The following is a 66,133-nucleotide window of genomic DNA, read 5'->3' as shown; positions in this document are numbered from 1 at the left end:
GAGACACCAGAAAGGTCAGATGGCCGACCCCAGGTCCCCTAACTAGGAAGATGTAGAGCAGAGAATGCTTCTACCCAAGCCATCACGAGTCTCATGTGCTTGCCATTTTGCAACCCTGCCTCTCAAATACATGGACAGTTCCCACGAAAGAGAAAAAACCCATATCCAGAGTCCTTTCCCCCATAACTGGGTGCACAGGCTCCAGGGGGAAGCGGAGGGAGAGGCAGATGATGGAAGCTGAAGTGCAGGGCCCCTTGACATGGTCTACCCACGCGATGAGCTCTCTGGGTAGAGAGAGCTTCTGGGCCCCTGGCCTGGACTTGGCTCTCTTCTGCCCACAGGGCCTCTTTGCTGAGCTGTCTACTTGCCTGGCCCACAGCTTCCTGGATCTTCACTGGGCGCCTCTCAGGTAGGCGTGTCTGTACTCCCTCCTCCTGCCCCAGGAGCCCCACCGCAGCCTAGGCCACCGGCTAGATCCCTCCATCTCTCCCCCACATCCAATCAGCCACCAGCTCCGGTTGAGCCAACGGAGGAATAATGTGTTACATTCAGCCCTCGGTGGGCGGTGGGTGGGTGGGCGCAGTGGTGGCCTCTTCCAGCACTTGCTGTTGGTGGGGGGGTTGCTATGTCACTCTGTAGACTGCAAGTCTTCATCCCAGAACGCTCTCTTCTTGCAAGTGAGGACATTGAGGCACAGAGAGGTGAAGTTAGCTGCCCACAGCCGCGCAAGGGCATTTGGTAGAGCCAACCTTGGGCAGCCAGACTGCTGGGCTCACATCACCCCTCTTGCTACTGCCTCCCCGCTGCTGCTCTAGGCCTCGCCCTCCTCAGCCTATCCTGCTGTAGGAATGGGAGTGCCAGGAACGCTGCTCAAAACTAGGAACACTCCCCCCCAAAAAAAATTTAAAAAAAACTAGGAACCCAGAACTGAGCAGACCCCCGGCTGCAGGGCTACAGGGCCAAGCGGATTTTTCTTTATCTGCTTAACACACCCATCTGGTCAGGCCTCCCTGCCCAGCACAGCGTCTGATGTAAAGATTAACGGTGCAAACAAAATGAACGTGAACTGTGGGAGACCAGCTGGTGACCAACGGAGGGCCTATACCCTGGGGACCAGGGGAGGGAGAGGGGCTGCTCTTCCAGCTCCCGGTAGCCCAGCTTCCAAGGCATTTGGTTCCATCTCCCTCCCTCCTCGCTGCTTCCCTACCTCCTCCTCTGTTCCCTGTCTTGTGGCTGGTTGGTGGGACAGTGGGAGGTTAGAGGAAGCTTTAACTAAGGGGCCTCCAGTGGGACTGCAGAAAAGGACCAACTTGGAAACCAAAGGATGGAAGGGCTCTGCCTGGGAACCCCGGCCTGCTGTAGCCTCCCTCAGCATCTCTGGGATTCCACGTTGGCCATGGCTGGCCCACTGAGCCCAGTGCCCTCATGGGGGCTCTACCTCCTGGCTCTGGAAGGTTTAAAGTCTTCCAGTGCTTGCCCAGATACCTTCCCCTGAGGGTGGTTCCAGTTCAGTTCCTCTGCCCCCTCCTCCCTTGCCCATTCCTGGGGTGGGGGGCAGAGGCAGGGAGCTGGAACGCTAACGGGCACAGAGCCAAACCTTCCCAGGACCAGCAGGTCAGAGCCAGCTGCTCATGGGCCACTTCGACAGTGGCGAGGCCACCAAAGGAGAAGAGCAATGGGATCCTGCTTCCTCCAGGTGGGGGAGGTTGGTAAGCTGGGAGGGAAGGCGGGCAGGGGCTGGGGACCAGTGGGGATCTGATGACTGAGGCAAGGGCAGGGACCCCACGCGTTCCTGGAGGCGCATTCTCCTGGCTGGTGCTCAAGCTAGTCATGTGTGACAGACGCAAGGAAACAATCACTGAGCAGGCCCGCGGTGGTGGTGACGGTGGTGGCCGGAGGGTAAGGAGAGGCTGGGAGAGCAGGAGGAGAGGCAGGGGCAGGTCTGGAGCTGTGTGGGAGGGAACAGGCCTGCCTAGCAGGCAAATGTGCTGTTCTATGAATGTGCATAAAGTAGGAGCTGCTTTCTCCGCCCAAGGTTCAGCTTCTCGAGGGCTCCGTGTGTGTGTGTGTGTGTGTGTGTGTGTGTGTGTATTCCAAATACCCAGGAGACTCTGCATCTGACCTTGAGTGATCAGTGTTCAGAAGTGGCAGCTCCAGTCTAGTTGTAGCCACTGTGGCTCGGGCTCAGGTGCCTCTCCTTCTCCCTCACTCTGTCAGAACTTCCAGCCTACACTTGCCTCTGCCCCAGCCCACCCCACTCCTAGCCCTTCCTTGAGGCTGACCACCCACGCCACCTCCTCCCCCTTGCCTCTTCCCAACATTCCCGGCCTTTCCAGAAGCCTAGTCTCTCAAATGCTCCAATCTTCCAACCTGTCCTGGGCCTGTGGCCTTTGTTCAGGACTCAGACTCTGCACGCACTTGACCCTCCCGATTTAGACACCTGGCTGGAGCAGCTGCAGGAGCCCGAGGGAGGGCTCCTAGGAGGGCTCCAGCCCCTGCTTGTGAGATGCCCACTTCTCTCTGCGTCCAGAACACTGGCTGAGGAGGGCCAAAGATGTGGGTGATCGGGCAAGCAGGCCAGGGTGGGGAACCCCTTCCTAGCCTCAGAGCCGACCTCAATCCTGCCCACAAATCCCAGTCAGGAAGTGCTAGGGCCAGAGGAGAAGCTGAAGAGTCCGAAGACTTGCCAGCACCAGAACCGCCGCCCCTTGTCCTCTCTCCTGAGACCACACGGTAAAAGCCCAGAGGAGGGTACAGAGATGGGGTCCAGCGAGGGAAACAGAAAAGAGAGGGGTCTATACTTCCGACGGAGAGAGAGAGCCATGGGTGGCTCCCTCCACCCCTGGTGTCAGTCTACACCACCAGGATAGAGAGGCAGCACCAGCCGCCCAGACCTCCCGCGCCAGGCCCCGGGCCTCAGGAAGTCCTTCCTGCTCTTGGGCTTGGCGCCTCCTCCTCTAGAGACCTCACGTCCAGAGAAATGGAGGGTGGTGTACTGCACCTAAACACGATGTGGGGGGCAGGTATAGGGAACCCCCTTGGCGTTTTTGTTCTCATTCCACAGAGGCTTCTAGAGGCCTGAATTCCGATTTAATCTCCCCTGATGCTTTTGGTTCTCCCTAGGCCCCAGGCTCCTCCTCGGGCCTCAGCTGGAAGCAGGTGCTTGCCAGGGTGCCCCACAGCCTGCAGGGCCGCACACCCAGCACTCACCACAGCTGACATCAAGCCACTTCCTAGTCATTACTAGTGATGCCTCCTCCGAGAGAATGTGAGCTCCTGAAGGGCAGGCCCTGGCCCTGCTTTGTTCACGGCTGCACGCCCTGCACAGTCCGGGCCTTGTGAGCCAAAGGTCCTCAAGAGAGGTTTCTTGAGGTAAAAGAACTGCCCCCTCTCCTGTACGAGCCCTTTTCCACCTCCCTCATGCCTCCCCCAGATCTGTCTTTCTTCCTGGTACCTGTCCAGCCAGGTCTTGACTTGACTCCACTCCTCACCCTGCAGCGGGCCATTGCTAGCCCGCCCCTCCCTTCCTCCAGGAAGCACCCTCAGATCCTTGGGTCCCATGCTCTGGGTTGGGCACAGGTGACAGCCTGTTTCTTATCCCTTTACTTCATCCAGTGTCCTTGCAGCTGGACCAGGGCAGGACTCCCATGTATCGATTAAGCCTCTGTGATGACTTCCTCAGTTAATCAATCCGGTCACCAAACTCGAATCAAAAAGACAGGCTGTCCACCGCCCCGAGCCAGGCTTTGTCCTGCAGGAAACGTCAGCACCCTCCCCTCCTTGCCCTCAGCCCCAGAGCTCTCTCACTCCCCACAGCTCAGAGACTAAGTCCACCTTGGAGGTGAGGTACAGGCTCTTTCTCCCCACCTCCACCCCCACCCCCCAGCCAACAGCAACCCCATGGGGAAAGGGAAAGAGAGTTGGAGTAGGTACCTGTGCTTGAAGGTTCAGGGCAGAAGATGGAGGTCACCAGGACACCCGCCGGGCCCCACGCTGCTCTACTGCACAGGGCTGCGGCTGTGATCACACACACACTCCCCCTGCCCACCCCCTGCCTCTGATACTCACTTAGCACTTGAGTTCAAAGACCTGCTGCCTGTGCTCAGCATCTTCTCACACGGCACCCTGCCCACTATGTGGACTCCTAGGCTGTCAGTGGGCAGGCAGAGGAAGTGGGGTCTCACCGAAAAGGCAGACTCAGAACAGTTTCACTCTCACCCTAAGAGGCAGAGACAACCCCTTCTAGGGGCAAAAAGCAGCCGCAGCCCTGGGGAGGAGTAAGGGGGGTGGGGGACAGGTGAGGCAGGGGGGTGGAGGGGTGCAAAGTGACCTCCTCTGGGGAGTCCTCGACTCAACATGTTTTCCTACCCCCTGGACAACTGAGATGCTCATGATGGGGCCAGATTGTCCCTTCGGTGGCTCCTCCTCTTAGAACAGGCCTTTCTGCTCTGGTCTGTCTGGCCTCGGGCGGAAGACAAAGTAGCAGGATGCAGGGCTGGAGTGAGGGGATGATCCGATTCTGGATCCTCAGCCTTGAACTCCACGGGAGCTGGGCGTGAGCAAAGGGCCCGTGTGATGTCTGGGGAGAATCCTGTGGAACTAGCCACCGAAATTCAAGCCCGGGATATTTTTTGCCCAACCTTGTAAAGCTGGGTCTCAAGGCAGAGATTGGAGGGTGGAGAAAGCTGGAGAAGGCTGGAAAAGGCTACCCCCTAGAGGTAGGACCAAAGAATTCTTTATGGACAGCAGGCCGTGGTTATATTTATTGTACAAATCTGTAGGGAGTTCCTCCCCCTGCACCTGGCCGTTGACTGGGTACTGGGAACATGGAAGCAGTCAAGGCAGACAATAACGTGACTATCACGGCTCGCCCTAGACTCAGGGATTTCCTGGAATGTGGAACTTCTAGTGGTAAAACCAGGACTGTCCTGGGCAAAGCCAGAGGAGTTGATCCCTAACAAGTAAAGCCCCTGCCCTCATGAAGGTTATATTCCCAAGGGTTAGGAGGAGTGGGGGTTAAAGGATAAATGAACACAATTTCACCCAGTGATGGGTGTCATGAGAGACACCAAACTGTGTGGCAGGTTGTGCTTGAGACGAGAAGGACAGCACTGCGCCTCTGAGGAAGTACAGTCTGAGCTGCTGAATGATGACGAGGAATTAATCTTATGGGCACTCAGAGAAGAGATTGATTTCCAGGCAAAAAGGCCCTCAAAGGGACGCCTGGATGGCTCAGCAGTTTACAGCGTCTGCCTTCGGCCCAGGGTGTCATGATCCTGGAGTCCCAGGATCGAGTCCCGTGTCGGGCTCCCTGCAAGGAGCCTGCTTCTCCCTCTGCCTGTGTCTCTGCCTCTCTCTGTGTGTGTCTCTCATGAATAAATAAATAAAATCTTTAAAAGAAAAAAAAAAAGCCCCCAAACCCGGGGGCAGGACCAAGCTTGACACATTCGAGAAACAGAGAAGTCCCGTGTGCCAGAATCGGAATGAACGGTCAGACTAGTTGGAGCTGGCGAGGCCCCAATCAGTTCACCCCACGAGAGATGGGAAGCTCACGGAGGGAGTAAGCAGGGGAGCCCCTTGTTCTGCTTGTTATTTTTCAAAGATTGTGCCAGCCGCTGACTCGGGGGCAGGGGGAGCCGAGGAAGACCAGTTAGGAGACCCTCGCATGGGCAGGTGGTGATGACGGTGGCTGGACTAGGGTGGTGACAGGGAGAAGGAGAAGAAGGACAGGGCAGCCCCAATGGACTTGCTAAGGAGTTGGAAGTGGGGAGGAAGGAAAGGGAGGACTCAGAAATGACGCTGGGGTTTGGGCCTGGAGCCATATGCCACACAGCCCTAAGCAAGGTCATGCCCCAGAGGGCAGGCGAGGTCACTCTGGGTGGGAGTAGGGAGCAGAGAGGAGGAAGCCCTGACAAGTCCAGTAAACTCAGTCCACTGGAATACAGCTTTGTCGGAGGAGATATGTGTCTGGAATGCGCCCGCTCTGGGGGAGCGAGGAAGGAATGTCTTAGGAGGCAAGACGCTGCAGGTGAGAGGGAGAGTCTGTCTTCATGCTGGTGGGGCCCAATTTAAAAGTGATTCCTGGGGCGCCTGGGGGGCTCAGCGGTTGAACATCTGCCTTCAGCTTGGGTCGTGACCCCCAGGTCCCAAGATCGAGTCCCATATGGGGACTGCTTCTCCCTCTGCCTATGTCTCTGCCTCTCTCTGTGTGTCTCTCATGAATAAATAAAGAAAATCTTTTAAAAAAATGAAAATAAAAATAAAGTGACTCCTGAGGGATTGATAGTTCAGGCGGGTCAGCCACATGGGATATGTTTACGTGAGCTGAATTGGGATGAGGGATGGTGTCTTAGGGTAATCAGGTTAGCTGTAACATACAACCTGCAAATCTCAGGGGTTTTTAGCACAACAAAGTTTGCATTTTTCACTCCAGGAGGACAGAGTGGTTTTGTTTCATTCATTCATTCATTCATTCATTCATTCATTCAGGGGTCCCAGGCTCCTTCCATCATGTAGTGCTGCCATCTTCAACATGTGACCTCATGGGACTCCTGGATGGCTCAGCGGTTGAGCTGAGGGTGTGATTCCAGGGTCCCACCTCGGGATCCCCGCAGGAAGCCTGCTTCTCCCTCTGCCTGTGTCTCTTCCTCTCTCTCTGTCTCTCATGAATAAATAAATAAAATCTTTAACAACAACAACAACAAAAACCCCAAAAAACAAAGACATGTGGTCTCCTAAATCATGACAGGATGGAAATAGGGAATTGAGGACGCATGGAAGATTTTTATAGGTCCAGCCTGGAAACGCATTGCTTTTGCGTTGATTCCATTCCATTGTCCAGAGCTCAATCCCATGGCATCAGTTTGACTGCAAGGACACTGGGTCGTGTTCCAAGTGCAAATTTAGTGGGTAATGTGCCAGAAGAAGAGTCCCTAATGGTGAGCATTAGTGAGCAGGGGCAGTGCCAATCTGTCTTGTGGGGGGAGTGGGCAGTGATGTCTGTGTTGGCTTGGGATGGGAGCATGCTCTCTGAAAGCACTTCGGAAAGACAGCTGATGTGGGAGGACGTGTATATGTGGGCACACTCACATGTTGTGCAGAACACAAAGAATCCTCCCATTCTTTCCCATTGTCATGATCTTTCTCCAGACAGGATCTTAGTTATCTCACACCTTACCACTGAAACAGTCTCGTGGGTGCTCTCTCTTCTACAATTTTCCTTAAAAAAAAAAAAAAAAAAAAAAAGATTTTATTTATTTATTCCTGAGAGACACAGAGAGAGAGGCAGAGAGAGAAGCTGGCTCCCTGCAGGGAGCCCCATGCAGGCCTCGATTCCTGGGACCCCGGGATCATGCCCTGAGCCCAAGGGAGGTGCTCAACCGCTGAGAACCTCCAGGCGTCCCTCTTCTACAATTTTCTTGTCCCGTCAAATCTAACCTGGATATCACAGTCTCAATAGTCTTCCTATGACCTGGCTTATGTCATGCTACTCCTGTTCAATGAGGACAACAACAACAGTCTTAAGAACAGTGAAAATACCTTGTGGGGTTACTGTGTTGAGTGCTCTCACTGCAGTATGTCAATCTATCCAAATGGTTACAACAAGCCTACAAGCTATCACCATCCTTCCCATTATCCAGACAGAGCAACAGGGGCCACGAGCCTCCTGGGCCATCGCAGGAGCCACTAGCCACAGGGGGGCCATTTCAATTAAAATGAAAAACAATTAAACACTCAGCTCCTCCGTCACACTAGCCTCATACCAAGCACTCAGGAGCCACATGTGTGTAGTAGCTACCATTTTGGAGAGCACAGACCTGGAGTATTTTCTTGGCAGAAAGTCAGAAAATTTCTGGTGAGTTACGAGAACCCGCTGGGGGTCACACAATAAGTGGTGACCCCATCGGAGTGTAAAGGCTTTCAACAGCTCCATATTGCCTCTACAACCAAGAAGAAAGTTCAGCCTGCCCTTAACGTTTTCCTACGACCCAGGCCAGCTACAGTTAGTCTCATTAATTTCTTGCACGATCTCCTACTGCACAGTCACGCATTTGCTCAGTCCTCCCCCTATGTTCACTCATAATATCTTCACTCTCCTCGTTTCTGTCTGCCCAGTTAAGTAATTCCTATATAACCTTTAAGGTTCAAATAACTGCAATATTTGTCGGTTCCGTTCCTTTTTTTCTATTCTCTCTCTCTCTTTTTTAAGATTTTATTCATTTATTCATGAGAGATACAGAGAGAGAGAGAGAGAGAGAGAGAGAAAGGCAGAGTCACAGGTAGAGGGAGAAGCAGGCTCCATGCAGGGAGCCTGACGTGGGACTCGATCCCGGGACCCCAGGATCACACCCTGGGCCCAAGGCAGGTGCCAAACTGCTGGGCCACCCAGGGATCCCCCTTTTTTTCCATTCTCACTCTCTCAGCCTCAACCACCTTTCAGCCCCCCTGCGTCTCTTGCCACGGCAGCTGTACTGCTGCAGCTAATCATACCAGCTGAGTACCTACTATGTGCCAGGCACTCTTTTAAGCACTGAGTCCTTGTCGCAACACATGAAGTAGCTATCCTTGCTGTACCCATTTTGCAGATGAGATCACTAAGGCCCAGCGAGTGCATGGACTCGTCCGAATGAGCTCTCTGCTTCTAGTCTTTTCTCAGGCAGCGCATCCTCAGGCTATTACCCTGGCCACATTTCTAGAATGCAGAGCCCTTATTCCCCTCCCCTTAGCAGAGCACAAAGGCCCTTTATGTTCAGAACATTTTTAACTTTGGAACCTACCACTCCACCCACAGACCACAAACTATTTACAGTTTCCCCTAATCTGCCATGTTATTTCTTCCCTCTGGGCCGCACACATGCTGTTCCCACCACCTGGAGTGTTAGCCCAGCCAGCAGCACTGAAGCCATCCGTGGCACTGGGCTCTGGACCATGGGGCTCACTCCCTTTTCTGATTGCATCACTGGCTTCTAAAGAAGGCCTGAGTGCTGAGCTCATCACATGAAAATTACTTCTCATTAAATAATACACTTCCAAAATTCAAATTTAATAAGCCATGGGTGGAGTCTGGGGTCTTTCTTATTTTTTTTTTTCTTTTCTCTTTTTTTTAAGAAGCTCCCTGACTATTCTAAAGTAAGGCAAGTGTGGATTACACCGGTTTACAACCCTCCTTGGGCAACCCATCATGCCCTGCTCGGACTTCTAATGACGATCACCTTTGTCATTATTTAATGCTTACCTCTCATTCACCGCCTTCATCTATCCAACAATGTTCATTAAGGGGCTACAAGGTACGAGGCACGTTTCTAAGGGGTTCATGTGAACCAAAGTGGTACAGTCCTTTCAGAGTTTACATTCTGTGATAGTGCTTCCCTAAAATGTCCATATCCTTGTCTCCAAAATTTGTGAATATGTTACTTTACATGGCAAAAGAGGTTTTGCTGATGTGATTAAGTTAAAGATCTTGAGGTGGAAAAATTAGCTTGGATTTTCCAGGGTTTTTTTTTTTTTTTAAAGATTTTTTTTATTTCTTGGGGATCCCTGGGTGGCGCAGCAGTTTAGCGCCTGCCTTTGGCCCAGGGCGTGATCCTGGAGTCCTGGGATCAAGTCCCACATTGGGCTCCCTGCATGGAGTCTGCTTCTCCCTCTGCCTGTGTCTCTGCCTCTCTCTCTCTGTTTGTCTCTCGAATAAATACATAAAATCTTTTTTATAAATAAATAAAATCTTTTTTTAAAGAAGATTTTATGTATTTATTCATGAGACGGAGAATTCTTGAAAGGGAGAGGCAGGGAGAGAGGATCTCAAGCATGGAGCCCCATTCAGGGACTTAATCTCAAGACCCTGAGATCATAACCTGAGCCAAAACTAAGAGTCGGACACTTAAACAACTGAGCCACCCAGGTGTCCCAAATGATCCAGATCCTCAGTTGCGAGGGTCCTTACGAGGGAAGAGGGAGGCAATGGAATCATCAGTAGAGAAGAGGTGACAACAGTAGCAGAGGTCAGAGTAATGTGATTGTTAGCTTTGAAGATGAAGGAAGAGGGCCATGAGTCCAGGAATGTGGGTGGTTATAGAAGCTGGAAAAAGGCAAGGAAATAGACTCTCCCCTCCAGCCCCCCAGAAGCAAGGCAGCCTTGCCATCTCCTTGATTTAAGCCCAGTGAGACCCACTGTTGGACCTTGATCCGCAGAACTGCGGGATAATAAATAGGTGTTGCTTTAAGCCATTAGATTCGTGGTGATTGTTACAGCAGCAAAAGGAAACTGATACAGAGACTGGCTACCTATTTTGTGCAGGTATGTGATGGACCCCCCCCCCCCCCACTAGATTACAGGTGCTTGAGGGCTCTGTGTTCTGTTTGATTTTCCCTCTCAGCTCCGGGTATGAAGCTGGGCTCACAGAGGAAGCTCAATATACTCCTGCTATAGATTCTGAGAGTGGGGCAGGTGGTTGGTAGGGATTTGGGGTGGGGGATGAAGGGTATAGGCCGGGAAGGAAGGGGAAGGTGTCCGCGTGGAAGAGGTGTTTGAGGTTCCGCGGGGGTGGTCTCAGCGCAGGGGTTCTCAAACATCGGTCAGTGGGAAGGATCCTCGGAGATGCGCCTGTAAAGTCTGGGGGAGGGGGGATCCCTGGGTGGCGCAGCGGTTTAGCGCCTGCCTTTGGCCCAGGGCGCGATCCTGGAGACCCGGGATCGAGTCCCACGTCAGGCTCGCGGTGCATGGAGCCTGCCTCTCCCTCTGCCTGTGTCTCTGCCTCTCTCTCTCTCTCTCTCTCTGTGACTATCATAAAAAAAAAAAAAAATTAAAAAAAAAAAAGTCTGGGGGAGGGAATCTGGTGGGTGGGCGCAGGGTGGCAGGAACCCTATTCGCTGTGTACTTGCGTGCTTCCTAATTTTTATATCGAGAAATTTAAGTTTTATTATTATTATTTAAGATTTTATTTATGTATTCATGGGAGACCCAGAGAGAGAGGCAGAGACACAGGCAAAGGGAGAAGCAGGCTCCCTGCAGGGAGCCCGACGCGGGACCGATCCCGGGTCTCCAGGGTCACGCCCTGAGCCGAAGGCAGGTGCTCAACCGCCGAGCCACCCCGGTGCCCCCGAGAAATTTACATTTTAAACGAGAATCGTATTCAAAGAGAAACATTTTCAAGTCACCGGGGCCGCAAGTGGCTCGTGTGTATATCGGTTTCCGGGCCCCGCCCAGCCCCGAAGGTCGTGACCCGGTAAGTCTGGGGATGCGCCCCCGAACCTGCTTTTTTTTTTTTTTTTTTTTGCGAGGGACCCCCCCGCCCCTCCCCATCCCGGACGGCGCGGCGGCCCCGGGAGGTCACCTCGGCCCTCGGGCGGGCGGCGGGCGGCCTCCGGCCGGGGAGGGCGCTGTGCAGGCGGCGCGGGGGGCGGGCGGGGGCGGGCGCGGGGCGGAGCGGAGCGCGGGCCGGCGGCGGCTCCCGGCTCGGGCTCGGGCTCCGGCTCCGGCTCCGGCTCCGGCTCCGGCTCCGGCTCCGGCTCCCGCTCCGGCTCCCGCCCGCCCTGCACCTGCGACCCCGCGGCGCTCGCCCTCCGCCCGGCGCCCGCGGCCCCATGGCCCCGTCCCGCCTGCAGCTCGGCCTCCGCGCCGCCTACTCCGGCCTCAGCTCCGCGGCCGGCTTCTCCATCTTCCTCGTCTGGACCGTGCTGTACAGGCAGCCGGGCACCGCGGCCATGGGGGGGCTCGCAGGTACCCGGGGCGCGTGCGCGGGGCCCGGGGCGCGGGGTGGGGGTGCTGCTGGCCCCAGGCCGCCCGTGGGCAGCGCAGGCCCCGCGCGAGTGCCCGCCCCGCGACCGCGTCCTCCCCGCGCCCGCCGCACCGCGCCTGTGCCCGGGCACCTCGGCGCCGCGAGCGCCCTCCCCCGGGGGCCGGAGGGCCGGGGGGCCGGGGGTCCCCGGGGAGGAGGGCGGGACCCACCCCCTGCCGAGGCCCTGCGGAGCCCGCCTACCCGGGCACCCTCACCCCCACCCCCGCGTCGGTGCCCCTTGCGCCCGGCCCAGGGGGCTCCCGGCCCAGGTGTGCGGGACCAGCGCGCGCTGCCCCGTCTGGGCTTCAAGGGGCACAGGGGGGCCGCCGGGGTGGCTCAGCCGTACAGCGGCTGCCTTTGGCTCAGGGCGTGATCCCGGAGACCTGGGATCGAGTCCCCCGGGATCGAGTCCCCCAGCATCGAGTCCCCCGGGGATGGAGTCCCACATCAGGGAACCTGCTTCCCCTTCTGCCTGTGTCTCTGCCTCTCTCTCTCTTTCTCTCTCTCTCTGTGTCTCTCATGAATAAATAAATAAAATCTTATTTTTAAAAAAAAGGGGGGGAGCGCAAAGGGAGGCAAGTGCTAGAGTGAGAGAGCGCCAGGGTGCTGCCTGAGGCGGGGTCCTCCCCGATGCTGTGTCTTCACTGTGCACCTTCGGGCACCCATGGGCCTCTCTGTGTTGTAGAATCGGGTGAAGACAAAACATTATTCCTACTCGCTAGCATTTTCCCCCCTAATACTTTCTGTGTGTCATCATCATCTTATTTCCATCATCTTATTTCATCTTTGCACGGGTCCTAAGCAGTAGGCATTATTGTCGTGCCCATTTCACGGATAAGGCATTAAACTGAGGGTTAGAGTAAATAAATGGCTTGCCCAGGGTTACACAGCTACCTGAAATAACATGCGTGGGAAAAGAACTTTGGGAAAAAATACATGCAAGGGTATTACTTGTACATATGGAGATCCCATTCCATTACAAAAAATCCTCTGCCCAAAAGAAGCCCTAAATGGACTCGCTGAAAATAACTGGATTTCCTCATAGCCCCCAAGCCTCCTGAGTGCCTTCCCTGGGTAAAGAAGGAATGGGAGGTGGCATTTCTCTTAAAAGAGGGGTGTGCATAGCCACAGTCTGAGCAACACCAGAGACCTTGGGGGGCACCCTGGCTGGGATGCTCTCCTGCCCCCCCCACCTGTGGGTTCCTGTCCTCCCTGGAGACAGCCAGCCCAGGGTTGCTCCGATATCTACAGACCCCTGGTCCCCTGTCCCCGCACCCCCTGCTGCTACTGTGCTCCTCAGGGGTCCCCGCACCCCCTGCTGCTACTGTGCTCCTCAGGGGTCTCTCCTTGCGGCTTTGTGTTGTAGTCCCGTAGGCCCTGCTGCTTTCTGTTGGGAAGGCCGCGTCTTCAGGCCACGTCCTGTGGCTGTACTGCCGCCTGAGAGGAAGGGACTGGTTGCGGCCGAGGAGGGAAGGCCGTCCCTGGGATCTGGGATCAGAGCTGGTGTGTTTGAGTCTGGCCGGGTAGAGCTGAGCCCTTCCTAGCCACGCGACCTTGAGCACGTCCATGCCTCCCGGGCCTCAGTTTCCTCCTCGCTGTAAGGAGCGGGAGGAGATACCATTGAAAGAGATGATCTCGGAGAGCCCCTCCAAGTTGGCAGTAGTGAGTCTAGAACGCTCTGCGGCGTTCATCCCACAGCTGCCTCCTAGGAGGCTGTGGTAAAGGCCCTGTACCTTGGGCTCCAGGGAGTATGAGCTTTCCTTCTGACCCAGACTCTGCTCTCTCTTCCTCCCCGAAGGCTTCGCTTAGCCCCTGAGGCCCACCCAGCCACCTGCAGGGAGAGGTGTGAGGGCAGCAAGCAGCTGAAGCAGGGTCCTGACGCCTCCCTGACAGTCTGGCCTTCCAGACAACCAGGAGGTGGCAATGGAAGAGCAAAGCCACTTGGTGGTGGTGGTGCAGCGGGCGGGCGGAGGGGTGGCCAGGTCAGAGCCACGGGCCCTCTCCACCCTGAGTGGGTTCTGGGAAAGTCTGTAGCCAGGCAGCCTCCTTCCTCTTTTAGGGGTGAAGCATCAGCAGATTTACTGACTTGTGAGCACCCCACTTCTGACTTGGCACTTTCCAGCCCAGAAGCTGCTGAGTCACCAGAAGCCAGCCCCAGCATGCTCCTTCTCCCCTGCAAATGAGGCAGGGGCGGATGGGATGCTGGTTTCTGAGGCAGGGTCAGCCCTGGAGTCCCTGGGGTCCCTGGGGCCAATGGGAAGAGTGTTCCTGGGTGGAGACCTACTGTCTCCCATCCTCATGGGTGTCTGGTTTGGAGGAAAGCCACTTGCAGAGAAAATAGTTTTGCTGTGGGAATCCTGGGGAAACACGGACTCTCGCTCCAGATCTAGTAGACCAAAGAAAGGTGGAAAGAATAGAAAAAAATGTTTAGTTTTATTTATTTATTCATGAGACACAGAGAGAGGCAGAGACATAAGGAGAAGCAACATCCCAGTGGGGAGCCCGATGTGGGACTCGATCCCGGGACCCCAGAATCACCACCTGAACCAAAGGCAGATGCTCAACCACTGAGTCACCAAGGCATCCCGGAAAGAATAGAGAATTTGCCCCAGAGGCCTAAATGGCTTTGTGTTCTCCCTCTGGGAGGGAGAGGGGTCCTGGGGCTCCGGGCCTTGCTTTTCCCCAGGGCTGGTGTAGAGGGCAGGGGTTCAAGAACAGAGTGGGGCCCTGGACCAGGGTTCCACTTGTCTGAGTGTCTCTGTGGGCTCCTCTGGCCCCTCCCCGGCTCCTCACCTCCAACCCAGCCACTGGTGAGACGCTCACCGACCAACTCTGCTCCGTCCTTGCCCTTGGTCTGCCAGCTGCGAGCCCACCGAAGCGGTGGGGTGGGTGGGGTGAGGGCTGGCGTGGCCATGCAGCCAGGTGGGCCTGCGGAGCTGTCCATTCTGCCCTGAATAGCCCAGCGTGTCGTAGGAAGAGAGCGAAGCTGAGACACCGTTGCTTCTTTTTTTTTTTTAATTTTATTTATTTATTTATTTATGATAGTCACAGAGAGAGAGAGAGAGAGAGAGAGAGAGAGAGAGAGGCAGAGACACAGGCAGAGGGAGAAGCAGGCTCCATGCACCGGGAGCCCGATGTGGGATTCGATCCTGGGTCTCCAGGATCGCACCCTGGGCCAAAGGCAGGCGCCAAACCCCTGCACCACCCAGGGATCCCGACACCGTTGCTTCTGGAGTGAGGTGTGGGAGGGGACCAGCTGGGGCTCCTGCTCCTTCACCGACCACCTGTGGGGAGGTCCCTGTTCGAAGGAAGGCGGTGGGAGCCCAGGCCGGTGGGAACTGGCCTGCTTCCAGAAGTGGCTTGTGTTTATCTGGAGGCAAGGCCTGTGCACAGGGGAAGTGAGAGGTGGTTAAGGTTGTGCCTGCTTATTAACGAAGAACTGGTATGTGGAACCCCCAAAATGGCCATCTCCCTTTTCCTGGTACGTGGGTGTACGCCCGGGGCGGGAGGGCCTGGGGGCACAGCTGCAGCACGGCCAGTGGACTAACATGTGGCATTTGCGCAGGCCCCTATTTCAGCATTTCCTAACCCAGAAATTGCTGAGTCACAGAGGAATTACTCTGACCTCCTTAGTGTTCTCCTAAGCTGGCTCCAGAATCTTGGAGCGGTAAAGGATCCCAGAGCTCATGTCCCCCAGCCCTCCATGGCCAACTGGGGAGACGGGGCACGTGGAGCCATCCCAGGCAGATGCCCATCCAACTGTTCCTCGGACGCGCTCAGAACAATATGCCTTCTTCCTAGGGCCCTTTAAGAACCCAAACAGAATGCCCAGATGAGCACTTAGGATGCATGTGGGGGGTTTGGGAAATGCTTCTGAGAAGGGCCGCTGCCACATGCTCCGGGTCGTAGAAGATATAAGCGGAAGCCGTGAGATTATAACTCTGTCCACCTCCAGCTTCCTGTCTAGGCAGGGATGGAGATGCTTGTTCTGGCTCACCCTGACCTCAGGGGTGGAGGGACCCAGGTTCCAGGCCCCTGACCCGCAGAAAGTTGGGGTGGGGACGGGCAAAGCCTGGAGAGTATGGGTCCAACAGGGTGGGATGGGGCCTGGGCCTGGGAGGGCCCGAACCCTCGCTAGCGGGGAACCCCTGAGGTGGTCACGTTTCCAGGCTGGCAGGACCCTTGGGCTCACCCATTTCTAGAAGTGGAAGCACTAAGGTTGTAAGAGGTCACGAGCAGCACAGCTGTGCCAGGCCCCAGACTTCCTGGCTCATAGTCCCGTGGCTCACGGTCCTGTGCCAGGCCGCCCAAATTGTGACAGCTTCTGAGCTGATAGCCAGAGCAGGGTTCTGTGATAATGCCGCCCACCCAACCTCTTTTTCCCTCCTAACTGGGAAAAAAAAAAAAAAAAAAGAAAAGAAAAAAAAAAAGAAAGAAAGAAAAGAAAAAGGAAAGGAAAGAAGTATTTGGGGCATATAAAAAAGGACAGGTGATTTAATGAACTCCCTTATACTTAGCACCTGGCCTAAGAAATAAACTCACAGATTCAGTCAGAGCACTCTCCCACCGCCAATCTCCCATCTACTTTCCTTCCGTCTTTCCCTTGCCCAAGAAAACCACTTTCCCCATCCAGATATCCACCCTTGCTATGCACATATGCTACGCTGCGTTTAGTGTGTGTGGCTGCCTTTAAAAAAAAAATTATTTATTTATTTGACAGAGAAAGCAGGTGGAGTGGCAGGCAGAGGGAGAAGCAGGCTCCCTGCTGAACAGGGAGCCTGGCTCGGCTTGATCCCAGGGCCCCGGGGTCATGACCTGAGCCGAAGGCAGACGTTTAACTGACCGAGCCACCCAGCCACTCTGCAGCTGCCTCTTTGAGACATCTCCTGATTCCTGGGATCCAGCAGCCCGTGTAGCCCCCCCACACGTAGACCACTTGCAGCTGGCCCTGCCTCTTTCCTCATTCCTCCCTTGCTGGGACCCTGTGGCCCTGCTCCGGACCCTTGCCAATGGGACTGGTATTTGTTCTATTCTTGGGGCCGTGCCGGCAGGCACAGCCTGGCACAGAGGGCATCATTGTACTGGCTGAGTGGCAGCTGGCTTTGTAGGGGAAGTGCCCGGCCAGGCCCAGAGGGCAGACCCTGGAGAGGCGGGGGGCGTCTGGTTTGCCCTCTCTTAAAACTGGAAGGAGTGACATGGGGTCAGGTGACGAGCAAGGCCACTTGGGTGCTGGGTGGCCTTGGGGGTCTCAGTTCTGGGCCTCTTCACTCTGCAAGACCAGTCTGTGGGGTTCTGAAAGGGCCCCGCTGGCCAAGAGTTCAGCCCCAGGCCCCTGAGGGCCACGTAGAACCGGAGCATCCCGGGAGGCCGCCGCTTCCCACCTCTGGGCCCTCGGTAGGTGGGCGCAGGTCCTGGGAAGCAGGCTGGCTGCCGTGATGCCCAGACCTTCCCATGTCAGGACCTCTTTACACCCCTGGAAAGTAGTGAAGCCCCAAGGAAATTTTGTTGATGTGGGTTATATCTATTGATCTGTACCACACTAGAAATTAAGACCCAGAACATTGTCAAGCATTCCAAAGTAAATATTGAAAATAACATTGCAGGACACCTGAGTGGCTCAGGGGTTGAGCACCTGCCTTCGGGTCAGGGTGTGATCCTGGATTCTCAGGATTGAGTCCCACATGGGGCTCCCTGCATGGAGCCTGCTTCTCCCTCTGCCTGGGTCTCTGCCTCTCTCTCTCTCTGTGTCGCTCATGAATAAATAAAAAAAAATAACATTGCGTTAGCATAAAATAACATCCCCGTGTAAGAAATAGTCATGTTTAAGACAAAAAAAAAAAGAGGGAGAAGAATGGCATGCTTCCCAATTTTTGCAAGTCACTTTAGTATCTGGCTTACCAGAAGACAGCTAGATTCTCTTATCTGCATTTGCCTCCAAGTGCTGTGATGCCAGAGGCCGCGTAGCCTCCAGAACACTCCACTCCGCAGTCAGGAAGCAGCGAGAGTGGAAGGCCACCTTATCTCAGCATTAGTCAGCTAGCAGCCCTGGCCTCGGGGACCCAAGGGTCCCAGGGGCCCCTGAGGCCCCTGGGCTGAAGGCAGCGGGAGGGGGAGAGGGGAAGGGCGGCCCCCCCAGCTGACCAGCCTGTCCCCCGGCAGGTGTGCTGGCGCTGTGGGTGCTGGTGACGCACGTGATGTACATGCAGGATTACTGGAGGACCTGGCTCAAGGGACTGCGTGGCTTCTTCTTTGTGGGCGTCCTCTTCTCGGCCGTGTCCGTGGCCACCTTCTGCACCTTCCTCGTGCTGGCTGTCACCCGACACCAGAGTGAGCGCTGTTGGGGCACTTGGGGGTTCACCTGGGATTCCCGTCCTGGTTCCAAAGCTTGTGTCCAAGGAACTTGGGAGGCCCGTGCCTGGGGGTTCTCACCGAGGGGGTAATGAGTACCCAGCCCCCTGGGTTGGAAAGGGCTCGGGGAACCCGGTGTCCTCTGCAGGTCAGCAGGCAGGGGTGTCCTGGATAGAGCCCCTGGGGGGAGTCCTCGAGCCCGGCTCTGGGGTGGGAGCGCCCCCTGGTGGCTGCGGCCAGCAAGTGGGCAAAGGCCCTCCGGGCCCCAGGAGTCTAGGGCTGGAAGCAGGGTGCAGGGGCGCTGGGTAACCCAGGGCCGAGCGCCCATCCAGGCCTGTCACTGGCCAGCCCTGACCTTCCCTCGTCCCCATGGCCTCCTGCCTGCAAACCCCAAAGGCCCTAAAACTGGCTAGCGCGGGCCACCTCTCCTGGAGGTTGTGGGGAGGGGTGGCCCTGGGCTTGCGGCCTGGTGGCAGGGGTCCAGGGCAAAGCCGGCTCAAGTCACCGTGGGGTTCCTCTCCCCTGCAGGCCTCACAGACCCCAACAGCTACTACCTCTCCTGCGTCTGGAGCTTCATTTCCTTCAAGTGGGCCTTCCTGCTGAGCCTTTACGCCCACCGCTACCGGGCTGACTTCGCCGACATCAGCATCCTCAGCGATTTCTGACCCAAGGGGTGAGGCTTCTGTCCCCTGGGGGTCCTCAGGACCTGGACTCGGCCTCTGAGGTACTGGGCAGGCCTGCCACCCCCCCGGAGGCCCTAGATCTGCGGCAGAAGAAACACAGCAGGAGGACTGCCGTCTCCTAGGAAGCTGTCCTGCCCCCTTTGTGGGACACGCGGTGTGGGACACGCGGGTGCGGTGGAAACGGGTCCTTCCTGCCACGCGGCTCCCCATCGGCCTGGCTGGAGGGCAGCTTTAGACCTTTTCAGATGGATCTATTTTCTTAGCACTCAGTGAGAAAGCAAGCGGGGCCAGGGCAGTGAGTCAAGCGGTAGGGCAGGGAGCCTTGACCTCTGCCTGGGGGCGCTGTCTCTCAGGCCAGGCTGAGAACCTGGGAGGTCAGTTCAAGTAGAGACCTCTCAGCCCCGACCCCAACCCCCCATCCCATTGTCCTTTGAGGGCCGGATAGCTTAACTCCTCAGTCCCAGGGATGGCAACACTTGGCTCTCTTTTCCCCGAGGCCTGGGGACCGGAGTGGAGAGTGTAGTGTCCCCTCCCAGAGCGGGTCTCCCGTGAGTGTGCTAGAGCCGGTCATCTCCTTCAGCATCCCCAAGCCCTCTCTTTTACACACACACACCACACACCCCAAACAAAGCGGGACTCCCTGAATGAAGCCAGACTGAACGTCTGGGGAAGGTGCCCTGCCCCCCACCATGGTGCAGGCTGGCAGGAAACCCGCAAATCCGTGCCCGTGTACCTCCAGCCCTACATTTCTGTCACTTCTCACATGCATCACCCCTGGCCCCGAGACGTCCCCCCGCTCCCCTGCTCACTGCCCTCCGCCTAGAGCTTTCATCTTTTTAAATCTCCCTTCCGCAGGACAAAAATCTGCTTTTCTGCCATCTGGCACAAGGGCTCACCTAACTCGGGAGGGAGGGAGCTATTGTTACCTTTTTACGTTAGGTTGCCATTTTGCACGGTCTACCCTCTTCCCACCTGATGTGTCCTGCCCTTCAGCTCTTTGCCTTATCTGTGTCACTGTCACTTTAGCAGAAATACAGCGGCCATTTGTACCAGACAGCCTCTGGTGGTTCCTTGGGGGGTGGGAATCTTGTGGGGTGGGGGTTGGGGGTGCTGGGGGAGCGGGAAGCAGGAAGGGTGGTGGTGGTGGGTCTCTAGCTGCCTCGGGAAACCCATCTCCGTAGCTCACTGGTGCCCTGGAGGGCAGAGGAGGGACCACTGCCCCAGGGGCTGGAGGCCCTCTCCCTCTGGCCCCTCTTGGCATCAGGGAGCCCAGTAGCCTGGCTCTCAGCTCACCCCAGCCAGGGGTCGGGGGCATGCCCAGAGGCAGAGGCACAGCCTCAGCACCACCAGTGGCATTTCGTGTCAGTCACCCAAGAGGCCAGGACAGACGGGAAGGGAGCTGAACCTGTTCCCCTTCATAGTCTCCTAGGCCGTGGGCTTGGGGCGAGGTCTGAGGTGATGAAGCTGCTCTTCCTGCCGGTCGGAGAAGCCTGGCTGGCTCAGAACTGTAAAGACAGGCCCCGGCAGCCTGGCACCTTCCTCTCCGGTGATTGGAGGAGCTTGTCCCGGCCTGTTGCCTCATGCATCGTCTCTTCTAGGCTCATTATATGTTAGGAAGTCATGATGCATTTGAGCAGGAAGGGGCCATAACAGAGTCTATTTCTGGAGCCTTTAGCTGATAAACAGAGGTCCCAGGAGGTGACGTGACTTACCTGAGCTCCCAGCTGGGACCTGAACCCAGGTAGGTCGGATTCACCACCCTCGGGGGATGCCTTCCAGGTTGCGCGTCTCCATCCCACCCTCTCGGCAGGCCTGCTCTCTCTGGACTCAGCCCAAAGCGGCTGCCGCTCTATTACCCCCAGGTGGGGCAAGTGGGGACGGCCAGGGTGTGTTCAGAAGGGATTCTTTCTGCAAGGGAGCTGCCACGGAGGGGGGGAGCTGGAAGGGGGGCTGGAGGGGGGCTGGGCCCTTTCCCACAGTAAACGAGACGCGTGCGCACGAGGTACAGCTGTTCACCCACCGAACACCCCTCCTCCCCAGAGGCCCTTTCACAGGCATCTTTAAAGCAAATAAAACATTTATTGTTCAGATTTTTTTTCCTTTTTTTTTTCTTATTTTTTTTTCTTTTTTACAAAAACATGCATACATACACAGGGTATGGTGGTCCTGGGGAAGACACACACACACACACACACACACACACACACACTCTCACACTCTCTCTCACACGCACACAAACACTTTCCTTCTTGGCCCCAGGCCAGGACCCCAGAAGCCTTGAAGACTTTGCCAGGGCAGCCTCCCCTCCCCTGTGTCTTGCATCCACTCTCCCACCCCTTTCCCCTCAGCCAGGCTAGTCCTATGTGGGGCAGGAGTGAGAGCTGGGTGAGGGAGACCCCAGAAAGAGAGAGGGCTCACGGAGGGGGGCGGTGACCGAGGGGCCCCTGGCGGTCACACTGTGCCGCTGAGGGGAGATGAAGAGTTTGGCACCATCGGCTCAGGAAGCACGGAACTCCCAGAGCACCTGTCGGCTCCGCCAGGGCACTGAGATGGCTGATGGAGGGGGGCCTGTGGCAGGGGCTGGGACCCGATGGGAGGCCTGCCGACCACTGCTCTCTCGGAAGGAGCTTTGTCTCCCTGCCCAGTGGCGGGGGTGGGGGGGGGGAGTGGGCGGGGGGGGGAAGCTTCCAGAGTCATCTGAGGAAGCAGGCAAGAGGGATGCCCCTGCACTCAGGGGTAAGGGACTCCCTGACTTCCCCCTCCCTCCCCCCGCCCCCATACTCCAGCTCAGCCCTCAGAGCCTAGGGAGGGCCACCCTGGCTGAGGCCAAGTTCACATTTCTGCGTGGAGCCTGGGGCCGTGTGCAAAGCCCAGGGTCTACGGAGCCATGAAGAATAGTGGTTATCGGTGGGCCCGACCGAGCTAGTCCTCCTCTGTGCAGTCCTGAGGGATGGGGCCCAGCCAGGGGCCTGGACCCCAAAGGGGTCGACTCTGTTCTTGAGAGAGCCCTACTGAGGTGGGGCTGGCTGCCCAGCTGGCCTCCTCCCCGGGTCCTCTTTGGTCCCTATCCTAGATGCAGGGCCCTGCTCAGGCTCCTTGGGGTGACTGGCAAGGGGCTGTGCTCTGGCCCCAACTACCTGCCCGAAGGCCCTCTGTAGACCCGGGGACTGGGTACTGTTGCCAGAGGCTAGAGGAGAACCAGGTCCGAAGGGCAGGGGTGGGCAGGCAAATCCGTTGTGAAGCCTTAGAGATTCATAGGCTCTTCCTCCTCCACCAGCTGTTCCGGGGGCCTGGAGGAGGGAGACACAAGGGTGGGGATGCTGGAGGGCCGGGGGCTGCATGCCGGGAAGCCGGGGAAGGCTGGGGTGGCCGTGCTGGGATCTGGGGTCATCAGGTAGGGAGGGTCCGAGGGGTGGAGAGGCTGTGTGGGCCGGGGGCCGGGCATTACCGCTCTTCAGCCAGGATGCCCACGGACAGGGATGCCAGTGCGGTCACTGCCTCCACTTCTTCTGTGTCGGCCCCTGGCACCCTGGGCACCCAGGAGTCTGGACAGGAAGCCAGGCGCTGCATGCAGCCCCAGTATTTACCTGGGCCAAGAAGCCGAGAGTCAGAAAGGGTTAGAGAAACAAGCCCCTCCACCCTGCCACACCGCGCATCCTAGACTGATGATACGAGGCTGGACCTCTCAAGGCCAAGGGCCCCCCGTCAGTGGGCGTATGGGCGTATCCTCAGTTTGGGGTCAGCGCTCTCCCTTGCCTCTACCCTCAACATAACACTTTCCCTCACTTGGCCCCCCGCAGCCCTGACAGGGTGAGCAGACCAGACCCGGTGGGGCTACGAAGAGGCCCCAGCAGGTGCCCGAGCCACTCTCCTACGCCTGCGGGCGAGAGCCCACCTCTGACCCATTCCCACAGCATGGGGTCCCTAAGAGCACCAGTAGAGCTCACTCTTCCCTAGATGGAGTCTATCTCAGACCACCTCACAGATCCCGAGCCCCAGCCTCCTGGAACACAGGGTGTCACTCATGCACAGCCCCCACGTGATGCTCAGCCCAACACATAGGACAGGACAGTGTGGGACGTGGGAGGGACATGGCACAGAGCTGACTGCCACCACGGCTGCTCTGTGGAGCCACCAGCAAGTCACCTACCTGCCCTGGGCTTCCACCACCCCCGCTAGCCATGGACATGACCATCCTGCCTACTGTTGTAGGCACATAACGTCCACAGGACATGCCCAGCCCAGAGCCTGGTCCCGGGGTGAAGACTCCACGCAAAGTGGAGCATCTTTATTGTTATGCACACTTCCCCTACTGGCCCTGGATGTGGGGAAATCGACTTCATTCGTTTTTGCATCCCTAGCAGTGAACGTGGGTCTTTACATTAAGTGCTCCATGGAGGTTAAAGGTGAAAATTCAAAATGCTTTCCATATGTAGGGTTATTTATTTATTTTTAAGTGGACTCCACACTGGGCACAGAGCCCAATGCAAGGCTTCAACTCATGACCCTGAGGCCAGACCTGGGCCAAAATCAAGAGTTGAATGCTGAACCGATGAAGCCACCCAGGCACCCCCAAATGTAGGGTTATTCTAAGCCCCCAAAGCAGGCAAAGCTCTCAAGATCCCCATGGACAGGACTGAGGGTCAAACTAGGATCCAGCGCTTTTGGCAAAAGGTCTATTGCTCCAGCCTGGCCCTGGCCTAGGGCTGAGGTTGGGGATGGGAGGCCGGTCCTGCCTTGAGGAGGCAGGGGGTCCCCCCTGATGGACTGATGGTCCTCACTGGATCCACCCGGAGGGCTCCAGGAGTACCCAACATGGAGAGGGAGGAAGTCCCGCCATTACTGTGGGGGTGATTCAGAGGAAGCCCACTGCTGCACAGCAGTGGAGCCCCCCGCCTGGTGGGCACTGGAGGCCATGGGGCCCGGGTTACTGAGGGCAGTAGCCCCTGGAGGTTCTCCCAAGTCTGGGGTCAGTGGGTGCCCTCTCTCTGTACTCACTGTGCACCCGGATCACGGCTTCCAAAGAGCGGATGGCGTTGAGGTTGGGTTTCTGTTTCCAGCCCTCTTCTGAGAGGGGATCCACCTACAATAGAAAACAGCCTATCAGCCCGTAGGGACGCACAGGCCCAGCTCTCTCCCACCGCCAAGGGCCCTGGCTTTCCAGGCACAAATACTCATGTGCTCCTGGCTCTGCCTAAGGCTGGAAACCCGGATCCTAGATCTGACCTGGGAAAGGGGCACCCCGTTGGTCCCCCTCGTTCTAGGCCTGCCACCCCTGCCCTACAGATGCACAGATGCGGGGGCTGGGGGGCAGCTTACCTTGTTGCCCAGAAGAGCAGCCACACAGGCCTCAGAAGCGTCACAGATGGCTGTGAGGTCGTGGCCACCTTCCAAGGCCAGCACCACCGCACCGCCCGCCAAGCTCATCAGCTGCTGCGTCATGTACCCAAAACCTAGACGGTTCGGTGGGGAGGAACAGGAGAGGCAGGGTGGAGGGCGTCCTCCTTTATAAATAATGATCAGATGCATACACCTCTACCGCTTCAAGGGCTTTCACGTGGACTCCTGGGTAAAACCTATCCTATGCCCCAGTCAAGGCCTGCAGAGCTTAAGGGACTTGCACCAGGCCCACAGCTACTAAGTGGCAGGGCCGGACGAGAAGCCAGGGCTTGGACTCCCGCCAGTCTTCCACTAAGCCTCACCATCTTGCCCTGGGGCCCAGCAGGCTGAGCGAGTCCCTCTGTTCTAAGAACACTGCTCCTCCCCATCCTCCCCCAGGGGAAGCTGCCAACCCAGCCGGGAATGGCACAACTGGGGTGTTTGTGGGGGGGAGAGAAGGGCCCTACGGCTGAGCTTTTTGGCCACCAGACTTAGTCCCCAGATGGTAGCTGAGGCCTCCCATGGTGACTGCCCTGGTCATGCAAAGGGTTCTGGGTAAGGCTCAGCTAGGAGGGCCCAGGGAATGCCAGGGCCAGCTGCCACACGCCAGTCCTTGTGACCCTGGGCCGGCCATTGCCACCTTCCGCTGGACTTGGCAGTGCCTCCCCTCCCGGCCTACCCCTCCTTCCCTCCATCTCCCCCCAGGCTGGGCTCTCCTTACACTTAGCGGAAACATGGTAGCCACCCAGTGGGGCTGGGTGACCCTCGGCAGCATCGAACCCAGCTGACACCAGGACCAGGTCCGGAGAGAACTCTCGGGCGATGGGCATCACGACCATCCTGTGAGGGTGCCAGATGCGGGGGCTCATCACTCTGTGCAGGGCTGCCAGGGGCAGAGGCCCCTCCCCACCAGATTTACTGTGGGTACCCTGCTCTTAGGACCCCAAGACACCCGATCGCCCAGCAGGATAAATGGATCCCTCTAACCTCCTTGACCTGGCTGGCCACCCATATCCCTAGCACAGCCTAAGGACTCGGCCACCCAGAGCTCTTCAATGGCAAAAGGCAGGAAGGAATCAAGGATGGGGCACCAAAGGGAAGGAAAGTGTGTGTGTGTAGGGGGGCACTGGTAGGGGTGCCTGGGGGGCACTGGGCAGCGCCACAGTGGGAGCAGATCACGAAGCCTCAGGGACCGGAAACCACTGGTACTCAGCTGCTACCCACTTTGGACTGAGTTGACCGCACCTCACCCCTCGCCACCTGCGAGCTGACTCTCCTGAGGTCCTGGGCCATCCAGATCCATTCTTTCATCCTCTGCCCCTGCCATCCCCCTCAGCTGCCTCCCACCATCCCTCACCCAACTCTGGGGTTCATTTTGATGTGTTTCAAAGCCCTGGGCTTGGGGTACACAGATGCTAGGAAGCCCAGTCCAGGGCTCCTACAGAATTAGCTCTCACGGAGAGTATTTCCAGAGAAGTATTTGAGACCCACTTCCAGGGTTCTCTTCTCCCAAATGGGGTGCCCCAGAGTGAAACATATAAGAGCTCCTAAACTGAGCCCAAAGCCCCTCTTCTAGAATGCCATTTCTTTCTTTTTTTTCTTTTTTTTATTTATTAATGAAAGACGGAGAGAAAGTGCAGAGACACAGGCAGAGGGAGAAGCAGGCTCCATGCAGGGAGCCTGACGTGGGACTCGATCCCGGGGCTCCAGGATCAGGCCCTCCCGAAGGCAGCGCTAAACCGCTGAGCCACCTGGGCCGCCCTAGAATGCCATTTCTTAAGCAACTCTTCCAATATCAACAGCACCTGCTTTCTTTCTCCACAGTTTCAGCTCCCTATCTGCTGTACAAAGCCCACCTCCTCCAGGCAGCTTTCTTGCCTGAATGTGGCAGCTAGGCTCCCCCCACCCTGACTACCCTCCAGCACTCAGTTCAGCACTGGCTCTTGGTAACATGTGACTTTATAAGGCACCCTTGACTTTTTCATTCTGTGTTTCCTGTCTTCTCATGGGGACTGGAGGCTCTTAGTGGCCAGTATAGCAGGGCTTTTCCTTTCGTCTCAGCCTGGAAGGCCCGCCCCAGGACTGGCTTACGATGTCCAGTAACTGGATGAGGACAGTTTGCCAAGGCAGCAATCACCTCCGGCCTGGTGCCATTGGGCAAAGGGGCACGGAAGGGTAGCCTCGCTGGGAGACCTCCTCTGGGCACCCAGAGCCTTACCTGAAGGCGGCCAGGTACTCAGGATCCCCCATCGGGGGGTCCAGACCTCCTGCCCAGGCCACGTTGACATTGAAGCCCTCACCACTACCCGCTCCCACCTGGAAAAGAGGAAGCAAGGGAGAGAAGATGAGGGCAGAGTCCCAGGAGAGGAATCCCGGGATGCCGGTGTGGCGAGACCAGCCCATCTGGCCTCTTCACTTCCAGATGGAGAAACGAAGGGTCAGAGAGGCTAACCAACCTGCCCAGGGTCCCACAGCTAGTTGTGGCAGAGGCAGGGCCATGAGGGAGAGTCAACGGGGCTGGAAGGGAGCGTGTCGTTACCTCATCCACGGCCCCGCTGCCGGGGAAGAAGTTGCCATCATCATGGCGATGCAGGGAGATGTAGAGCACACTGGGGTCTTGGTAGAAGGTCTGCTGGGTGCCGTTGCCGTGGTGAACGTCCTGTGCGGGGAGAGGGACGAAGGGTCAGGGAAGTCCTGAAAGCACACGGACGGAGACAGGTGCAGGCCGGAAGGGTTCTGAGGGGCCCTCTTCTGAGGGTCGGGTCCCGAGACCAGGAGTAAGGACCGCTGTTAAGGGCTCCCAAGTCTGGGCCTCAGCCTCTCCAAGTGTGCACATGTGTGTGCACAACCCTGGACATGGGCGGAGATCCCCTGAGGCCCTTGAAGGGGGAAGGAGGCCTGCCAAGGGCCGGCCAGCCAGCGGGAGCAAGAAATGTATGGCACAAGACAGAAGAGTCCAGGACGACGCGTGCCAGGGACCTCCGCCACTGTGTCTTGTCCAAGGTCATAGAGTGGTGCCCGTGACCAGAAAGCCAGCTTGCTTACGGAGGGGCGGGTCCATGAGGCCCAGGCCTGCCCCTAGGAAGAGCTGTGGCCCGACACTTGGTAATAAGTCACAGGATGGTGCGTGGGCACAAGTGTGGAGAGTTCCTCCGCTGTCTTCAACCTCTGCAGAGGAACGCCCCATTTACAGATGTTGGTGCAGAGTGCTACGGCTTGGTTAGATCCATGGACTCCAGAGCTAAGTGGGTTCAAATCCCAGTCTCGGGAGTTATGAGATGTGTGGCTATGTGCGAGATACTTAACCTCTCTGAGCTCACATTCCTCATCGGAAACCAGGCTACAGTTAGAATCAAACACATCGCAGGTCAAACGGCCGTGTCTGGACGTGACTGGGGACACGCTGAGGTTACCGGCTACTACTGGGATTGGACGGGACATGTGGCAATTATGATATCCGCAGGAAGAAGCCAGTGGAGGCCGAAGAGCATTCGAAAGGCTCTCCTGCTGTGGGAGTCTGTGATGGTTGAGGGCCTCCCGGCAGCCCCCCCCATGTGGGGCTTATCTTCGCCCTCATTTTACAGAGGGAAGTGGAGGCTCAGGAGGCTAACGTGGAACTAGAAACAGGAAGCCAGACCCTCCGATGCCAGGCTCAGGGCTCTTTCCACTGGGCTCTCGGATTCGAAGGGGCTAGGAACCGGGACCTACCCAGTCCATGATAAGGATCTTGCTGGCCTTGCCCTGTTGTTGAAGCTGCCGGCAGGCGATGGCCACGGAGTTGAAGAAGCAGAAGCCCCTGGGAGGAGGAGAGAGAGGCTCTGAGAGCCCATCCCCGCTACCCCACCTCATGTCTCCACCTCTCCAGCCTCCTAGCCCCAGAGGGCTCAGGGGACGGAGGGGGAATGCCCCCCATCTCACACCCATCCAAGCCTCCCCCCGGCCTTACATGGCCGTGGAATGGTCTGCATGGTGTCCTGGGGGCCGAACCACAGCAAAACCATTCTGGAAACAGAAAGAATGCTTGTCAGCCAAACGGCCCGCACCTGGACCCACATCTCCATGAAGCTGCCCACAATCCCAGGCTCATCCCTTGAGTAGAGGCCATAGGACACTAGCTGTCTGCAGCTCTGAACCTGGCCAGGCTGGATCTGAGGCGCCCCGGGGCTTGGCCCCCCAGGCCGCACATCCTCTGCTTTTAGGCTGGCCATGAACACAAACCCCCCACCCGGGAGTGTCCTGCCTCTTATCACTTCATACCAACAGCTACTATTTGTTGGGTAAAAGCTACACGGCCGGCACGGGGCCCCGGCACTCTATAAACGCAGGACTTCATCCTGACATCTCTCTGAGCTAAATGTCATCTAGTCCTCACAACACCTCCAGAAGACAGACGTGACTGTCTCCGGTTCACAGCTGAGGAGAAATCTGAAGCTTGGGCAAGTGAAATAACTATGGGAAGCTGCTCACTTGTAAAGGGGTGAAGCCCGACCTTAAAGCTCAGCACTGAGCTCTGGATTGCATGCCCCCCTCCCCATCCCCGAGGAGGAGCCAGGACGCTGAACAGGTGAGCACCCTGGGCTGTGAGCTCTTCAACTTCAACAGTGCGGGGTGCGGGCCTCAGCACAAGCCCCTGTAAGGCGCTCAGCCCAGAGCAAACACGCACAGGCACCAACCCTAGCTATAAAACTTTGGGATTGCCATAAATAAAATCTTAAAAAAATAAATAAATAAAAGGACACCTGGGTGGTTGAGCATCTGCCCTTGGCTCAGGTCGTGATCCTAGGGTCCCGGGATCGAGTCCCGCAACGGGCCCCCTGCAGGGAGCCTGCTTCTCCCTCTGCCTGTGTCTCTGCCTCTCTCTCTGTGTCTCTCATGAATAAATAAATAAAATCTTTTAAAAACAAAACGAGAAAGACCTCAGGATTGCCAAGGACCAATCTGCCAATGGACAAAAGTCCAGAGATGCTGTGCAGCCTCCCAGTGGTCACACAGCAGGTCTGTGTGTTAAGTGATCCTGAATAATCAGGACCCTGGCTCTCTTACAGACCAGTAGCTTGACTCCCTACCCAACAGCACCAGGACAAGCATAAAGGTTCGAGTCTCAGCTTGGTCCCCAGAGCTCTCAATTTCCCTTCCAAAACCCTGTGGGGATATCCAGGCAGGAGGAGCGAGAGGCCTAGGGCTCTGGGTCTGGCCTTCCCCTCTGCCCCGCGTCCTGCTACGTCCTCTGTGGCTTACCCACTTTCCACTCCAACCTCCTACCTTTAGCTCACGGGAAGCTACTTTGAAGGCGAGGTCGGTGACGCTGCCGGCGGCCCAGCGGGCTGCGTTGGAGGAGTGCAGCTCATTCCAAATGGTATCGGTATCCACCTGTGGGGGCCAGAGTCAGGGCCTGCATCATCCGAGGCCCGCCCCACAGGAGCCAGGGCCCACTTGGGCGGTGCCCACCCCACGGCCAGGACCCCAGGGGCAGGGAGCTGGGCAGACAGTGCTGCCTCCCCAGTGCCCCACCACCCAAAGGCAAGGCCTCCTGTGTCCCCCAATCCCAGCATGACTTCTCCTTCCCAGCTTCAGTCCATATCACCAGCCCGTATGTGGCCAGCACTCTGCCGGCAGCATCGCGCCTGCCTCCCCGGTCAGAGGAGGGGGCATGGCGTTACCTGGGCGGGACTTGGGGTTTGGACCGGGAGGGGGTTTTAAGCCCCAGCTGACTCTGCTCAGGCCCTGCGGGACGGTCGGAGCTCGAGGGGCCGTCTGCACCACTGTCTTCCACTCAGGGCCCCTAGCCCAGGCTGGGAGGCCCCCCAAACCCAGTCCCTGGGCCTCAAGGCTAGGGAGGGGCCGGGGGGCATGATGGGGAGATGGGGAGGGCGAGGCGGACCAAGAGAGGCGAGGAAGGCAGAGAGAGTCGCAAGAGGCTGGAGAAAGAGAGAGAGAGAGAGAGACAGAGGGAGAGGAGGGAGGAGAAAACAGAAGCAACAACAGTTGGAAAAATCAGAAAGTGGCAAGAAATGGGAAGTTGTGAACAGGGCACTGACTGGCTCCCAAACAGCCCCCCAGCTACGGCTCCCACTTCCCTCCAAAACTAGGCCTCCGTCCCCTGCCCCCACACTCCTGGCAGGGGCACCACCAGAGGAGGCAGGGAGCCCCCTAAGCAGACTGAACGGGGACGAGGGGACGCCGGGCTGGGGGAGAGAACGGCCTGGGTCACCGAGGACACTGGAGGCACCCCCACAGCCCCGGAGGCCAGGCCGGCGTGTGAGGAAGGACGGATCCCGACCACCACCAGGGTCTTACGAAGGGAGACGATCCCCTGCTCCTTGAGCCTCACTCAGCATTTACCAAACACCTTCTAGGTGCAAGCCAAAGGGCCCCCCACTCAGGAGACACTGATGGGTGGAGGACACACCTGTCCATAGGGAGCTTCTAGCCGGCAGAGGAGCATTAGGGGAGGGCCCCTGGCCCAGTGGGTCTGGCAGGACCACAAGAACAAGCAGGTAGGGGCCGGGCCTGGGAGAACAGAAGGGGGAAGCTCCGAGAACCCATGGCAATGGCCGCTCAAGACCCCCCGGGCACACTTACCCCTACCCCACCACACGGCAGCATCACAAACATCCGCTGTGCCAGGAGCCCTGTGGGGAGAGGCCCAGTGTGTGTGAGCTGAAGCCCCTCGGCCCCGGCCTGCCTGGGAGCAGAGAGCCCTGAAGAGGGCTGGAGGCGGGTGCACAGGGTGGGGGACAGCAGGGGGACCAGGGCGGGGTGGGGACACCCAGGATGCTGGAGGGACAGGCTGCGCGGAGCCAGGACAAGAGAACACAGGGCACGGGTGGACTGGGTGGGTCAGGGGACAAGTGCAGGTCCCAGGCGCCCCTGGGCTCCTACCTGCCAGCTTCCCGTTGTCCAGTTTGAGGCGACTAAGCGGGTTGGTGCCGTAGAGGAGCACGTGCCGCTCCGAGTGCACCGACTGCAGCTCCTCCAGGGAGGCCTTCCGGCCCCGGAGACACTGAGGGAGGGTGCGCAGAGCTCCTGAGCCCCTGCTCGCCGCCTCCCCGCCGTGACCACCACCCGCCGGGCCCGCCGCTCACACTGGCTCCGGGGCCTCCCACCCCCTTCCTTCCATTACACGCCTGCCTCGTCCAGTTGCGCAGCCCCCACCCTGCATCCTCACCTCGCACTGGCTCCGGAGGCCCCGCTCCTGCAGCCGGGACCAGATGCTCTGGATGCGGCCCGCGTGCTCCGGGTGCCTGCTGTTGTCCCCGCAGGAACACTGGTGCTTCAGCATCACCGAGTCGTAGACCAACCCTGCCGAGAGCCCAGCTCAGGGCCCAGGCCCGGGGAAGCCCCGGCACCTCCCCTCCATTGCATGGCTGCACACACTCACACCCACGTACAGGCTGACCTGAACCCCCCCCCCCACACACACACACAGTGCTGCATACCCCATCCTGCCCCTCGGCCCTTCATACCACACACCCCAGCCTCTTACCCGGGCAGCCTCAGCATCTCCCCACCCCACATGCCCCAGCCAACACTGCTGCCATACAGCCCCTGCCTTCCTGCCACACTGGCCCTCCTCGCATGACTCGGGATGGCTACCAAGACCTCAAGAGCTCACAGCCTAACGGGGTCTCACCCTGGATGTCATGACCCAGACAGGCTGCCAACAGGCAGTGAGAAGAGAGAGAATTCCTCAGAAACCCCCAAACCAAGAGCTGGGAAGCCCACAGTGACCTGGGGCCATGTGACAAGACAGATGCAGTTTTGGGGAAGTGACTGTTTCAGCCCGACCAGCGGGACGCCTAGAGGGCCCTGCGCAGGCGGGTGGGTCTCTGTCAGCACGCCTCGGGACATTGGGATCTTCAAAATGCTCACATCACTTGACCCAGGGATGCCACTCCTTAAGAGCAGCCCTCGGAAACAATGCCAGGGAACGAGTGAAGATTTAGGAACAAGTGAATTCACACCAGGAAGAAAAAAAATCAGTAACCACCTAGCTGTTCAACCCCGTAACAAATCTTCAAAAGAATAAATAAATAAAATACTGTGATGAAACGCTACGAAAATCTTGCTTTTAAAGGTTAATTGTGGCTCAGCAGTTGAGTGTCTGCCTTTGGCTCCGGTTGTGATCCCGGAGTCCCAGGATCGAGTCCCACATCGGGCTCCCTGCATGGAGCCTGCTTCTCCCTCTGCCTATGTCTCTGCCTCTCTTTCTGTGTCTCTCATGAATAAATTAAATCTTTAAAAAAATAAAAAAATAAATAAAGGTTAATTGTATCATGATGCACCTGTAACATCTCACAGAACAAAGTGGGGCACAACACACAAGCGTGCGTACAGTATCTGTGTACAGCGGGGACGAAGGTGGCGCTGAACTACAGCAGCTTCAGGAGAGGCTGCCCGGGGTGGTGGGATGCTGGCTGGTGATTTTTATTTTATTCTTAGGTACGTCTGTATTTTTCAATGTTTTGAAAATGCTCTGGAGCTCTTTTTTTTTTTTGCAAACAGAACAGCCGTAATAAGTATTTTTAAAGGTCTGAACTAGTTGTCAAGGGATGCGGGTTCTTAACCTGGCTCCACCGGCAGCTTGCTCTTTGACCGTGAGCCTGTCACCTTGGTTTCCCGAACCCAGGTCTCCTCGTCTGCAAAACGAGGACGACCACCCACTCGGCCTGCGCTGTGGATGCCACGCGGATCTAACAGGGCCAAGAGAGCGCTCCATAGCCTCTGAGAACGTCCTGAGGGGCGTCATGACACGACACGGACTTGTGCCCGGGCCCCCGTGTGCTCCCAGCCTTGTCCAGCCTCACTCTGATCTAGGCCTTACCTGTGGTGAACGGCAGGGTCCTGGCAGGTGTTTCTGAGCTGGGCAGGACACGGGCCTGACTGGCGGGCTCTGGAGTCGGCAGGGAGGCAGGCGCAGCCGGGGACGACTGAGCCCTGGACAAGGGCCGGTGACTGCCCTGGGCCAGGGGAAGCAGCACAGAGTCCCCAGTTCCCCCCCGGGGGAGCCGTCCAGCCAGTCGCTGCTGCTCCCACAGGAACACCTGAGGAACGCAAGGGGCCTCAGTCTCCAGAACTCCGGATTCTGCTCCATGTGCTTCTGCCCAAGACCTTGGAAACCTCCAGGCAGGCCCCTTCCGGGAGAGATTCCAGGATGCTTCTAGCCCTGCCTCCTGGCTGGGCTTTGGCTTTTGATCTCGGAACCCTCGGCACCGCCCCAGAATGACCACCCTGTGCCACTAGAGTTCTTTGGACCCTTGGGACTCCAAAGCCAGAACCCAGGTAAAGGGCCTCGGGCCAACTGCCCAGGGACACAGGGACCTGCGTGAGCCACTGCACACGTGTGGACTGTTGCCACGTGCCATGGGCTGAGTTGTGTCCCCGCCACTTCCTATTCAACAAAGTCCTGAGCCCTGCCCCAGTACCTCAGAATGTGACCTTATTTGGAGACAGGTGGTTACAGAGGTAATCAAGTTAAAATGAGGTCATTAGGGTGCGCCTCCATCCGATACGACTTTTGTCCTTATAAAAAGGGAAAAGTTGGACACAGGCAGGCATAGGGGGAAGATGATGTGAGGACACAGGGAGAAAATAGCCATCTACAGCCGAAGAGAGAGGCCCGGAAGAGCTCTCGGAAAGAACTAACCCCGGTGTCCACCTTCTAGCCTCCAGAAGCTGGAGAAAATTTCCTGCATTTTCGGCACCTGGTCTGTAGTACTTGTTACAGCAGCCCTCGCAAACTCATACCCCACGGCCTGACTCACACTGTGAGAGCACCTTGGCTGAAGCATTGGTGCCTGGCTCTGCCCCATTTCCTGTCCCGGCCCCCTTCTTGGACACGGTACAACCAGTCACAGGGGAGAGGTACTAGGGCAGGGATGTGCACCGCTCTGTGAAAGGCCAGCCTCACCACTGGACAAGGGACGTGGCTCCCCGCGCTGAGACTGGCAGGCTGCCAGAGGGTGTAAGCATATGTATGCACCCGTGTGCATGGGTACGTGTGTGTCTGCACCTTGGTGTGGCTCTGGAAGGACAACCATGGGTCCCAGAGTTGTCTCCTGCACCGATAACCTAGCTCCGCCCCTTCCATCTATGCCAGGTCCCAGAGTCTCCCGACTACACCCTCCCAGGGACGCGGGCACCGCCCTACCTGCTGGTGCTGCTGGAGAGCAGCCGGGCCTCTGGTGTCGTGCTGCCCATGGCTTGACTCCCTGTGTTCCAGGCCGTCATCCCCCACTGACACCACTCCCCCACCATCTGTCTCCAGGTCCTCAGCGGAGGGTATCTGCCGCAGTCGGGGCTTCTCACTTGGCTTGGCTGGCCTCTGGGGAGGGGAGATGCCCACTGAGAAGCCAGGCTGGAAGGCAGGGTGTGGCGGGCCCTGGTGGCCTGGGCTGGGTGGCCACTCATCTTGCTGGGACTTGAGCGGCCACGCAGCTCTTGGCCCTCAGGAGCCATATACTCTCTCTGGCCCTCCAAGTCCCAGCCCTTCCTAAGCCTCCCCTTCTTTCATTCCCTAGGGCCCCACTGAAGCAACCCCTCATCACCTCCCCTAGCCAGTTCCCCTCACCTTGATCAGCTGGACGTGCGGTTTGAGCCGGTCCAGGCGGGGCTGCAGGGGGCCCAGCGGTGGGGGGGCGGTGGCGCTTGGGGGCAGGGGCTCTGAGCGGGTCCGGCTTAGTGGCCGGTGGAGGCCCGACCCAGAGAGCCGCTCGGTGGTCAGTAGGGACTGGGCAAAGTGGAAGGGCAGGGGCCCAAGCCCGGGCACTGGAAAGAACGGGGTGGGGGTGGGGCATAAGGAGGGAACCAAAGGGAGGAATGGAAGGCAGCAGAGGCAGGGGGGAGTGGCGGTCGGGGTGGGGAGAAGAGGGGCAGGGGCTCAGCAGGGAGACGCGCAGGATGGGGCGCTGCACAAGGGGCCGGAGGCCCCTTCCCCAGCTGGGCCCTGAGCAGGATGCAGGGACCAGCCCCTCCCCTGGAGAAGCCCTGGAACTCACCCGTCAGCAGAGGGGTGTGAGAAACGGAGGGATCCAAGAGGAGAATGGGCTGCAGTCGAGAGGGCAAGGCGCCCCCAGCCTCGGGCTCCAAGCCATGGGGCAGGAAGAGGGGAGCATGGGGGCCCCCCAGGACCGGCCCCCGAGGGCCCAGAGTCGGATGGGTCCTGCGGTCAGCATCAGCCTGCGGAGAGGCAGGAAGGAGTCACGGTGGGCATGGGGGGGGGACGATCCCCCCCGCAGAGAGCAGTGGAGATGCTGGGGGGAGGGGGGAGGAGGAGGGAGCGACAGAAGCTGGGGGCTCGCAGTGGGGGAGGGCGCCTCAGCCACTCACCCTGGCAGGGGCGGGCAGCCCCAGCGTGATTGCGGGCAGCAAGGACACTGTCGGCAAGGCGAACGGGGCCAGAGAGGTCTCCTGCAGCCGCAGCCGCTGGCCCAAGAGCGCCTGCCATGGGGAGCAGGGCAGGGGTCACTGGTCCCAGACCTCTACCCCTGGGCCTGCCTTCCCCAGAAGCCCCAGGAGGCTCAGGTCCAGGCTGCCCACACCCTGCGGCCCCAGCTCGGTGAGGGCTGCTCGCTGTGAGGAAGGCTGAGCCTCAGAACTGCCCCCGCAGAGCCCAGCCTGGCGTGGCCTTACCTCGGAGCCCAGGACGGGGTTGGGGCCATGCTCGCTGTCATTAGGGGAACTGCAGCCTGACGCTGGCGTGCTGCTGCTGCTCGGGGAGGAGTCTGGGGGCGGGGATGCGCAGTCAGGGCCCAGGGCCCGGAGAACAGGGCCAGTCCCCCTTCCCAGGACAGCAGGAAGCAGGCAGGCCGCCGCTAGCCTCCAGCGCCTTTGGGCACATTGTTAAGGTGCCCCTTCTTCTGGGCAGACGTCAGGGTAGCCAGCGGAGCAGGGGCTGGCTTGCAGCCCCAACTCGGTGCCCCCGCAAGCGTGTAGGACACATCCTCTGGAACCACGCACTGCAGCCCTGTGCGGGCGGGACCTGACCCAGAGGGACACCAGGGCCACCTCCGCCCACCCTGCGGCCCCTTACCACCCAGGGTCTCTGCGGGCCGCCGCCGGAGACTGGGCGGGGCGCTCTCCTTTCTGAGCAGCGGATTCTTCCTCCGTTCCAGGGACTTCTTGGGCTTGTAGCGCAGCTTCAGGTTGGGCTCAGAGACTGCGGGAGCACCAGCGTTACTTGGCCCCACACCACCCTCCTCCCTCCTGCTCACCTCCGAGTTAAGGCAAGAGAAGGCAGGGTCAGGGAGACAAGCACTGTGGGCCGACCTTCTGCTGCCCTCTCCGACCGTCCACACTCCCCACCCATGTCCTGCCCCTCTAACCCCCACCCCCGGAACGCCTCCACCTGCCTGTCCCACTCACCTGTCTTTCGGAGAGGGAAGTGCTCCGGGGGGTCATTGGGGAGGCTGGGCACAGGAGGCAGAAAGCTGCTGAGCATAGAGCGAGCAGCTCCTTCCGTCTCCAAGGGCTCGAGAGTTCTGTGGAGTTAAGGCCAAGCCGGCTTCAGTGGGGCAGGGACGCCCAGAGGCCTGGCAGCCAAGGGCTCTGCAAGGGCCCTTTCTGAGCATGGGCCCCCAGGACCTGCTAGGGGAGGCAGCAGCTGACAGGGCCAGGGGTTGTGCGTGCGGCCGCAAGAATAGGGGCCATCTCCAGGTGGCAGCACCGGGCCACCCCCCATCCCGGCAGCCTGCAGTGCAGGCCTCTGATCCAGGCATGGGAGCCACGGTCCCAGGGTTGGGGTGAGGGCCAGTCACCCTGGGGCCTCTGTCTCCTGTGGGAGGAAACTACTCTAGGGATCAGGATATTTTTGTGCTCAGGGGAAGTCATAAAGAGAGAAGGGATAGGACCTGGGTGGCCCAGGGGTCCAGTCTGCCTTTGGCTCAGGCTGTGATCCCAGGGTCCCGGGATCGAGTCCCGCATCAGGCTCCCTGCAGGGAGCCTGCTTCTCCCTCTGCCTGTGTCTCTGCCTCTCTTTCTCTGTGTGTTTCTCATGAATAAATAAAATCTTTTAAAAGGAAGAGAGAGGGCAGCCCAGGTGGCTCCGCGGTTTAGCGCCGCCTTCAGCCCCAGGGCCCGATCCTGGAGACCTGGGATCGAGTCCCACGTCAGGCTCCCTGCATGGAGCCTGCTTCTCCCTCTGCCTGTGTCTCTGCCTCTCTCTCTCTCTGTCTCTCATGAATAAATAAATAAAATCTTTTAAAAAAATAAAAAATAAAAGAAAGAGAGACAAGGGACTCATATAGGAAGCAGCAAGCAAGCGTAGTATGGCTGTGGCAGGGTGGGCAGCTAGGATGGGCTTCAGGTGGGGTGCGGAGAGAGTCACAGGAGAAAAGGAGGCAGGTGTCAGGTGGGAGGAGAGGGCCTGGGGCAGCATTACAGTTAGAGGTGAGGGGTAAGGGTCTGGTGACGGGCAGCTGGGAGGCAGAGGGAGCAAGTATGAGGGCTCACTGGTTGACACTTCGGGAGGAGGGGGCATGGCAGGGACACAAGACAGCAGAGTGTTACCTGTAGGGAATGCTGGGGCTACTGGGATGGACTGTTCTCTCTAGGGCTGCCTGCTGTTTCTTAAGAATCACCTCTGCCAGCTTCTGCTTGACCACGCTGCTGGCTACGGCACCTATGGGGGGAGGCGGGCGGGAGGGCGGAGGAGAAAATCCTGAGTGGGCTGGGGGTGGGCGGACGGCGGCCTCCCTGGCACACTGTCTGCCCATTGCCCATCCACCCCTGAAATTCCAGGCAAGAGCCAAGCCTGAGGCCCCACCCCCTTCCTCGAAGCCTCCAGACCCCCCCCCCCCATTCACAAGCAGAGCCCAGCGAGCACAGGGAGGCCCAGGCCTGCGTGGCTCCCACCCCCGCCCCCGCGCGCCCACGCGGCCAGGCCGGGGACACCAGGCCCGGGAGGCCTCCATCCTTACTTCGCTTGCTCTTGTCTTTATTGAGAAGCTGCCGCAGCTCTTGGTCCTGCCGCCCCACCTGCAGCTGGGGCCCCGGCGTGTCCATGGGGAGCTGTGGGCAGGGCCGGCCGCCCAGGGAAGGGGCAAGGAGTTGGAGACTGAGCTGAGGGTCTCGGGAGGCTGGAGGGAGGGCGGGGGGCTGGGGGCTGAGCTCGAGGCCGCCTCGTGTGCGGGGAGCTCTGACTTTACCCTCATGGGCTCCGCTGAGCGCTGCTGCAGGCCTGCGAAGAACAGGTGGTGGTGCAGGCGCTGGGGATGCTGCAGGGCCAACAGCGCGGGCTCGGGCGGGGGCTCCACCGGGGGCCGCTGGCCCACCCGCAGGTCCATGGGCTGGGGCTGAGGGCCTGGCGTGTCTGCACGGGGCCTGGGGAGGCCTACGGGTGCACAGAGAGGGCACGGTGAGGCCCGCTGGGCCACCTGTACGCACGAGGTAGGGGAGTCTGGTTCCCTTTTACAGGTGGAAGGAGGTCATGTAACCACGTGGTCATGTACCATGTTCGGAGGTAGTGCCCGAACGGCGCCTTCTGACTCCGAGCACTGCTTTTCCACTAAACGTGTTGCCTCTCCAGGGCGGGAGCTGGGAGGATACGGTGATGGGCTGCAAGCCCTATGGGGGAACATTCTAGGCCCCGCCATCTCCTTCCCTTCTCCGCTGGAGTGAATATGGCCAGGCCGTCCCCTAATGAACCACGCTCAAAGACAGCCATCCCCCCGGCAAGCAGTCCCCTTTGTTCAGCCTCCAACCCCAGAGGGCCTCAGGGGCTCTCCCAGTGGCCACCCTCCCATACTCAATCCTAGGCCACAGGATGAAGAGAGTTCCTTGGGACACCCGGGTGGCTGAGCAGTTGGGGGTCTGCCTTGGGCTCAGGGCGTGATCCCGGGATCCTGCATCCAGCCCCGCATCAGGCTCCCCACACGGAGCCTGCTCCTCCCTCTGCTTCTGTCTCTGCCTGTGTCTGTGTCTCTCATGAATAAATAAATAAAAACTTTTTAAAAAGAGAGACAGTTCCTTAAACCTACAGCCAGCCCTGGCCCACCACCCTGAGCCTGCACAGCCCTGCACAGCTCACTGCCCCTGTGCCCTGGGGGCCTGCTCCGGGTTCCCTCAAGCTCAGCCGCCTCTTCTCGAGTGTCCTGCACCCACACCCAGGAGTACCTTCCCAAGGCCGTGGGGGCAGGAGCTATTTATAACTAGCCACCAGACCGGGTTCTATGCCCACACAGCCAGCTGGGCAGGCTGGATGGAGCAGCTGGAGATGCTCGGAGGTAGAGTGTCTGCAGGGCCATTATCGTGGAGAAGGGGAAGCAGTGGGGGTGAGAGCAGGTGCCCTAGGACAGAGCACCCAACTGGGGAAACCTTTCCGGAGAGGCCTCCTTCAGCTCATCCAACAACGCTAGGCACCCCCCGTCAGGGCAGCCACAGGCTGCCTCTGCACCCAAGGCTCAGGGCGGCCAGAAGGCACCGTGATGGAGCACCAGCCGGGGAGCCAGAGAACAGTCTCCGGGCCCAATTCAACCGTTACTCCCCGTTACCTTAAATGCAAGCACAGGTGCAGGCACGTCTGCAAAGCCCTTTCACCCTGAAACCCCCATAGGCCCTGGGAGGTGGTTATCGCTACTCCATTACCCCAAATGTGGAAACTGAGGCTCAGCGGAAGGGACCTCTCCAAAGCCGCCAGGCGAGAGGCACAGTGAGCATGGGTTCTGGTCCTGCCAAGGCCAGTGCTCTGCCTCCATTTTCCCATGGACGTTCAGGAAGTCACCACCCCTCATGGGGGGTTCTCACTGGACAAAGGAAGAGGGGTCTGCAGTGGGCTGCTGCTAAGGGGCATCCGTTCTAACATTCTCTGATCGTGAGATAGAGACAAGAGAGGAGCCGCGCAGGGAGGTACCCACACGACTCTCCAGATATCAAGAGGCCAGAGGGGACGGCTGTGCCCCCAGATGAGCCCTGCAGCAGGCGACACACGGCTTCCACGTCCCCACCCCTCGTTCGTGCATCCACCCGGGGAACCCGGATTCTCATTCCACTTGAATCCAGACCTCTGATAACACACTCCCTTAACACACTCCTGCCAGGAAGGATCTTAGATCTCCCACCTAAGGGTCTTAGGTGTCCTGGCTTCCTGGGGTAACTCTCCTGACGATGTAAGAGGGACTTCAGAGACCCCAAAGCAGGCCACAGCACACGGTGCTAGCTGCTTTAGCCTGACACAGAGTGAGAGGCCTCATCCCTCCCTCTGAGCACGGGGCGCCACGGCCTCCAGAGCACAAGGCTGCCAAGAATTTGGGAGGAGCCCCGCTGGCACCCCAGAGAACACAGCTTGGGATCATTTAGCATTTGGGGGTCTCCCCTCCCTGGTGCTAAGCCAGCTTCTCTTTGTCTCCTACATCTGAAGACAGCCCTTCGTCTCTGCCACCAGCTCCTATCCCGTCACAAGCCCACATACCTTTTACTTACCTGTGAGCTTTTACTCCATGACCCACTCCCCACCCCCACCCCCACCCCCCGCCAGCGGGACCGTCCTGGGCACTCGGATTCTACTTTTCTATATCCTACCCTTCCTACCAATCTTCCCTCTTCCCTGCACTCGGCCCACGGCCCCGCGTCCCTCCTGCCTCTGGATTCCAATCCCGCTGGCAGGTCGGTGCCCTGTAAGCCCAGCATGGGCAGGTACCGCAGTTCAGCTCCAAGGGCAGGAACTTGGTTTGTACATTTCTCACTATCCCAGCACCTAGAACAGTACCTGGCACGTGACAAGAACTGAGTAAATACTGGTTGAATCAATGAATCAGTCGCTGTATCCGTCCCCCTCTAAAATGCCCAGGAAGGTGTCCTGGCACAGAGAGGAGGTTCATCAGTGTTTCTTTTTCCAATTTCTTTTCTTTTCTTTTTTCTTTCTTTTTTTTTTTTTTGGTTATTACACGTGTAGGAGGACTACATGACGACAACAGGTGTGAATTTAATATTTCTGTTGTGCCCTCCCTTGGCACTGGTTACATTCTGGGTTCTACTCCGGTTTCCCTTTTTATTGGTGTGTCCTATCTCCCCAACCTTCCTATAAGCTTTTGGACAACCAGGAGTGACGCAAAGAGGGTGCAGGCCTTCGCTTCTCCCTGCCATACCTAACCGTTAGGCGCCAGGCAGCCAGCAGGCCCTCCGTGGACACCGGCAGGGGTTAAAGAGGGGCAGCCGTGAGCCACTCCAGCCCCAGCCCCGCCGGCACGTCCTGAACCAGGCTGCAGCCGAAGTCCCAGCGCAGCCCATCAGCAGAGGAGGCGAGGGGCACGGAGAGAACGAGGGGGAGGGGTCCTTCCCCTCCCACCTGGGCAGCAGGGGGCATTTCCACCTGCGAGGGCTGCCGTGCCCACTTTGCAGGGCCCGGCTGAGGACTGCAGCCAACAGACAAGAAGCAGGCGCCTCGCCCAGAGCCTGATGCGAGGCGGGGGTCTGAGTGTAAACTTCAGCTTCCTACTTGCCTTCCTGTTTCACTGCAGCCAGCAAGGACAAGAAGAGCATCCTGCCTTTCCTTTTCCTGTTGTGCTCCCCAGCAGTGGGACCAGCCAAGACCCAGAGGTGCCCCCTCTTACCCCACTCCTCACCACACCCCCTGCATGGAACCCCGACCTCCCAACCCTCGGACCCATCAGCTGGCTACCCTGCTTCTCTCGCCCCTCAGCTCCTTGCCCTTCCCATGTCCTCTGCAGCCTCATGTGGCACTCCCCACCATGGGCTCCCTCAGGCCCGCCTCTTACCTGTGCCAGGGGACCTGGGGCAGTGGGCACCCGGGCTCACCTGGGTCCCATCTGTAGAGAGAAGAGAGAGGGCATGAAGGGGCTGCAGGGAAGGGGTGGGGAAGGGGTGAGAGGGCCGGGCCAGATGGGCTTCCTGCCCCAGCAAGAGGCCCCACTCCAGCCTCAGCACCCCAAACCCAGCACCCACATCAGAAACTAATCAAAAAGCGAGGACTGCGCCCCATTCTTTTCCTCAAATTCCCATGCCCTATGAAAGCACCTGCCAGCCCTCTCTTCTTTATCCAGCTCACGCAGTGACTCAGGCATCTCGCCTTGCTGCAGCCCAGTCCACCCAACAGTGCCTTCAGCCCTCATAGATGTGCTCAGATACCATCCTTCTAGGGCCCGGGCTCTCATACCCCAAAGGGCAAGAGGAGGGGTGGCCAGAGGTGGGAGAGTGCGGCTGGTGAGGCTACCAGGAGGGGGATGGGGAGAAGCAGGCAGGCCCAGGGAAGGGTAGCCGGGGGCTGCTCAGAGGCTTCCCAGGTGGGAGCAGATAGGAGCAGGTGGGAATGGGGAGCCTTCCACAGTTGGGGAGGGACTGGATCATGGCCTGAAGGTCAAGCCAGAAACAGTGGGAGCTGTGAAGTAGCAGGTCTGGAAGACAGCCAAGGAATCCCTTTCCTCCTGCTGCCCTGTCCCGTGTCCTGCAGCCTCTTGCTCCCATAGATAAGAACCTCTCGGGGCACCTGGGTGGCTCAGTGGTTGAGCGTCTGCCTTTGGCTCAGGTCATGATCCCAGGGTCCTGGGATCAAGTCCCACATCAGGTTCCCCATAGGAAACCTCCTTCTACCTCTGCCTGTGTCTCTGTCTCTCTCATGAATAAATAAATAAAAACTTAAAAAAAGAAGAAAGAAAGAAAGAAAGAAAGAAAGAAAGAAAGAAAGAAAGAAAGAAAGAGAGAGAGAGAGAGAGAGAGAGAGAGAGAAAGAAAGAAAGAAAGAAAGAAAGAAAGAAAGAAAGAAAGAAAGAAAGAAAGAAAGAAAGAACCTCTCAGCCTTTTTTTGAGGGGTGGGGGGATCATCTGAAATAGAAGTCTTTCCTTTTGGAAATGGTCACCTCTCCCAAGCTCATAGGCCGAGACCAGAACCCGCCCCCCTCTTCCCATTCAGAACCCATGAAACCCCATGGTAGGTCGCAAGCCGGCCAGCGGGGGAGGCACGAGGTTGCCCAGCGGCTCACTGGAGTAGGAAGGACAGAGACGAGATCTGAGGTCCCCTGTCCAAGACGGACACCTTTCCCTTCTGCTGTCCCAGCTCAGGGCCGAGGGGACAGGAGTCCAGGAGGCTGGAAGGTCACCTGGAAGTGGCACTTGGTGGACACACAGAAGACCTCCTCCAGCCAGCGCTGGGGCAGAAGGGATACTGTCTGAATAGCAACTGGCAGGTGCTGCTCTTCTGGGTCTGTGTTTAGGGGCAGCCACAGTTCCTCTTCCAGAAGCTGAAGAAAGGAGAACTCCCTGCAGGCAGGCACCGCTGGGGGAGGGGGCAGCTCTAGGCACAGAGAGCCTCCCCCTGGCTGCCCTCAAACACCAGTGCCCAAGCTCCAGATGCTGACGTTTGGTGGGGAAGGACGGCTCCACCTATCCAAACTCTGCGCGCACCAGCCCCCTGGCTTCCTCCGGAAGCTCACCCCGACCTCCCTACTGCGCCCTCCCACAGCACCCACTGTGTCCACCGCCTCAACGCCCCACTAACGATGCTCTCCGTGGGGTCACTCGCCAGCCGTGCCCGTCTGCTCCTAACACCTTGCTGCACACATGCCAGGCTCTACTAGGAATGAGCGACTCAGGTGTCACGGACCTCCCCCCCCCCCACCCAGCTGGGTCCCCTGCCTAGGACGTGGCATGAAGATTTCTCAAGGTTTGTGAGCCCCAAGGAACACTGGTTGGGGGAGGCAGCATCGTCTCCCCGGGGATGTGGGAACCCCCACTCTCGTGGGACCGCCTCTTTCTTCGGCAGGACCTGGTCCCCCAGGAGAGGTGTCTGAACTATGCTCCCATGGGCTGTGTCGGGCCCAGAGTTGGCGCCTCCAGCCACCCCCCCCATTGGGAGTTCTGTCCTATATGCCCTCGGTCCCTGCCTGAGGCTGGTCAGCAGCAACCACGCTGGGGAGCAGAGCCAAGCCCTGCTCCCCTGGTAACCGTGGATTCAGGACACCATGCACTCTCTGGATAGGAGAAAAACTAATGGCCCTGAACTCTGGAGTGTTTATTACTGAGCCCAAAGGGCTGTTTTATGATGATGATCTATGATAGAAACTGTGTTCAGAAAAGCTGGGAGCACGCACGCATGTGTGTGCGCGTGTTGCCAACAGGGGCTGCTTCCAAAAGCAATTCCTGGAAAAAGTTCTGCTTCTCCCCCAACTCCCTGGCTCTGTGCTGACGGCCTTTGAGTTCCGAAGAGCCCAAAGCAACAAAAATAAAACCTCCTGTGTCCCAGAGAAAGGAAACGTATCTCAGGGACCCCAGCTAATGGGTGAACTAAGCCCACAGGGTGAACACCCTGCAGGTGCAGGCTTAGCAATGATTTATCTGGGAGACACTTCTCATTGTCCCCTCTCAGGGTGCTGTTAACCACTACTCTGGGGCCAGAGAGACAAAATCAGGAGTGAATGGACTCATGGGACTAAACACTACCTAGGCCTAGACCCTTCTCTGCATGGCTCCCAGCCAACGTGGAGAGCTCTCCTTTCTGGATTCCTTGGCTGCCCCCTATTTCTACCTTTGGAAGCCACTGTAGTTGGACTGAAGAGGCTGTTTACTTGGCACCGAGGCACCTGGGCCTACCGAGTTATATTCCCAAACTGGCACACCTGACCTCGCACAGAACCAAAGAGCCCCAGAAATACTGCCCCAGTGGGTCCACCCCCGCTCTCAGAAACCCCCAGGGCAGCCGGAAGGGCCCCCTGAACACCTATGCAAGCTGGTCTCCCACTCTTACTTTGTGGGCCTGGGCCTCCCCTACCCCACAGATGTCACTTCACCCCAAGGCACACGCAAGGGGGCTGGAAAGGTGAGCCCAGCCCGCTCACCTGCTCTCCCAGGTGTTTCAGGCCGTCTGTCACGAGGAGGGCTTCCCTGGGAGCACTGCCACCCAGAAGCCCCCTGCCGAGGCCTCTGATGCCTTTTTTGAGGTTGTCCCCACCTTTCTGATCTCCTGATTCACTGAGGCAGAGTAGCAGGAAGGCCTGGGCCCTGGCGGGCAAGGGGAAAGCGGGCAGCGGCAGGAGGCCAGGGCCCGGGTTCAGGGCTGGCTCCCTCCACACCCCCACATCGTGGCTCTGGTTCTGTTTCCCTGACACAAGCAGGACAAAGCTTGACTCTGCATGGGGGCTGGCAGAGAAGATGAAAGCTGGGGGTGAAACGGCTTCAGGAAGATCCAAGAATAAATAAACACGGGAAAGAACATCACGGTTGCCAGGCCCTTCTGACACAGAGTGAGCGCCGAGCATGAAGGAGAGGCTCTTCTCGAAGGAAGGCATTCCTGTCACAGAATCTGAGAACATAAGGAGCTGATGAGGGGGCTTTAGAGCTTATTCGGGCCAACACTCTCACTTCAAGGAGGAGGCAAGAGCTAGGGCACAGTGGCCCAGCAGGTGAGCGGTATAGCCAGGCCAGAGCAGGGCTGGGAAACCCAAGAAGGCCACCCCGAGGGCAGGCACCCAGTACTTGCATGTGAGGTCCCTGCTCCAGGGCCCGAGGAGACGGACATAGGAATGAAATCGGTTCTCACTTTCAAGGAGTTTCACATACAGTCCACAATTTTTTAAAAATTAAAAAATTGGGGGCTCCCTGGGTGGCTCAGCAGTTTAGTGCCTGCCTTTGGCCCAGGGCGTGATGCTGGAGACCCGGGATCGAGTCCTGCATCAGGCTCCTGCATGGAGCCTGCTTCTCCATCTGCCTCTCTCTCTGTGTGTCTATCATGAATAAATAAATAAAATCTTTTTAAAAAAATTAAAAAATAGACTACTTGCAGATACTGCAAAAGGTTCAGAGTCTCAAAAAGTGTTAAAACAAAAACTTTCTCAATCATCCAACTCCCAGGAACCTCCCTAGAATCAGCCCTTTTTTCATAATGGTTTCTTATCTCTCCCTCACCTTCCAGAAATTCTCTTGCTCATTATTAATTCGATTGCTCATTATCTTGGCATTAAGCTGCTTGTTGCTCAGATTTACCTAGAACCCAGGGGGCTGGCTGCAAGCTAGCTAGAAACTCCTGCCACACAAAGTAATGGAATCATGGCTCCACGGCACAGAGGCTTTGAGGTCAGATGGATGTGGGTTCAAACTCTGAATCCCCCAGTGACCGGCAGGGAGAGCCAGGGACTCAAGTGTAACCCGGTCAAGCCTCGGCTGCCCGGCTGGCAAGAAGACTAAGCACTTGGAAGGGGTCATCTGAGATTAGCAACACTGTGTGAAGCGCCCAGCACACGGTAGGTAGGTGGTAGGGGGTCCCTCAGAAGTCATGATTAATACCACTTGTCCCAGAACTTGGCGGTGACCTCCCTTCTGGCAAAAGCATTTCAGCATCTGGTCCCCCCCACCCCACCCTCTCCTCTTCAGTCCATCTTCTGCCCGAGGCATTCCTTGCCCCATCTCTTAGGCCTGGCCTCTCCTCTCCTGAGGGCACTCCCCTCCCTCTCTCTTCCATCTGAACTTTTGTAAACACTCCTGTGGGTCAGGTGTTCTGAGTGCCTTACATTTGCTAAATCATCTAACCCTTGGGACAGGAGGTAGTTAGGAGATTTTTTCTTTAAATCCCTAATATAGAGATCAGTAGACTGAGGCCCAGTAGTACTAAGTAACCTGTCTGAAGTCACAAAAGGTGGAAGTGGCTCAGCTGGGGCTTGGGCAAGGCCCCGGGCTCCAGAATCCATATTCTCGACCACTGCCCCCCACTGTCCCTCCCGGGCACTTCACAGGCCAACAGGTGGGGAGCAAGCACAAGGCCCGGGGCACAGGGAAAGATGGAAAAGCCACCCGGCCCCACAGAGACCAGTACGGGCAGCTGACCCCGGGCCTGGCCTGCTGGAGGTTCGAGAGCAAAAGCTGCCTGTTTTCATCTCAGGGTCCTCATGCGGCCAACCCTGAAGAGTCACTTATGTGGAGCAACTGCTGACTTGGAAGATTCCAAGCAATGATTTCGGACTGCATGTGGGAACAAGGGGCCGGTGACAGGTCGGGGTCCTGGAAGAGCACCCGCTTCACTTTCCCGGGCTCTCCACTGCCTGCTGCACCCTCTCTCTAGAAGCTCCTGAGACTCTCATTGGCATCCCGGAGCTGGCCTGGCTGCTGTAGGCCGAGGGCCCAGCTACCCCTGGGGCACAGGCTTGGCTCACAGGTGGGTGGGCCACCCGCCCAGACGGAGGCCTGGGTCAGTTCCTCTGGGGGTAGCCCGGGCCTTGGAGCCCTGGAGCCCTGGGGGGGGGGGGGGGGGCTGGATGGGAGGCCACCAGCCAGCACTGGGGCGGGGGGACCCTGGGCCCTGGAGCCCTGGGGAGGTAGCTGCGGGGGGAGGCCACAGGTCACTTCTTGGGGAAGAGCCTGGGCCCTGGAGCCCTGGAACCCTGAGGGGGGTGCCTGGATGGGAGGCCCTGGTCAGTCCCCTGGGGTGGGGGAGCCTGGGGCCCTGGAGCCCTGGAGCCCTGGGGGGGGTGGGCCTGGAAGGAAGACCCTAGTCAGTTCCTCCAAGGGGAGCCCGGGCCCTGGAGCCCTGGAGCCCGGGGTGGGGGGGGGGCTGGATGGGAGGCCACCAGCCAGCCCTGGGGGTGGGGAGCCCAGGCCCTGGAGCCCTGGGGGGGCCTGGAGGGGAGGCCACCAGCCGGTCCTGGGGGGGAGCCTGGGCCCTGGAGCCCTGGGGGGGCCTGGAGGGGAGGCCACCAGCCGGTCCTGGGGTGGGGAGCCCGGGCCCTGGAGCCCTGGGGGGGCCTGGAGGGGAGGCCACCAGCCGGTCCTGGGGGGGAGCCTGGGCCCTGGAGCCCTGGGGGGGCCTGGAGGGGAGGCCACCAGCCGGTCCTGGCGGGGAGCCTGGGCCCTGGAGCCCTGGGGGGGCCTGGAGGGGAGGCCACCAGCCGGTCCTGGGGTGGGGAGCCCGGGCCCTGGAGCCCTGGGGGGGCCTGGAGGGGAGGCCACCGCCGCCCCCCCCCGCCCCCCCCGCCCGGCCGCGCGTGCCCCTTTCCCCTGGCCTGGGGCCCTGGGCCCTGGGCCGCCTATTTTTAGCTCCTGACACCTGGGTATTTTGCAGCCGCAGGATGTCCGGTTTGGAGTCTCTTTCTGGGAATCCCACACGCGGCTGTTGTAAACAGCCCCACGCAGCGGCCGGCGGGAGGCGGCTCCCCTCCTGCGGGGCGAGATGAATCAAACAGGAAGCAGCCGTAACCATGGCAGCGGCGCCCGGGCTCCCGGGGGTGGGAAAAGAGCCCTTCCTGGCTCCGGGCCCCTGGCCAGTCCCCCGCCGGCCGGTCCCCGGGCGCCCCCCCCTCCCCCCCCCGGGCCCAGGCGAGCACCGGGAAGCCCTGAGCTCGCGCCCCCGCCCCCGCCCCCGCGGCGCGGCCGGACCCCGACCCGGAGCCGGAGCCCTCGGAGCCCTCGGAGCCCTCGGAGCCCGGTTCCCACTTACCCTCACTGCCCTGCGCCCGGGGCTCCAACCCCGGAGATAGGAAGTTCGCCCTGATACCTAACCACCATCTCTCCGATCACAAGCAAGACGACCTGAGCAGCCAAGGTGGGGGCCCCATCTGCAAGGTGGGGAGAGGGGGGAGGCTCCTGGGCCTCGGCCCTGCCCTCCCCCAGGCCCCGCTGCCCGCTTAGACCAGCTGCTCCCTCTGAGCCGCCAGCCCCAGACAGTCTTTCTCAAGGGCCAGCGCTTGCCCCAACAGGAAGCACGGTCCCCGCCCCGGGGCTGCTCTCAGGGCCGCTCCTTCTCCCCTCCAAGCTCTCCTGTTCCTTCCCTCAGCTTGGGGGGGCCCCTCCTCGGCCGGGCCACATCTTGTCCCCTGCGCCCACCGGCTCCGCCTCTGCCACCTGCCCGGGAGCCAGGAGTCAGGCCTTCCTTGGCTGCTCCCTCCAGTGCCACCCAGGAGGCCCCTCAGTCCGCGCCAGAGGCTGCCCCGGGGGGGGCCCCGAAATCATGAGATTAATAATGATCCTTATTATTATCTTATTCTAATTGCTAATGAATGAGATTAGCAACGATCCATAGCCACGTCCTGAATGCCCACTGCGCGCCGGTTACCGCTGGGTGACACCTGACCTGCACTGTGTCCCGGTTGGTCCTCACTAAAACCCCCGTCTGGAAGTGGAAGGTACCGTTAGTAGCCTCCTCTCACAAAGGGGAAACTGAGGTGCAGCATTTTTAAGGAAATTGCGGAGGCTGCACAGCTCTGTGGGTGGGCTTCTGGGGCTCCAGAACCTAAGCTCCTAATCCTGGGGCTGCGGATGCACAAGTGCACCCACCTCCCCAGGTGGGGAGTGAGGCCAGCGGGGGGCCAGGGGCCACAGCGGATCGGGGCATCCGAAGGCCCCGGCGGGACTCCCACAGTGTGCTACTCTTCCACCCAGAAAACAGCGCCTGCAACAAAAATAAAAACCGAGATAGTCATCTCTGCCTGGGCCCTTCAGATGCCTTTTGTCTCCAGGAGGCACTCCCAAACCCGTCTTCACTTCCTTTTGCATCTTATGTTTTCCCTGTTTTGTTAAATGTACATGTTACCGTTTTATTGTTTCCTGTAAGCAAGCGGCCTCCAGCAGGACGGAACCGAACAAGCCAACCTCCCAGGGCTGCCATGGAGGATCAAACGCTGCGTGAAAGCACTCTGGAAGCTGTCAAGCACTGTAGAAAACGCAGGTTGCATAACCAGAGCAAGTCACCCGTGGAGCGGCTACTTGGGAGTGAATTCCCTCGGGAGAAGAAGCTTGCTCTCCCTCCCTCTCTCTCTCCACCTCCCCCCTCCTTCCAGGCCTCAGACACACAGGCAGGCCCGGAGCAGGTGGAGAGATGGAGGCCCCCACCGGTGCAGAACAGAGCACCCTCCTTTAGGACGGACTCCTGGGGACTGGGAACACAGCCAAAGGCCATCAGTGCCCTTGGACCTGGGGCAGGGGAAGGCAGAGGCCATCACAGAGGCCGGGGCCTGCTCCAGGGCCTGGGGGCGTCGCAGATAGAGGAGTCCCTGAATAGCAATAAGCTATGAATGCTGGCACTCACAGGATGCCACATTAATATTAATGACAGTAAGTGCCCAGAGATCCCCATCCCAGTTGCGCCTGGGTATCCCCCTTGTTTGGCCTATTCCTTTTTGGAAGATGGCAGAGGTCTACTATCAGGGCGATTTCCCCGGCGACACGATTCCCTTCTGCAGCCAGGGTTCTGCGGCTGCCCTTGGGACTCGGTGGGCCAGAGTTTTTCCAGACCACAAAATCCAGCCAGGGTGCTTATACAGCCTTCAGGGAACTCAGTAAACAGATGCGTGGTCCTGGGTACTGATCTGGACAAACCAGCTGGGAAGGACAATTTCTGGCCAACTGGGAATTGGATGAGATGAAAATGTACGATCGTGGGAGGTGGAGATCACTGAAAAGGCAGCATGTGCAGTGTCTTCGCATTTTTGTAGGAAATATGACATATAAGGGCAGGCCAGGGAACAGGGAGGTGTGAAGAGGTATTGTGGCAGTGGTCTCTGACCGCTGGGGCTGGAATGTTTCTCAGTTTTTAAATTTTCGCTTGTCTGTGTAGTCCAATCATCTACAATGCACAAGACCTACATCTATAATAATAATAATAATAATAATAAACAAAATATAGGGACGCCTGGGTGGCTCAGCGGTTGAGTGTCTGCCTTCAGCTCAGGGCGTTATCCCGGGGTCCAGGATCAAGTTCCACAACAGGCTTCCTGTGAGCCCGCTTCTCCCTCTGCCTATGTCTCTGTCTCTCTCTGTGTGTCTCTCATGAATAAATAAATAAAATCTTAAAAGGAAAACTGAATATATATGTATACACACACACACACACACACAGATAAAGATGTCACAATGGGTAGTGAAGTCAAGGCTCAACTTCTGGTTCCCATGGGAGCTAGGACAACAGGCTTTCCTGGACTCCATGCATTATATGCTCCGGCCCTCCCTGCGTTTGAGGTTCTGTATTATTTACAATCTAGTGTCCCCTGCCTCTCCTGAACCACACAGAGGGGCTAGCTCAGGGCCGGGCACCATGTCAGGTCTTACTTAATGAATGCCTGTAGGCTGAATAATGATCATTTCCTGAAAGAAATGCCTCCTGCCTCTTCCAGGGCCACAGTGCTGGGAATACTCACTGCTGACATCACTGAACTTCCCATCCCTCCTCTGCTTCATGCTCCTCTTAAGAGCTGCCAGGGAGGGGCGAAAATAAAGGTCACTCCAGCAGATGCTGGCAAGGTATTCGACATAGGGCCATCAGGGCGGTCCCATCCCAGACCCTCCCCAGTGCCAGCTGGCCCGGAGGCCCTTGGGTCCTCCTGCATCCTGCCTCGCTGGAGGAGCCGGGGCGGGGGGGGGGGGGGGGGGGGGGGGCGGTGCAGTGAAAGAGAGAAGGGGTCCACCCTGTGACTTCTGGCTACGGACTCCCACTATTCCAGGCCCTCATGGGTGGAGGAATCTGGAACAGTGATTTTGGCCTGGTTTTCTTCTGTGAACTGGGGCTGGGCCCAGTTTCTGTTCTTCGTGTCTTTAACATTCCCTATCCCTGACCTTCAAAAAATATGAACAATAACATCAATAATGATGAATACTCTGTGTGCACTGGCTTCATACCGGGCATGACTCCGACATTATGTACTTTAATCTTGACAGCAACTCCATGAGGTTGAAACTATTATTATCTTCACCATACAGAGATGGAGAAACTGAGGCAAACACAGCCAGCCACGTGCCCAAGGTTGTCTGCAGGAGAACGAGGGACTAGCAGAAGCTAGAAGGGGCATCCCATTCCTCCCTCTGTGTCCTTACTGGAAGGCTCCGGTGCCAGGCCTTGCAACGGGCACAGAAGGATCCAAGGGCAGTAATTCACATCTGTAGGGGGCCTCGGAGCCTACCATGCGTTTGCATACGCATCGCATCGGAGGAAACTCCCACTTGAAGACTCAGGGCCCTGTGCAGCTCGGCACAAGGGTCCCCGGCCATTGGGAACCAAGCCCATTGGGAACCAAGCCGCGTCTTTGGTCTCAGGAGGGGTTCATGTCTTCCCCTAGATCCTACAATCCGCCTGGCCCATCTCTGAAGATGGTTCTGCAGGCCGGGAAGGGAGACGCAGGTCCTCTAGAACCAGGGAGATGAGGCCTGCGCTCAGCCCCTCGCCCCGGTGGGGGTGGGGGTGGGGGTGCTGTGCCAGCACCTCCTCGGGCGTCTCCACCGTGACTCACTCCTGGGACCCAGGGGAAACACAGCCCTGCTGCTGCGGGCAAACATTGCCTGCCTCCCGCCCCGCCTCCAGCTCCCCGCCTCCACATTTGCTAACCGAAACCGGGCTGCTGCTATTTTTAACCCTCCAGCTCCCCCTGGCCTGGGGCTCCCCCCTTCACCCCACCCCCACCCCCTGCCCCAACCGGGTGCCACCAGCCCGTCATTCTGAGAGCAGTTCTCTAACCTGAACGCCCCGGCGGGTGCAGCGGATGCCCGGGCAGGTTTGTGGGGCAAGCAAAACAAGACGGTTACAGCCCAGTTGCCGAATTCCCCCACCCCGGACTCTTTCCGAACCTGTGGCTCTCCCAGCCGCCCCGCCTTTCCCAGCCTTCCTGGGAGCTGGGGGAGGCAGGAATGAGACTTCCTGGGAGTGAGGGCAGAAGCCCCAGGTGGGCTCCTGGGAATGGGCTGTGCAGGAGCTGAGCTGCACTCCCGAGCAGGAATGGGGGACCCCTCGTGCTTCCCTGTGCTTCACAGAGGCTCTCCCTGAAGGCCCGAGGGCTCGGGCTACCAGGGTTTCCAATCCCTGCAGGCAACATGGGGGAAAAAAGGAAGTGGGGAGGAGCATGGTGGGGATGGTGAGTTTAGCCCTGTGCCCTCCTTACTAAAAGTCCCCTCCCCATCCTGCTGTGGAGGTTCTGGAGGTTAAGCTTGGGAGTGAAGGCCTGGGAGGCAGCGAGGCCAGGGGGCTTGGGCACTGAGCAGTCTAAAGGAGGCCCAGGGTAGAGTGCCAACTGAGGCAGTGGGGTGGGAAGGGGTTGGGCAGAGGGCTCTCCTCTTACCTGGGGGCTCCTCTGCTGCTCAGGTCTCTAAGGGCTCAGGTCTCTAAGGAACAGCTTCCAGCTCCCTGCAGCCTCAGCTCTCAGTCCCCCAGGTAAAACCCTCTCCCTTTGTGGCAGGAAGAGGTTGCAGATGAGAGGGTCTGAGGGCTTCTTGCCCCCATGTTAGCCTCCTGAGAGGGGGAAGGGGTAGGACTTCAGGGGAGCTAGCTGATGTCTGTGCCCTGGGCTGAGAGAGTCTCACCCACTTTGGGGAGCAGATTCCAAGGACCCAGGAGAGGCTCTGGGGACACCCGGTCAAGGGACTCCTTCACGCCTTCTCTCCTGTCCGGACCCCTGATCCGGCCAGCCACGGCCCTCTCCTCTGCTGTGTCTTCTCTGGCTCCTGCCCTGGATCTCTCTGGTCTGTTGTCTCTTCCAGGGCCAGGTCCTCTCTAAGTCTCAACCCTCTCCACAGTGATTCCAGAGCCAGGCAAATAAATCTCAGTGGCTACCGAGGCAGCCAGGCTAGACCCAGAGAGGAGGGACTTGGCACGGGAGTTCCCAGGTGGGGAGATGGGGAGGAAGGGGATGAGGTGGGAGGAAGGTGAGGCTGGAGCGTCAGGAATGGGGTGGTGCTTGAGAGCTCCTGGGGTGAGGCCCGGCCTTTCCCCACTCCCTAACATGTGTCTGGTGCCTGCAGAAGGCCCTGGACTCACCCAGGCTGGAAGGAAAAGGCCCCTGCTACTCGGAGCAATGGAGCAGCCTGGATTTCAGCCCTGTCCAGCTGCCCCTCCTCTTCTCCCCCTCGGCCAAACTCTGGGGGCTACTTGGGGAGCAGAGACCCTGCTGCCTGCCAGGGCAGGAAACAGGCCTTGTCCTCGGCCAGTGCTCCACCCAGGTCCCCTACCTGGATCCAGGCAGCTCCCAGGCACACTCAGAGGCTCTGAGGGCTCGCTTTTGGTCTGGACAGGTGACAGAAGGCATCAGTGTCACCCTCTCAAGCAGGCCTCTCCTGGCCACCCTACCTCAGGGTGTCCCACCTTGCTATCCTCTATTGCTGCACCCAGTTCATTTCCTCTTTAGGGCTTATCACAATGTATAACTAGATACATACACTCATTTCTTTCCTGGCCTCAAGTGGAAGTTCCCTGAGGTCAGACGTTCTGCCTTTGTGTTCAGTGCATATCTGTGCCCGGTACCTGGCACCCAGCAGGGCCAGGAAGCCTCCACTGGATAAAAAAATAGCTGAATGATGGGCTCGGTAGATGGGGCCGCCTGGCTGCCAACAGCACCTTTGCAGTAGATGCTCGACAGTTCCAGGATTTCCTCAGGGAGGAGAAAGCAGGATGTAACAGGAAGAGCAAGGTCAGGAAGGCTGGCACCCCCCGAGGAAAGGTCAAGGCCCAGTCAGTAACCAACCATCCCCATCTGGCCCACTGCATCATGCCGAGTGTGGACCTGTGCACGTGTGCACCCAGAGCGGATGCGTGGGTAAGTCCTGGACCGGTCTTGGAAGACTTGAGTTTCGTCCCAGATCTTCCTCTTTATGGCCCCGTGTCCTTGGACAAACCACAAAGCCTTATGGGTCTCAGTCTTCTCAGAAAGAAAAAAAAAACGACAAGGACGGTCCCCCGTTGGGTCCTCAAACGCAGCTCTGCGCCAGAATCACCCGAAGCACGTGCTATAATCCAGATTCCTAGGCCCCAACCCTGCAGATTCTAGGTTGGTCTGGAATGGGGCCTAAGGCTCTTTGTTTTTCACACACTCCCAGGTGACTGAAGCAAATGGTTCAAGAACTGGCGCTTGAGGACCGCGGATGAGATCGTGCTTTTCAGCAAACAGCTGGACTTCTATTAAAAAGCCACGCTTACCCAGGTAGACATTCCCCCAAAACAGGTCCACGTATCCCACACAGAGCAATAAACTGCAAAGGTGCACAACCACACGGCTGGCATACATCTGCACTACACGTGTGCCCACTCCCCAAACACCCAGTACGGAGCCACCACACGGATCACCTGGAACTGCCCGGGGGCACACAGACAGACCCCCCACCACAAACCCGGTGCGCGCACACACCCAGCACATGCTGACCCACACTAAACAGACGCTCTCCTGAATTTATTTTGCCTCTGGGAACTGGTCCAGGACCAAAGGAGCTATGCTCTGCTGATGAAAACATCCCTCCCGCCTCTGCCACCCCCACTCCTACCCCTTGCCCCAGGCAGCAGGCTGTCTGCCTCCCCCTGGTAGAAGGAGGGCTGCTGGAGGAGCACAGCGGAGAGATGGAATGAGGGGAGGTACAGAGTCCTCCCCAAAATCCAGCAGCCCCTCCTCTTCTTCTGCTCCCCCCAACCCAGGAGATGCAAAGGGGCCTACGCCCAGGCACCCCCATTGGTGCTCACTCAAACCACTCGCCCAGATTCCCAGGCCCTGGTCCTCGGGAGCCAGAAGGGCTAGGGAGGTGGCTCGATCTAGGGACTCCTCCTAATACTCAGGCTTCTAAGGAAAGGGCTGTCTGGGGGCACCTTCCTGCAGCCCAAAGGCCCGGGTCCCCGGGGAAGGTTACCACAGAAACAGGGGGGAAATATCACAGGGAAACACAATAGCCGGCAGGGTCACCTGCTGACCAGGCTTCCTGCTGTGTTGCCCACCGCTACCCCCCCCAACACACACACACACACACACACACACACACACACACACACCATCTCACGGCCCTCATGGCCTCCTCCTCTGGCCTCAGCTTGGGCCTCCTCACCATTGCTCTCCTTCCTGCCTCCCCTGGGCTGGGGGAAGCAGCCTTAGACAGAAAGTGCCCCTCTATGGTTCTCAACAACATCAGGGATGGCCCAGAGCTGAGCCCCCCACTCCTAATCCTACCAACGCCCCCACCACAGGAAATCAAAGCTTCCTGCCCCAGAGGAAGTGCCCCATCTAGTGAACAAATCCAACATACACAAATGCACAGTCCTGGACAGATGCCCCCCCACCCCCAACCCAAGCTCCCAGGCCTTACTCTGGCCCTGCTTCTAGCAATACCTCACGTCACTGCACGCCCCAGTCTTACGTCTGGCCAGGGCCAAGGTGTGACAGGTGGGCATGGGCAGGACCTGAGCCAGGCCAGGGAAGGGGAAGGCCAGGGGAATGGGCACCAACAGAGTTAGAGGGTCTGGTTCCAGGCCCACTCGGCCTACATTCCCTGGCTGGGTGACCCTGGGCCTTGCATTAGCTCATCTTCTCTCAGGCCCCCGCCAACTTCAAGATTCCCAGCTGTTAATGAAAGGCCAGGAGAAAGAGAAAGAGGAGGTTGGGGCTGCACCAGCTTCTGCCTTCCAGGGCCTTGGGCTGGGCAAGCAGGCCTACAACTACAGGAGGGGCCCCACTCCCCACCCCATCACACAGGAGTTCATCACTCCCAAGGGTTGTAAATGAGGACGGAGGAGAGGACGGAGAAAGAAAGGGTTCCAACTCCCATTCCAAGGATGAAAGCTGGGGTCCGTCCATCATCCCTGAAGGAAGCTGGAGGCAGTCCAAGGGCCCCCCACACTGGACGCCGGTCCATTTCTTTCGAGCCAACCTCTCTTCCTCTGGGAAGCGCACCTGAAATGTTGTCCCCATTTTATGGATGGGGAAACTGAGCTTCAGTGTCAAAGCAGAGCGACCAGTCTAGATTCTGGGGATGATCGATGCAAGACCCGAACGCAAACTTGCCAGCTTCAGGATCCCAGCTTAAGACCAAGTGGCCAGAGAGACACCTGCCCAGGGGCTGAGCCTGAGAACACAGAGGCCTCAGGAGAACACTGCCCCGGGGCTGTTCTAGAAGTAACACCAAGAGGCAGCTCTGAGCCTGTTCCTACCCAGCATGAGGAACATCAGGGGACGAACGGCAGGGAAGGAGTCGCAACCGGTCCAGACCTGGTTCCAGTCTAGGTTCGCTGGGCACAACACAGCGGGATTGCTTTGTGCCTTAGTTTCCCTCTAAAGGGACTACAGAGAAGAAGAAAATTACTTATAAACTGAGGTGCGCAGAGGGCACACAGAGAGTGAGGGGGGTGAGCTGACAAGCAACGAGGAGCTAAGGGTGGCTTGCAGAAGCCAGAGACGGAGCCGGCGCAGTACAAGAGGGCTGGCATGAGGAGTGGGGAGAGAAGTGTGCGGGCAGCCAAGCCACTTTAGGGACCCGGCCTATGGGGTCCTTGTTGGGGAGATGTGGGCTGCCAAAGCACCCCATTAGGGGGTAGGGAACTGAGCCACAGTCTCCTTTCTTTCAGCCCAGGGGCTGGGCAGTGGTCTTGAGGAAGGTCCCCATGGGTCCTGCTGCAAGTCCCGATCGGGCTGATGAGTCCAGACCCTGAGTCCCCAGCAGGGCCGCTGAGGGCCAATGCCTCATTCTCCACCTAAAAGCTGGCAGGCAGGGCTGGGCCTCAAGCAGATGTTGAATCTGGGTGTGGGGAGGGATGGGCAGCGGCAAGGCAGCCAGTGTCCAGCTGCAGCAGGAGGCCTGTGTGCGCAGGACGCCAGCAGGGACGAGGGAACGGCCAGGACTCGGGGGTGGGGAGGAGCGGCCGTGGCTGGCGAGGTCACATCCCACCGGGCAGTCAGAGAGGAGGACGTGGGGCTGGGGGGCTGGGGGGCCCGGGGGACCCCCCCCCCCGCAAGCTCAGAGGGCTCCCTCCTACCACAGGCCTAGAACTCGGGGCGGCAGAGCCCAGCCGCGCTGCCACACTCGCCCCCTGCTCACACCCCCCCTCCCCGGTGCCGCCAGACCCCAGGCCTGGGGGCGCGCATCCCGTCCCCCTCCCGCGCCGCTGCCCGCACCTCAGCAGTCGCTTGGGCACAGGTGTCTCTTCGTCCCAGGGGTGAGCCAGGGTGGGGGCGGAACTCGGCAAACCTCCGGGGCCTCCGGGAGAGCGGTCCCGACCCCCCCACCCCCCCGGGGAGGGGTGGGCGCTCGGCCCTCCCGGGACCCGCGGGATGGGGGCGCTGATGTCCAGCGCCCCGAGCGCGCCCCGACTCCCTGGGTCCTGCCCTTTGCCCTCGCGCTCCCAAACCTTCCGCCCCGAGCACCGCCCCCTCCCGGGGCCGCGGCGCCGTCCCTCCCTGCCCGGGGCCGCCGCGCGCTGCTCCCCGGCCGCGGGGGTGACGGGGCGCCCGGCCTGCGCGCCCGCGGCCCGGGGCCTCCGGCTCCCGCCCTCGGGCCTGGCGCTGCCCCGGGGCGGGCGGATGTGGGCGCCCCGCGGGAGGCCCGAGCCCTGCGGCCCCGGAACCAGCCCCGGCCGGGGGCCTGCACCGAGCCCCGCGGAGCCGGGGCGGGGCGGGCGCGGCCGGGGGCGCGGGGGGGGGGCGCTGCGGGCCCGCGGAGCCGAGCGGAGCCGCAGCGGAGCCGGAGCCGGAGCCGAGCGGAGCCGAGCGGAGCCCGCCGGGTGCCGCGCGCAGGGCGGGGCGGGGCGGGCGCGGCGGGGGGCGGCCGCCCGGTACTCACCCGCGCCGGGGCTGTGCATCCAGGGGCCGGGGCCCTCAGAGCGGGGGGCTCATGGCGGGGCGGGGGGCTGGGGCGCCGGCCTCACATCCCCCCCGGCCGCCGGCGGCTGCAGAGCGACTGAGAGACGGCGAGAGGAAGGGAGGGGGCCGGGAGGGGGAGGGCCCTGGCAGCCCGGCCGGCAGGGTAGGATGACAATGGAAGGAAATGCTTTATCTGAGCCTGCGAGCGGGCCAAGGGGGAGGGGAGGGAGGGGGCCGGCGCTCGCGGCCGGGGACGCACCGCCGCACAGCACACCCCGGCCGGCGAGGCGCGCGGGCGGCCGCCGACACTCCCCGCGCGGCCCGGGACGCAGCGCCGAGCCCGGATCGCGGGACGCGGCCGCCCAGCCCGAGGCCGCCCCGCCCGAGGCCGCCCAGCCCGAGGCCGCCCAGCCCGAGGCGCGGCGCGCAGACCCGCGCGCAATTCCCGGAAACCCCGCTACCTGGGCGCACGCAGCCCTGCACACGCGGCGTCCGCGAGCGCACAGCCCCCTTGCACGGGGGCGCAGTCGGCCGCACCGACAGCTTCCGACTGCGTGCACGCACGGCCCGGCGGCGCAGCTGCACACGGGCCCCCGGCACGCTCGTGGGGGCCCCCGCACCCCGACCCGCCGCGCCCCGGGCGAGGACTCCCGCACCGACACCCCCGGCCCCCGCACCCCCCTCCCCGACGCGACTTGCCTGAGGAAAGTTCCAGGATCTGATTTGAATCACTGCCCACCCCCCCACCCCACACCCCCCCCCCGCCCCACGCCTGCTGAGGGGGAACAGAAGGGTCCAGCCTGTTCCTATTAAAAGAAAAAGGGGGTGGGGGTGGTGCCGATTTTGAAAGTTTGCTTTTTTTAAAGAAATTTCTCAAGGGATTTCCTTCCCTCCTCTCTCCTCTTCCTCTCTTCCTCCCCATTCCTCTCTCCCCCCACAACCCTCCCCCCTGCTTTCCCCCTCCCGGTCCCTATGAGTCAAACTTCAGCAATGTGCCCAGTGTCTCCCAGTGCATTACAGCGGATCACAGAAATGTTCCAGTCTGTGAGTCGGAATGCAGCCGCCTCCAGCCCTCCCTCAGCTAATAAACTCGGCTCCGGGCCGGCCTCGCGCAGCAGTGCTCTCGGCCCCCCTCCCTCTTTAGGGGGCCAGAAGGTCAGACGCGGGGGTCAGGGGCCGAGGACCTCACCACTGTGCTTCCCGGCCTGGCCTGTCGGCCCCGTGGCCTCTGGCAAGCTGCTGGGTGGGAGATGGAGGGGCTGGCTCCGGGAAGGGGGAGGGCCACAGCCCCAAGCCCTAGGCTCTTCTGCCCTGGGAGGCGTCGCCTCCGGAAGGCTGGATGCGGCTTCCCTCCGACTTCCTACCCAGCCTGCCTCCCTCTGTCCTAGGGACCCCAAGAGTCTCACCATTCTAGAAGGAGAAACTGAGGTAGAGCCAGAGGCAGAGCCATGCCACCTGGGAGGCAAGAGTCCGCAGCGGCCTAGGAGGGCTTGGCTTGGCCATGGCAAGGCCCAGCTTCTGGCCACAGACCCTCGTTCCGCACCACTTGTTGGGGCCTGGGATTTTGAGCAGCAGCCCTTCCACTTCGTTCCTTCCCTTGTCCCAGGGCTCACGCAGCAGGCCCACCCAGCCCCTCCACTCTTGCTAACTTACCCTCTCCAACTCCTCGCCTGCCACCCGAGCCCTTCCACAGCATGGTGCACACTATGCAAACATCTCTCTCTCTCTCTCTCTCCCTCAATCTCCATCTCTATTTTTTTTTTTTCTCGCTGACTCCTGGGGCTTAGTGCTCAATAATATTAGTTGCTGCTATTTTTCGGATTATTTCAGCTAACCTGGGCTGCTGTCTGCTCCCATCGTGCCCTCCTGCTTTACTGTTCCCTCCCCTGGGCTCATCACGTTTCCTCCACAAATGATGCGCTCCTAGTCCCTTGCTGCTCCTGTGGAAATCTTTCCAACCCTCAAGGTCTACAACCACCTTCTCCAGGAGCCTTTCTGGGATTCACACAGCCAGAGGGATTCCTTCCCTCCCCTCCAAGACCTCACCCCGACACTCAAGTCTTTTCCTGTACACTGACCTTCATCCACCGAGCCTACTCTCCTTCTTCCCAAGAATGTTCAAGATGGGCATCCCCTGAGCCCAGCCTTTGGTCATGGGTACATTTCTGGTAGTGTCTTGCTAAGTGCCTTGCACAGAATTCAGGAGAATTCAAGTTCTCTCTGAGTTATTTGTTGAAGTGAGACAGATATTCATGGCCTTCAAGGACCATTCCCCCCAAGCTGGACACCCTTTTCTCCCCTGACTCCCCATGCTGACTCTGCAAGACACAGGGTCTTCTACTCAGGTGCGCTCTTCCCAGCTCTCACCTTACAAACCAGCTGCCTCTCCTTCCAGATCCCTCCTCCGTGCCCGTGGCTTCCGGAAAAAATTAAAAATCGCTTGGCTCCTTCAGATCCCCAGCCTCTATCCTCCCCCACACCCTATCTCTCCTTTAGCCCTGCCATGGTCCCCACCAATACACCCCAGGACTCCTGTAGTTATTTCTGGGCTGAAATCAGGCCCTTGTTTGCTCATTTCTCCCATGTGCATCATTCGTGTGTTTGTTTATGAGCCTTCTTTTTCTTTTTGAACTAATCACTGAGCTCCAAGAGATGGGAGCAAAAAGGGTATCTCCCCCTGCCTCTGTCTGTCCCCCAAGTATCCAGCACTTTCTACACACACCAGGACTCACTGTCCCCAAAGCATAGACAGAAAGACAACATGTGAGACCTGCATCCGGGAAGCTGGCCAGTGTCCCTCCTTCCCTTAACATCTTAACTCCTCACTCCCTCAGTCAGTCGCTACCACCCTCCCACCCAAGGCAGGGTCTTAAGCCAGTTTCTAAGTCCCATGCGCCTGCTGGGATATGTCAGAGAGCCTCCGGGAACCCTGAGAGATATGAGGGAGAAAAGCGCAGGCTGCCTGTCTCTCCTCTATCCTGGTTACCATGGGAAGTTTCTCTGCAGGGCTCTGGAGTCAGGCCTCTCTCCCAGGCTGCTCAGCCAAGCACCAAGACATTAGCCCCGTAGGGCCTTCCCGGAGTCTCAGGCCAGTAGGAAGCCCGGGGGCATACCCTTTCTTCTTCTCCTTTGGGCTTCTGGGCCTACTTGACCTTCTCTTTGTCCTCTCCTGCCCTTACTTGGCTACCTTTTACTGACTATACCATGCAGCAGCCCTAAGCTAGCCCCTTTGCAAACATTAGATCATTTATTCTTAATAATCCTTATTATGCTCATGATTAAAGTATGGCCCAGAAAGGTTAAGAAATCTAACTAGAGGGGACTCCTGTGTGGCTTAGCGGTTGAGCATCTGCCTTCGGCTCAGGGCATGATCCCAGGGACCTGGGATCGAGTCCCCCACATCGGGCTCCTTGCATGGAGCCTGCTTCTCCCTCTGCCTGTGTCTCTGCCTCTCTCATGAATAAATAAATAAAATCTTAAAAAAAAAAAAAAAAGAAATCTAACTAGTAAGTGATGGGGCCATTCGTTCATTCAGCAAATATTATTAGGTGCCCACCCTGTACCAGGATTCCAAGCCCCAGGAAGTCGTCTGGTCAAAACTAGAGGCTCTGAGACTACTCCTACCCCTGCCTTCTAGATGCGGTAGCTAAAGCCACTCCCTCCCTAGCCCACAGTTCCCACACAGTCCCCACGAAGCCACGCAGAAAGCGCCCATTCCCCAAGGCCTCAGTGAGATCTCAGAGGACAGCCGTTTTCATTGGGTTGGGATGGCCTTGCATTGCAGTCTCTGAACCTGGGATCGAATGCCAATTCACAAGGTTTGGGATTTGCAGAGTGATTGGGGAGGTAGGCCTCCAGCTCCAAATAAAGGGTTTCATGGGACCAGATATAACAAGTGGAAGGCAGGAAGGAAGGAGGGAAGATAATTAGGATTTATTGAGCGTCTCCTTTGTATCATGTGCTGTTCAAGGCTCTTTCCCTTATATTTCATTATTATCTCCCATTGTTTTAGTGAGCAAACTTAAGTTCAGAAAGACAAAATGATTTGCCTAAGTCCACGAAGCCGGTAAGTGACTTAATCCCATATGTCTGATTCAGAGCCTGTGCGGTATCTTGTGGCAGGTCAGAACAATGGGGAAGCCGTTGCCAGGTCTCCTGCCCCCAGTGTAAACCTGCCTACTCAAGGTCTCAGCTGATCTACGGGTGACATTCTAGATGCCACAGGTACCTCCTCGTTGACCCCAGCCGTGTTGTCTCATCCCTGGTTCCCACCTTTCTCTGTTAGCATCGCACGGGCAGGATCAGAGGAACTATGGAAGTATTCTAGTAAGGATTGGGGGTCGCAACCAGCCAGACCCCCAACATCAGATTTCATGATGTGAGAGAAGAGGTGATCCGTCCTCCTGGGCCAGAATTGGTTGGCTAAGTCAAGAAGAGGCTGGGGGGTGGCTACAAGTCCAGATGGCCTAGGCTGGTAGGCCAGTTGATTGTGAGGACCAAGGCAGGTGGAGGGAACTAAGCAGGTCCCTAACCTGGTCCCCTTGCCTCCCTCCAGTGTCAACAAAGGTGATGTGGTTTCCCCTGTGGTCTGTTGCCCTAGACACCTGCAGTTCTTAGTATACATGTGTGTGTCTGTGTGCCAACAATGACCTGGGGGGGACACAGGAGAGAGTGATGGGACAGGATGGGGAGGGGCAGGAAGCCAAAGACAGGGTCTCCTTAGCCCCGAGATGAAGAAAGAAGAATAAACGCAAAACATAAACAAGGAGGTCAAGTCACCTCCTTGACTACTCTGGGACCCCAACCAGCTAGAAGAAAGGCATTGTGGGAATCAGGGCTCTGGGCTGGGAGTCTGGGGACTCGAGTTTCAGACCCAGTTCTACTATTAACTTGCCGGGTCCCAACTCTCTACGTCTCAGTTTTCTGCTCTATAATATGGCCATCTCTTGGCTACCTCTTCACAGGGCTGTTCTGAGGTCACGTGAAGTACATACTCAAACATTTGTGCCCCTGTGAGTTTTAGAATCATTGGCCTGATAGGCCCTGGATGCACGGCACACACGTGTGCACACACACCACAGTGGAGATAAAGAACATTAAAGGCAAAAACAAAAACACGGCCTCTGCCCTCCTATCGATCACAATGTGTGGAAGAAACAAAACAAACATAAAATACTTGAAAGCCTCTTGTGAAGAAGCCAAGTCTTATTTTTTTATTTTTTTATTTTTTTTAGAAGCCAAGTCTTAAAATCTCACTACTGCGTGACCTCCGGCCAAGTCACAACCTCTCTGGGCTTCAGTTTTTCTCATCTATCCGATGAGGGAGCTGGTTTAGGTCCTGGCAACTGATTTTTTTTTTTTTTTCTGAGTCTAAAGCAGTTTCCCTGAGACTACTATTCCAAGGGTCAGTGAGTCCACAGCAAAGACGAATGACCCAAGGGGATCAGGGCCCGAATGAAGCAGAGAGTTTTGAGCTGGGTTTTGGAGGAGCCCAGAAATGTGAATCAGTGTGGGGCGAGGGGGGTGACATTCCAGGTGGGGAGAATGGCATGTGCCAGGCGAGGCAAGGAAGCAGAGGGGTGGCAAACAGATTACCGAGGCTCAGGAATGAGGTTGGTGAGGACTGAGGGCATCTGGAGAGGGAGTCGGGACAGGAGGAGGAGGAGAGGCAGTCACCGGGCTGAGGCCGCTGAGATAGAAAGTGGGGGAGGAATATGGGTGGGGAGACGCTCTCTCAGCCCCAGAGGTCGGTGCCAAAGCCCATCCAGCCAAACTCCACCCAGGAGAGAAGGAAAGCAAGCTTCTCCTGCCAAGAGGCCCCACCCACCCTTCCCTTCTCTCCAGGCCCTACTCCCAACCTTGAGGTAAGCGAGGGCCCCCTGAAGCCAGAGCCTCCGTTAGTGACGGGAACCCACAGACGGGGCCCTGCCACGGGCCCCCACAACAATAATACTGGCGGCAAAATAATCATAATGGTCATGGTGACGATGACATAAACTGCCCACCACCTGCTCTCTGATAAGCCCCACAGCACTAAAACTCTTGACACAACTGTTCTGTTTACTCGAATCTTTGCTGTTTGAGAGCTGTAAGTAGATTTATAGGATTATCTAGTCTGTAGGATCCCCCAAACCTGACAGTATATCAAAATCACTTAGAAGGATCTGTGAAAAACAGATTTCTGGGCCCCCTCACAGACTGGGTCAGACTCTGGGGCGGAGGCTACTCAGTAACCTCAGGTTTTGGCCTCTCTGATCCAATCCAAACCACTCCTTTTACAGATAAGGAAATGGGGACCCGGGTGGGGGGGGGGGCGGATAACTTGCCAGAGATGACACGGTTAGTCGGTTAGTCGGTGGCAGGGAACAGACGGAGAACTCAGGTGTCCCAGCTTCTAGATCAGCACTCCTATCAGCCCACACTGCCCAGCCCTGGAGATGCCTGTGCCAGCAGAGATTATGGTCAGGGAGGCAGCCACTGGGCCATACTCTAATCATGAGCAAGAAGAAATTCGTCTGAGTTGCAAAATGCCTTTCTGCAGCCAGCTCACAATTACTCGCTCCAGTGGGCCCCTGAAGGGATGCTGTGGTCCACCGACTGGCGGGCTTGGGGCTTCGGAACTGCCCTCAGTTGGACCCTCTGGAGCCCCAGTAGGTGTCCCGGCTGGAGGGTAGGGTCCGACTTAGTTATCAGTCTTAATGATTCCTTTTTGGGAACACTCATTTCTGGCCCCAGAATCTCTAGGAAGACCTTGAGGAGGCCCTGGCTTAGGGACACGTACTGATCTTCCCCAGAGGTGTCTTTCAGGGTGGGTTTAGACGACATCTCTGTAGGTCAGGGGAGTGGAGGCAGGAAAGGAGTGAGGAGCAGAGGGGAGAGCACTAGGGTGAGGCTGGCTACTCAGGATGTGAATGGGGTGTCCTTGTTAGGGCTCTGAAGTACCCCACTCCCATGTGACCACAACTACCATCTTTTCCATCCGACATAATTGCATATTTATTGAGCATCTACTCTGTGCCAGATTCTTGGACACAGGAGGCAAAGAAGCCACAATCCTTGTCACCGAGGAATTCATCATCTCCTGGAGAGTAGGGTGTGGCCAGGGAAAAGAGCCCGGATGGAGAAAACTGACAAGCAAGGGGTTCCAACACCCATCCCGTCAAGGACGCGCTGCGTGCAGAGTCACAGGAGTTCCATGTTTGTAGGGATCTGATGGACCATGGGGTCCTGCTGGGCTAGGGCAGTGGTCTTGCTTTGATGTGCTACCTCTGTACCTGAATCAGTGATTCTAGAAGTCTCTGACCCCGTCACATCCCTTAGTCCAGCTCTGTCAGAGTGGCTGGGGATGGGAGGGCACAGGAGGCAGAGAAGATGCCCCTCTCTCCTTGGGCAGACCCAGAGGCTAGGCTCCACTCTTCTCTTCGCTGAACTTTCAAGGAAACATTTAAAAATCTGTAAAAGAGGGATCCTTGGGTGGCTCAGCGGTTTAGCA

At 58.5% G+C, this 66,133-nt stretch overlaps 2 protein-coding genes and 2 long non-coding RNA genes across 15 annotated transcripts; 3 read left to right on the top strand and 1 right to left on the bottom strand.

Annotated features, from left to right (window-relative positions):
* Nucleotides 1-11,437: 11,437 nt before the first annotated feature.
* On the top strand, nucleotides 11,438-19,859 carry SLC48A1 (solute carrier family 48 member 1). Its single transcript, XM_072798202.1, has 3 exons — nucleotides 11,438-11,716; nucleotides 17,934-18,101; nucleotides 18,651-19,859. Exons 1-3 carry the CDS (start codon nucleotides 11,581-11,583, stop codon nucleotides 18,785-18,787), a joined length of 441 nt encoding a protein of 146 aa, XP_072654303.1. The 5' UTR covers nucleotides 11,438-11,580; the 3' UTR covers nucleotides 18,788-19,859.
* A 1,005-nt stretch (nucleotides 19,860-20,864) lies between these two features.
* On the bottom strand, nucleotides 20,865-59,358 carry HDAC7 (histone deacetylase 7). 10 transcript variants are annotated; one of them, XM_072798201.1, is made up of 26 exons: nucleotides 59,341-59,358; nucleotides 41,896-41,946; nucleotides 38,329-38,513; nucleotides 38,101-38,191; nucleotides 37,691-37,802; nucleotides 36,548-36,663; nucleotides 36,216-36,341; nucleotides 35,816-35,907; nucleotides 35,513-35,623; nucleotides 35,182-35,362; nucleotides 34,755-34,951; nucleotides 34,335-34,508; nucleotides 33,009-33,228; nucleotides 31,353-31,486; nucleotides 31,067-31,187; nucleotides 30,767-30,816; nucleotides 29,447-29,554; nucleotides 28,131-28,186; nucleotides 27,893-27,980; nucleotides 26,724-26,843; nucleotides 26,403-26,500; nucleotides 24,906-25,024; nucleotides 24,125-24,258; nucleotides 23,804-23,888; nucleotides 22,254-22,392; nucleotides 20,865-22,095 (listed from the first exon to the last, which is right to left on the bottom strand). In XM_072798201.1, the coding sequence occupies exons 3-26, from the start codon at nucleotides 38,464-38,466 to the stop codon at nucleotides 22,050-22,052; spliced, it is 2,856 nt and encodes a 951-aa protein (XP_072654302.1). In that variant the 5' UTR covers nucleotides 38,467-38,513; nucleotides 41,896-41,946; nucleotides 59,341-59,358; the 3' UTR covers nucleotides 20,865-22,049. The 10 variants fall into 10 exon arrangements, with proteins under 10 accessions (XP_072654302.1, XP_072654300.1, XP_072654293.1 ...); XM_072798199.1 differs by lacking the exon at nucleotides 59,341-59,358 and adding an exon at nucleotides 59,103-59,122; XM_072798192.1 differs by lacking the exon at nucleotides 59,341-59,358 and adding an exon at nucleotides 58,622-58,772.
* LOC140617199 (uncharacterized) lies at nucleotides 45,297-50,913 on the top strand. Of its 3 annotated transcripts, XR_012017402.1 has the most exons (5): nucleotides 45,297-46,865; nucleotides 47,004-47,276; nucleotides 48,180-48,659; nucleotides 49,124-49,239; nucleotides 49,668-50,913. It is a non-coding gene; the product is annotated as an uncharacterized lncRNA (long non-coding RNA). The 3 variants fall into 3 exon arrangements; XR_012017401.1 differs by having other exon boundaries at nucleotides 45,297-47,276; XR_012017403.1 differs by having other exon boundaries at nucleotides 45,297-47,309.
* LOC140617200 (uncharacterized) lies at nucleotides 51,005-55,209 on the top strand. Its single transcript, XR_012017404.1, has 3 exons — nucleotides 51,005-51,070; nucleotides 51,226-51,352; nucleotides 54,908-55,209. It is a non-coding gene; the product is annotated as an uncharacterized lncRNA (long non-coding RNA).
* Nucleotides 59,359-66,133: the final 6,775 nt, after the last annotated feature.

The sequence above is a fragment of the Canis lupus genome, chromosome 25, assembly GCF_048164855.1.
Source record: "Canis lupus baileyi chromosome 25, mCanLup2.hap1, whole genome shotgun sequence".
In the NCBI taxonomy this organism is placed as follows: Eukaryota; Metazoa; Chordata; class Mammalia; order Carnivora; family Canidae; genus Canis; species Canis lupus.
The sequence above is the reverse complement of the archived record's forward strand: the minus strand, read 5'-3'. Positions and strand labels throughout refer to the sequence as shown.

Bases quoted from the DNA above. Each gene is read 5' to 3' on its own strand.
- SLC48A1 (XM_072798202.1), top strand. From the start codon at position 11,581: ATGGCCCCGTCCCGCCTGCAGCTCGGCCTCCGCGCCGCCTACTCCGGC. The intron at 11,717-17,933 runs GTACCCGGGGCG...GTCCCCCGGCAG, and splicing joins GGCCATGGGGGGGCTCGCAG to GTGTGCTGGCGCTGTGGGTG. The intron at 18,102-18,650 runs GTGAGCGCTGTT...TCTCCCCTGCAG, and splicing joins GGCTGTCACCCGACACCAGA to GCCTCACAGACCCCAACAGC.
- HDAC7 (XM_072798192.1), bottom strand. The intron at 35,624-35,815 runs GTAAGGCCACGC...TCCCCATGGCAG, and splicing joins ACCCCGTCCTGGGCTCCGAG to GCGCTCTTGGGCCAGCGGCT. The intron at 31,487-33,008 runs GTAAGGCCTAGA...GGCTCTCGGCAG, and splicing joins GACCCTGCCGTTCACCACAG to GGTTGGTCTACGACTCGGTG.